The sequence below is a fragment of the Spermophilus citellus genome, assembly GCF_964194105.1.
Source record: "Spermophilus citellus genome assembly, chromosome: 17".
Classification (NCBI taxonomy): domain Eukaryota; kingdom Metazoa; phylum Chordata; class Mammalia; order Rodentia; family Sciuridae; genus Spermophilus; species Spermophilus citellus.
Window position 1 is genome coordinate 19588033 of NC_138199.1, and position 72089 is coordinate 19660121.

The following is a 72089-nucleotide window of genomic DNA, read 5'->3' on the forward strand; positions in this document are numbered from 1 at the left end:
ACAGTCCACACAGGGAGACACTTAGACCCCAGTGGCCACAGTTTACCTGCAAAGAGAGAATTCAGCACTTCTGCCTCATGTTCATTGGAAAATCAGAAACCATGTCCTCCAGGTCACATAGATGCAGACCTGGTTTGATGGTCTCACTACAAAGGAAGCTAAAGCTCCTGACAACAACATATATTTCAAGTGCCCAACCTCAGAAGCAGTTTCTCACGAAGTCTTTAGGCCAGCAGAGCTCCACGTTTGTGGAGTGTTTACCCTGTCCCTTACTCATGGAAAGTAGTCTACCACCTCCAAGGTTGTGAACTCCTGAGCATTTTCCATTCCACATATGTATTCACAGCATTTCTAACTCTTCTCCTCAAATTGTGTCTTACTTATTGTGAAGGTAATGTCAAGGCAATGTTCTGGATGAGAGTGGGAAGATTTTTTTGTAGCACATATTGGCCTACACATTGGATTCATTTTCCTATTTTCCGTTCGAAATACTGAATCCCTGACACTCACCCATACCCTACTAGATTGTGACTACGAATACTAATATGATGGAGAAAAATAACTCAAACAGAATAGAAATACAGGCAGTTCAGAGGAGGCCTGGTGTATAGTTGGACTGGCCTTTGGCATTATAAAGGGTAGGTGTTATAAATCTAGTCCAATTTAGTAGAAATAGTTCTCCATGTGTTTTGAATGTTAACAAATATGTGAATTCCTGTCTCCCTTTCTCTGTAGCCTATTCAGCAACATGCATTTTTACATGCACATATAGAATCCTACCTCCTATCCCACGTCCATTCTTGTGAGGTGGCTGACTTGGCAGATACAAACTGTGAGAAGAGATCACTCCTCCTAAACGCTGTTGGAACTGAAAATTCAACCTCCAGGTGAGCTTCCCACATGAACAACATGATACATAAATACATGTTCAGTAAAATAAATATTTTTGGATCTGTGGATGATAAATATTTCATGATGAATTTCGATTGGCATATATATTTCTACTCTTTAATGTCTGTGTTTGTGTGTGTGTTTTTCTTTTGTGTGTATATATATATATATATATATATATATATATATATATATATATACATATACACACACACACACACACATACACACACTCTCCAGATTTTTCAAAATATGAAATGTATGTGTCATATTATATACTCCCTAAATTCATTCATGTTCATATATGTGGATTTATAATCAACTTTTCACAAGATTATTCTCAGAAATAGTCATCCACCTGAAATACATATTTGTTTCCTAGTGCTGAAATCCTAATATTTCTACAGTAACTGACCCAGTTTAACATGAATGCAAGTAGATTCCTATGGGACATGATGTGTATTTTGACGTTCATTTTTATTCAACACTGGTACATTACTATTTCTTCAGTTGATGCACATCATAGGATATGTATTTCATCCTCAAGTTCACAAATTTCTAGGCATTCATTTCCCTTTCAATCACTTCCTGCTTCAGAACACATGTATTCCTCCACGTTTCTTGACTGGTCTTTTCATGAGACTTCTTTCCAAACACATTCTTTTCCATTTCCATAATCCCTTGTGAAGCAAAACTCACACCCCCTTCATGGTAAACCATAACCCCAATATCACCATTAGATGTATAACTGGTTAGAATGAATGGTTGTGTATCAATATTAGATTTCCTATATATTTTCAGATATCAATGCAATCCATTATTTAAATTGGAACCTGTTATACTATTTATTCACAGTATGGTCTATTCATGCATTATCTCTATATTCATAGACCCAGGGTACACCTATTTGTACCCCCAAAGGCTAATTTATATGTCTTCAACATATTACTCCCAGAAATGGTGGAAGAAACACTCATGTCACCTGATCTACATATACATTTTATCACAGTGATATTCTGGACACAAAATGCAAAGGTCACACTTATGATTGCACCAACGCCTCATTGGAAAGTGAGCATGGATTACTAAAAACATCCTTGTCCAGGTTGCCTAATGCTCTCAAATGTCAATGCTATTGGTGACTACACATTTGTTTCTTCCTAAGATGATATATTCAACCTCAACCCTGTTGAAAATGTCTAATCCACTCACTCACTTTATACTTTGCCTGATTTCCTAATGTCTCTATTGATATCTGCTTTCCTACATATGTTCCCCAGTTCATCATTGTGACTGACTCTTCACATGTGCTGACGTTTACATTCACTCTCTAACCGACACCCTATTGCTAAAGAACTTTTGGTCCAAATTGCATACTCACTCTTCTTCCAAAACTTACCAACTATCTTCCTAATCCTACCTACTATCCCTTTTTGACTGGATGTTCTCTTCTACATTCAATCATCCAAGGTACAAGGTCCTATGCCATTGCGTACCGATTTATCTGAGACATCTGTGCAGAAAGTCATTCAAAGCTAAGTATCCCAATCAAGGGCCCAATGCCCTTCTGGCCTTCAAATCTTACTTGGATTTCTGTTTTCATACATATATTTCACCTATATATTATTATAAATATCCCAGGTTCCCAATACCATTCTTCATCCAGCAGAGTGATTCCTAAGCCACATCAAACAGGTTCTTAACCCTAACCATACACTGTTCCCTCAATCTAACTTTACAGAAGAGCAGGGACAGAGTGGGTCTTACAATACAGGAATGTGGGGGATCTTCCACCTGCTGAGAACCTCAAAGGTCCATGCAGAAATGATCCCTGGAGAAGATGTAGGCAGCTATGAAGGACCTGAGAGAGCAGAAGTCATCTTCCATGGCAAACAACCTGGTCAGGATGAAGGGATGTGTCTGAATGAGCCTCTCTCTTCTTAATGTAGACAAGATGGACCAAAGCAGGCCTGTGTGGAGAGCTGTTCCTTGGTGCCTATGGTTGATATTCCATTCTAACTTGTGAAAGTGTCACAGGAAGGAGGGGCAGCCTCCATCTCATGGGAGCCTTGGAAGCAACTGTTAGGACACAGTGGTTGCCAAGGCAGTGACCTCATTCAGTTCCTGAAGGAAGTGACCTCACCTCACTTCCTTGGTGATGGAACTCTCTGAACTTGGGATCCAGGAAGCCAGGCACCCAGAGCCAGTCCCAGTCCCAGTCCCAGTGGGCTCACTTGTTTGGATTTACCAAGGACAGAGTCAGTCTTTCTTGGTACCCACTGAGGTGAGGATTGCCAAATGCCAGGAAAGCTCTGCAGAGGGGCCTTTCCTGAGAAAGCAGGTAGTGGCTCACCGCTGGCTCCTGACAACTTCACAGAGTTGGCCAAGGAGGCCAGATGTGAGACAGGACAGGCCCTTTCGGGGGAACATAGTATGGCCCACCAGTCAGACGACACTCCGGGTAGTCACAGACCAACTTGGAAGGAGGTGCCTTTGTGGGTGTGGGTGTGAGTTTGTGGTTTTGTCTCATGTTCTGAGAATAGGTAGGAAAGGCGGTTTGTTTGGGTTGGAGTGGACTGTTTCTAGTAAGGCTTTTGACAAGGCGAGTGTTTCTATGTTTGTGTATCCCACTGTGTCCCTGGTTGTAGACATTAGAAAAGAGAATGCATCAATGGATGTGTCCTGTCTAGTAGAAAGCTTCCCAGCATTCATCCTGCCCAATTTATGAATGGACTGCGGCTTGCCTTATGGATGGGCAACGCCTACTATCTTCCTAAGTTCCTGTTTTCTTCCTGAATTCTGGCCACTCTCCAGAATAGGCTCATGGTTTTGTGTCCAAGATATGTACCACCTCCAAGCTCGGTGACATGGCCATGTACTGGATAGTTGAAAGAAATGGTGAGCATCTCAGAAAACTCAGATATCAGTGTGATCAGTAAAGTCTCCCTAGAGAAACCCTGCTTTGGGCCTTTGGCTTACCTATCCTTTTGTGGCCCTGAATGTCAGGAAGGCCTTTGCCTCAGGGCACCCCTTTGTGAAGCCTGAAGAAAACAGTTTTCAAATGGAAATGAATGGGCATCACCTGTGGCTCTTTGCTTAATTGCTTTGCAAAGGGATGTGTCTGAATCAGCCTCTTGGCCCTGTGTGAGGCTGTGGCTTACATTGTCAGCACCTGATGGATCCAAAGAAAGATCCCATGCGTGCATCCAAGGCCAAATTGGCACAAAAGCAGTCATCCTGGATGAGGTCTCTCGCCTTCCTCTGTAAGGTTCCTGACCTCCATCAAGTGAGAATAGGGATCCTTTGTGTCAAATGAGTCCTTCAAAGCCATGCAGAGGCTAGCCCATAGGTGCTTGGGTTTTCTCATGACTCCAGTTCACACAAAGAATCTATACCCGGCAGTCAGTAGGCCTCCAATTGGAGAAGTAGAGCAGTATTAAAGGCAGGCCTATTTGATCACTCCAGGTCCAAAGGAAGGGTGTCCAGGCCACCCTGACATTAGGCAAATGAGAGGCAAGGGAGCTTATTGTGGACACTGTCTTGGGCTGTGCCCCTCATGGAAACCTCCAGCCAGAGGTCATGATGAGTGTCTGTATGGAAGAAGATGAGGGCCATGTGGCAGTGTTTTGGTTTGAATTGTGGTGTGGCAGTGGGAAGAGATGACTGGGTCCACCTGGGCTTGAACTCTGGTGTGATTCCCCTTGGAGACTGAGTTCTGGAACTGACCTCAGAGAAGTATTGCCGTGAATTGTGTCGGGATGTTAGGAGGCCACGCATGAGAGTCGCCCTTGGAAACTGAGATCTAGGCCCAGGCTGGCTTTCCACAGAGCACTGGGAATCTCAGCCCGGATATCACATGATTTTATTCTTAAAGACCTGGCAGCCATCGTGGAGAGTCCAAACACACGTGGACCTCACATTGTAGACCTCAATGGGCCTGGCTTCCTGTGACCTTTTGGCCACTCCTTGGGAAGCCTTGTTTGTGAGAGTTCTCCAGAGCTTTCGTTGAAATGAGCTTCCTCACCATTTAATGGTTCCTGAAGGAATGGAAACCCACAGTGCCTCCAACTTCATCCTTTAAAAATGGCTAGCTAGATAAATACCATGACATTTTTGAAATTCCCATGACCAGGTGGCACTGGAGAACCTTTGGATGTCCTGTTGCTGATCATGAGTGTACCAGACAGTGCCTTGATTGACTGGGTTTCATGAAAATGGTGTAGAACAGAGATGCCAGTGAGTTGGGGCCTGCTGAGTAGTGGGCCTAGAGCAGTGGTGTGCAGGTGTGTGATAGAACATCTGTGGTGGGGCCATGTGGATCTGCCATTGGCTTCCAAATGGCTTGTGACTGACATGGTGCAGCGAGCAGACCCTTCTATGTAAAGGCATCTTGTTATATGGAGAGGTTTCAGGGCAATGTTCAGAATCAGGTTGCTATGGTCAAGGGGGCAAGCTCTGTGGGATAGAAGCCTGGCTGGTGCATTCTCCTAGGACCTTGACCCACCACACGTGACAGAACTCCCTCCAGCACTGTGTCCCAGTTGAACTCCTTGTATTTCCTGAAGCAAATTCCAAACTCCCAGTGCAGCAGCAAGAAACACCACGAAAAGTGGAGGATGACCAAATGGCTTCACAGTCCACACAGGGAGACACTTAGACCCCAGTGGCCACAGTTTACCTGCAAAGAGAGAATTCAGCACTTCTGCCTCATGTTCATTGGAAAATCAGAAACCATGTCCTCCAGGTCACATAGATGCAGACCTGGTTTGATGGTCTCACTACAAAGGAAGCTAAAGCTCCTGACAACAACATATATTTCAAGTGCCCAACCTCAGAATCAGTTTCTCACGAAGTCTTTAGGCCAGCAGAGCTCCACGTTTGTGGAGTGTTTACCCTGTCCCTTACTCATGGAAAGTAGTCTACCACCTCCAAGGTTGTGAACTCCTGAGCATTTTCCATTCCACATATGTATTCACAGCATTTCTAACTCTTCTCCTCAAATTGTGTCTTACTTATTGTGAAGGTAATGTCAAGGCAATGTTCTGGATGAGAGTGGGAAGATTTTTTGTAGCACATATTGGCCTACACATTGGATTCATTTTCCTATTTTCCGTTCGAAATACTGAATCCCTGACACTAACCCATACCCTACTAGATTGTGACTACGAATACTAATATGATGGAGAAAAATAACTCAAACAGAATAGAAATACAGGCAGTTCAGAGGAGGCCTGGTGTATAGTTGGACTGGCCTTTGGCATTATAAAGGGTAGGTGTTATAAATCTAGTCCAATTTAGTAGAAATAGTTCTCCATGTGTTTTGAATGTTAACAAATATGTGAATTCCTGTCTCCCTTTCTCTGTAGCCTATTCAGCAACATGCATTTTTACATGCACATATAGAATCCTACCTCCTATCCCACGTCCATTCTTGTGAGGTGGCTGACTTGGCAGATACAAACTGTGAGAAGAGATCACTCCTCCTAAACGCTGTTGGAACTGAAAATTCAACCTCCAGGTGAGCTTCCCACATGAACAACATGATACATAAATACATGTTCAGTAAAATAAATATTTTTGGATCTGTGGATGATAAATATTTCATGATGAATTTCGATTGGCATATATATTTCTACTCTTTAATGTCTGTGTTTGTGTGTGTGTTTTTCTTTTGTGTGTATATATATATATATATATATATATATATATATATATATATATACATATACACACACACACACACACATACACACACTCTCCAGATTTTTCAAAATATGAAATGTATGTGTCATATTATATACTCCCTAAATTCATTCATGTTCATATATGTGGATTTATAATCAACTTTTCACAAGATTATTCTCAGAAATAGTCATCCACCTGAAATACATATTTGTTTCCTAGTGCTGAAATCCTAATATTTCTACAGTAACTGACCCAGTTTAACATGAATGCAAGTAGATTCCTATGGGACATGATGTGTATTTTGACGTTCATTTTTATTCAACACTGGTACATTACTATTTCTTCAGTTGATGCACATCATAGGATATGTATTTCATCCTCAAGTTCACAAATTTCTAGGCATTCATTTCCCTTTCAATCACTTCCTGCTTCAGAACACATGTATTCCTCCACGTTTCTTGACTGGTCTTTTCATGAGACTTCTTTCCAAACACATTCTTTTCCATTTCCATAATCCCTTGTGAAGCAAAACTCACACCCCCTTCATGGTAAACCATAACCCCAATATCACCATTAGATGTATAACTGGTTAGAATGAATGGTTGTGTATCAATATTAGATTTCCTATATATTTTCAGATATCAATGCAATCCATTATTTAAATTGGAACCTGTTATACTATTTATTCACAGTATGGTCTATTCATGCATTATCTCTATATTCATAGACCCAGGGTACACCTATTTGTACCCCCAAAGGCTAATTTATATGTCTTCAACATATTACTCCCAGAAATGGTGGAAGAAACACTCATGTCACCTGATCTACATATACATTTTATCACAGTGATATTCTGGACACAAAATGCAAAGGTCACACTTATGATTGCACCAACGCCTCATTGGAAAGTGAGCATGGATTACTAAAAACATCCTTGTCCAGGTTGCCTAATGCTCTCAAATGTCAATGCTATTGGTGACTACACATTTGTTTCTTCCTAAGATGATATATTCAACCTCAACCCTGTTGAAAATGTCTAATCCACTCACTCACTTTATACTTTGCCTGATTTCCTAATGTCTCTATTGATATCTGCTTTCCTACATATGTTCCCCAGTTCATCATTGTGACTGACTCTTCACATGTGCTGACGTTTACATTCACTCTCTAACCGACACCCTATTGCTAAAGAACTTTTGGTCCAAATTGCATACTCACTCTTCTTCCAAAACTTACCAACTATCTTCCTAATCCTACCTACTATCCCTTTTTGACTGGATGTTCTCTTCTACATTCAATCATCCAAGGTACAAGGTCCTATGCCATTGCGTACCGATTTATCTGAGACATCTGTGCAGAAAGTCATTCAAAGCTAAGTATCCCAATCAAGGGCCCAATGCCCTTCTGGCCTTCAAATCTTACTTGGATTTCTGTTTTCATACATATATTTCACCTATATATTATTATAAATATCCCAGGTTCCCAATACCATTCTTCATCCAGCAGAGTGATTCCTAAGCCACATCAAACAGGTTCTTAACCCTAACCATACACTGTTCCCTCAATCTAACTTTACAGAAGAGCAGGGACAGAGTGGGTCTTACAATACAGGAATGTGGGGGATCTTCCACCTGCTGAGAACCTCAAAGGTCCATGCAGAAATGATCCCTGGAGAAGATGTAGGCAGCTATGAAGGACCTGAGAGAGCAGAAGTCATCTTCCATGGCAAACAACCTGGTCAGGATGAAGGGATGTGTCTGAATGAGCCTCTCTCTTCTTAATGTAGACAAGATGGACCAAAGCAGGCCTGTGTGGAGAGCTGTTCCTTGGTGCCTATGGTTGATATTCCATTCTAACTTGTGAAAGTGTCACAGGAAGGAGGGGCAGCCTCCATCTCATGGGAGCCTTGGAAGCAACTGTTAGGACACAGTGGTTGCCAAGGCAGTGACCTCATTCAGTTCCTGAAGGAAGTGACCTCACCTCACTTCCTTGGTGATGGAACTCTCTGAACTTGGGATCCAGGAAGCCAGGCACCCAGAGCCAGTCCCAGTCCCAGTCCCAGTGGGCTCACTTGTTTGGATTTACCAAGGACAGAGTCAGTCTTTCTTGGTACCCACTGAGGTGAGGATTGCCAAATGCCAGGAAAGCTCTGCAGAGGGGCCTTTCCTGAGAAAGCAGGTAGTGGCTCACCGCTGGCTCCTGACAACTTCACAGAGTTGGCCAAGGAGGCCAGATGTGAGACAGGACAGGCCCTTTCGGGGGAACATAGTATGGCCCACCAGTCAGACGACACTCCGGGTAGTCACAGACCAACTTGGAAGGAGGTGCCTTTGTGGGTGTGGGTGTGAGTTTGTGGTTTTGTCTCATGTTCTGAGAATAGGTAGGAAAGGCGGTTTGTTTGGTTTGGAGTGGACTGTTTCTAGTAAGGCTTTTGACAAGGCGAGTGTTTCTATGTTTGTGTATCCCACTGTGTCCCTGGTTGTAGACATTAGAAAAGAGAATGCATCAATGGATGTGTCCTGTCTAGTAGAAAGCTTCCCAGCATTCATCCTGCCCAATTTATGAATGGACTGCGGCTTGCCTTATGGATGGGCAACGCCTACTATCTTCCTAAGTTCCTGTTTTCTTCCTGAATTCTGGCCACTCTCCAGAATAGGCTCATGGTTTTGTGTCCAAGATATGTACCACCTCCAAGCTCGGTGACATGGCCATGTACTGGATAGTTGAAAGAAATGGTGAGCATCTCAGAAAACTCAGATATCAGTGTGATCAGTAAAGTCTCCCTAGAGAAACCCTGCTTTGGGCCTTTGGCTTACCTATCCTTTTGTGGCCCTGAATGTCAGGAAGGCCTTTGCCTCAGGGCACCCCTTTGTGAAGCCTGAAGAAAACAGTTTTCAAATGGAAATGAATGGGCATCACCTGTGGCTCTTTGCTTAATTGCTTTGCAAAGGGATGTGTCTGAATCAGCCTCTTGGCCCTGTGTGAGGCTGTGGCTTACATTGTCAGCACCTGATGGATCCAAAGAAAGATCCCATGCGTGCATCCAAGGCCAAATTGGCACAAAAGCAGTCATCCTGGATGAGGTCTCTCGCCTTCCTCTGTAAGGTTCCTGACCTCCATCAAGTGAGAATAGGGATCCTTTGTGTCAAATGAGTCCTTCAAAGCCATGCAGAGGCTAGCCCATAGGTGCTTGGGTTTTCTCATGACTCCAGTTCACACAAAGAATCTATACCCGGCAGTCAGTAGGCCTCCAATTGGAGAAGTAGAGCAGTATTAAAGGCAGGCCTATTTGATCACTCCAGGTCCAAAGGAAGGGTGTCCAGGCCACCCTGACATTAGGCAAATGAGAGGCAAGGGAGCTTATTGTGGACACTGTCTTGGGCTGTGCCCCTCATGGAAACCTCCAGCCAGAGGTCATGATGAGTGTCTGTATGGAAGAAGATGAGGGCCATGTGGCAGTGTTTTGGTTTGAATTGTGGTGTGGCAGTGGGAAGAGATGACTGGGTCCACCTGGGCTTGAACTCTGGTGTGATTCCCCTTGGAGACTGAGTTCTGGAACTGACCTCAGAGAAGTATTGCCGTGAATTGTGTCGGGATGTTAGGAGGCCACGCATGAGAGTCACCCTTGGAAACTGAGATCTAGGCCCAGGCTGGCTTTCCACAGAGCACTGGGAATCTCAGCCCGGATATCACATGATTTTATTCTTAAAGACCTGGCAGCCATCGTGGAGAGTCCAAACACACGTGGACCTCACATTGTAGACCTCAATGGGCCTGGCTTCCTGTGACCTTTTGGCCACTCCTTGGGAAGCCTTGTTTGTGAGAGTTCTCCAGAGCTTTCGTTGAAATGAGCTTCCTCACCATTTAATGGTTCCTGAAGGAATGGAAACCCACAGTGCCTCCAACTTCATCCTTTAAAAATGGCTAGCTAGATAAATACCATGACATTTTTGAAATTCCCATGACCAGGTGGCACTGGAGAACCTTTGGATGTCCTGTTGCTGATCATGAGTGTACCAGACAGTGCCTTGATTGACTGGGTTTCATGAAAATGGTGTAGAACAGAGATGCCAGTGAGTTGGGGCCTGCTGAGTAGTGGGCCTAGAGCAGTGGTGTGCAGGTGTGTGATAGAACATCTGTGGTGGGGCCATGTGGATCTGCCATTGGCTTCCAAATGGCTTGTGACTGACATGGTGCAGCGAGCAGACCCTTCTATGTAAAGGCATCTTGTTATATGGAGAGGTTTCAGGGCAATGTTCAGAATCAGGTTGCTATGGTCAAGGGGGCAAGCTCTGTGGGATAGAAGCCTGGCTGGTGCATTCTCCTAGGACCTTGACCCACCACACGTGACAGAACTCCCTCCAGCACTGTGTCCCAGTTGAACTCCTTGTATTTCCTGAAGCAAATTCCAAACTCCCAGTGCAGCAGCAAGAAACACCACGAAAAGTGGAGGATGACCAAATGGCTTCACAGTCCACACAGGGAGACACTTAGACCCCAGTGGCCACAGTTTACCTGCAAAGAGAGAATTCAGCACTTCTGCCTCATGTTCATTGGAAAATCAGAAACCATGTCCTCCAGGTCACATAGATGCAGACCTGGTTTGATGGTCTCACTACAAAGGAAGCTAAAGCTCCTGACAACAACATATATTTCAAGTGCCCAACCTCAGAAGCAGTTTCTCACGAAGTCTTTAGGCCAGCAGAGCTCCACGTTTGTGGAGTGTTTACCCTGTCCCTTACTCATGGAAAGTAGTCTACCACCTCCAAGGTTGTGAACTCCTGAGCATTTTCCATTCCACATATGTATTCACAGCATTTCTAACTCTTCTCCTCAAATTGTGTCTTACTTATTGTGAAGGTAATGTCAAGGCAATGTTCTGGATGAGAGTGGGAAGATTTTTTGTAGCACATATTGGCCTACACATTGGATTCATTTTCCTATTTTCCGTTCGAAATACTGAATCCCTGACACTAACCCATACCCTACTAGATTGTGACTACGAATACTAATATGATGGAGAAAAATAACTCAAACAGAATAGAAATACAGGCAGTTCAGAGGAGGCCTGGTGTATAGTTGGACTGGCCTTTGGCATTATAAAGGGTAGGTGTTATAAATCTAGTCCAATTTAGTAGAAATAGTTCTCCATGTGTTTTGAATGTTAACAAATATGTGAATTCCTGTCTCCCTTTCTCTGTAGCCTATTCAGCAACATGCATTTTTACATGCACATATAGAATCCTACCTCCTATCCCACGTCCATTCTTGTGAGGTGGCTGACTTGGCAGATACAAACTGTGAGAAGAGATCACTCCTCCTAAACGCTGTTGGAACTGAAAATTCAACCTCCAGGTGAGCTTCCCACATGAACAACATGATACATAAATACATGTTCAGTAAAATAAATATTTTTGGATCTGTGGATGATAAATATTTCATGATGAATTTCGATTGGCATATATATTTCTACTCTTTAATGTCTGTGTTTGTGTGTGTGTTTTTCTTTTGTGTATATATATATATACATATACACACACACACACACACATACACACACTCTCCAGATTTTTCAAAATATGAAATGTATGTGTCATATTATATACTCCCTAAATTCATTCATGTTCATATATGTGGATTTATAATCAACTTTTCACAAGATTATTCTCAGAAATAGTCATCCACCTGAAATACATATTTGTTTCCTAGTGCTGAAATCCTAATATTTCTACAGTAACTGACCCAGTTTAACATGAATGCAAGTAGATTCCTATGGGACATGATGTGTATTTTGACGTTCATTTTTATTCAACACTGGTACATTACTATTTCTTCAGTTGATGCACATCATAGGATATGTATTTCATCCTCAAGTTCACAAATTTCTAGGCATTCATTTCCCTTTCAATCACTTCCTGCTTCAGAACACATGTATTCCTCCACGTTTCTTGACTGGTCTTTTCATGAGACTTCTTTCCAAACACATTCTTTTCCATTTCCATAATCCCTTGTGAAGCAAAACTCACACCCCCTTCATGGTAAACCATAACCCCAATATCACCATTAGATGTATAACTGGTTAGAATGAATGGTTGTGTATCAATATTAGATTTCCTATATATTTTCAGATATCAATGCAATCCATTATTTAAATTGGAACCTGTTATACTATTTATTCACAGTATGGTCTATTCATGCATTATCTCTATATTCATAGACCCAGGGTACACCTATTTGTACCCCCAAAGGCTAATTTATATGTCTTCAACATATTACTCCCAGAAATGGTGGAAGAAACACTCATGTCACCTGATCTACATATACATTTTATCACAGTGATATTCTGGACACAAAATGCAAAGGTCACACTTATGATTGCACCAACGCCTCATTGGAAAGTGAGCATGGATTACTAAAAACATCCTTGTCCAGGTTGCCTAATGCTCTCAAATGTCAATGCTATTGGTGACTACACATTTGTTTCTTCCTAAGATGATATATTCAACCTCAACCCTGTTGAAAATGTCTAATCCACTCACTCACTTTATACTTTGCCTGATTTCCTAATGTCTCTATTGATATCTGCTTTCCTACATATGTTCCCCAGTTCATCATTGTGACTGACTCTTCACATGTGCTGACGTTTACATTCACTCTCTAACCGACACCCTATTGCTAAAGAACTTTTGGTCCAAATTGCATACTCACTCTTCTTCCAAAACTTACCAACTATCTTCCTAATCCTACCTACTATCCCTTTTTGACTGGATGTTCTCTTCTACATTCAATCATCCAAGGTACAAGGTCCTATGCCATTGTGTACCGATTTATCTGAGACATCTGTGCAGAAAGTCATTCAAAGCTAAGTATCCCAATCAAGGGCCCAATGCCCTTCTGGCCTTCAAATCTTACTTGGATTTCTGTTTTCATACATATATTTCACCTATATATTATTATAAATATCCCAGGTTCCCAATACCATTCTTCATCCAGCAGAGTGATTCCTAAGCCACATCAAACAGGTTCTTAACCCTAACCATACACTGTTCCCTCAATCTAACTTTACAGAAGAGCAGGGACAGAGTGGGTCTTACAATACAGGAATGTGGGGGATCTTCCACCTGCTGAGAACCTCAAAGGTCCATGCAGAAATGATCCCTGGAGAAGATGTAGGCAGCTATGAAGGACCTGAGAGAGCAGAAGTCATCTTCCATGGCAAACAACCTGGTCAGGATGAAGGGATGTGTCTGAATGAGCCTCTCTCTTCTTAATGTAGACAAGATGGACCAAAGCAGGCCTGTGTGGAGAGCTGTTCCTTGGTGCCTATGGTTGATATTCCATTCTAACTTGTGAAAGTGTCACAGGAAGGAGGGGCAGCCTCCATCTCATGGGAGCCTTGGAAGCAACTGTTAGGACACAGTGGTTGCCAAGGCAGTGACCTCATTCAGTTCCTGAAGGAAGTGACCTCACCTCACTTCCTTGGTGATGGAACTCTCTGAACTTGGGATCCAGGAAGCCAGGCACCCAGAGCCAGTCCCAGTCCCAGTCCCAGTGGGCTCACTTGTTTGGATTTACCAAGGACAGAGTCAGTCTTTCTTGGTACCCACTGAGGTGAGGATTGCCAAATGCCAGGAAAGCTCTGCAGAGGGGCCTTTCCTGAGAAAGCAGGTAGTGGCTCACCGCTGGCTCCTGACAACTTCACAGAGTTGGCCAAGGAGGCCAGATGTGAGACAGGACAGGCCCTTTCGGGGGAACATAGTATGGCCCACCAGTCAGACGACACTCCGGGTAGTCACAGACCAACTTGGAAGGAGGTGCCTTTGTGGGTGTGGGTGTGAGTTTGTGGTTTTGTCTCATGTTCTGAGAATAGGTAGGAAAGGCGGTTTGTTTGGGTTGGAGTGGACTGTTTCTAGTAAGGCTTTTGACAAGGCGAGTGTTTCTATGTTTGTGTATCCCACTGTGTCCCTGGTTGTAGACATTAGAAAAGAGAATGCATCAATGGATGTGTCCTGTCTAGTAGAAAGCTTCCCAGCATTCATCCTGCCCAATTTATGAATGGACTGCGGCTTGCCTTATGGATGGGCAACGCCTACTATCTTCCTAAGTTCCTGTTTTCTTCCTGAATTCTGGCCACTCTCCAGAATAGGCTCATGGTTTTGTGTCCAAGATATGTACCACCTCCAAGCTCGGTGACATGGCCATGTACTGGATAGTTGAAAGAAATGGTGAGCATCTCAGAAAACTCAGATATCAGTGTGATCAGTAAAGTCTCCCTAGAGAAACCCTGCTTTGGGCCTTTGGCTTACCTATCCTTTTGTGGCCCTGAATGTCAGGAAGGCCTTTGCCTCAGGGCACCCCTTTGTGAAGCCTGAAGAAAACAGTTTTCAAATGGAAATGAATGGGCATCACCTGTGGCTCTTTGCTTAATTGCTTTGCAAAGGGATGTGTCTGAATCAGCCTCTTGGCCCTGTGTGAGGCTGTGGCTTACATTGTCAGCACCTGATGGATCCAAAGAAAGATCCCATGCGTGCATCCAAGGCCAAATTGGCACAAAAGCAGTCATCCTGGATGAGGTCTCTCGCCTTCCTCTGTAAGGTTCCTGACCTCCATCAAGTGAGAATAGGGATCCTTTGTGTCAAATGAGTCCTTCAAAGCCATGCAGAGGCTAGCCCATAGGTGCTTGGGTTTTCTCATGACTCCAGTTCACACAAAGAATCTATACCCGGCAGTCAGTAGGCCTCCAATTGGAGAAGTAGAGCAGTATTAAAGGCAGGCCTATTTGATCACTCCAGGTCCAAAGGAAGGGTGTCCAGGCCACCCTGACATTAGGCAAATGAGAGGCAAGGGAGCTTATTGTGGACACTGTCTTGGGCTGTGCCCCTCATGGAAACCTCCAGCCAGAGGTCATGATGAGTGTCTGTATGGAAGAAGATGAGGGCCATGTGGCAGTGTTTTGGTTTGAATTGTGGTGTGGCAGTGGGAAGAGATGACTGGGTCCACCTGGGCTTGAACTCTGGTGTGATTCCCCTTGGAGACTGAGTTCTGGAACTGACCTCAGAGAAGTATTGCCGTGAATTGTGTCGGGATGTTAGGAGGCCACGCATGAGAGTCGCCCTTGGAAACTGAGATCTAGGCCCAGGCTGGCTTTCCACAGAGCACTGGGAATCTCAGCCCAGATATCACATGATTTTATTCTTAAAGACCTGGCAGCCATCGTGGAGAGTCCAAACACACGTGGACCTCACATTGTAGACCTCAATGGGCCTGGCTTCCTGTGACCTTTTGGCCACTCCTTGGGAAGCCTTGTTTGTGAGAGTTCTCCAGAGCTTTCGTTGAAATGAGCTTCCTCACCATTTAATGGTTCCTGAAGGAATGGAAACCCACAGTGCCTCCAACTTCATCCTTTAAAAATGGCTAGCTAGATAAATACCATGACATTTTTGAAATTCCCATGACCAGGTGGCACTGGAGAACCTTTGGATGTCCTGTTGCTGATCATGAGTGTACCAGACAGTGCCTTGATTGACTGGGTTTCATGAAAATGGTGTAGAACAGAGATGCCAGTGAGTTGGGGCCTGCTGAGTAGTGGGCCTAGAGCAGTGGTGTGCAGGTGTGTGATAGAACATCTGTGGTGGGGCCATGTGGATCTGCCATTGGCTTCCAAATGGCTTGTGACTGACATGGTGCAGCGAGCAGACCCTTCTATGTAAAGGCATCTTGTTATATGGAGAGGTTTCAGGGCAATGTTCAGAATCAGGTTGCTATGGTCAAGGGGGCAAGCTCTGTGGGATAGAAGCCTGGCTGGTGCATTCTCCTAGGACCTTGACCCACCACACGTGACAGAACTCCCTCCAGCACTGTGTCCCAGTTGAACTCCTTGTATTTCCTGAAGCAAATTCCAAACTCCCAGTGCAGCAGCAAGAAACACCACGAAAAGTGGAGGATGACCAAATGGCTTCACAGTCCACACAGGGAGACACTTAGACCCCAGTGGCCACAGTTTACCTGCAAAGAGAGAATTCAGCACTTCTGCCTCATGTTCATTGGAAAATCAGAAACCATGTCCTCCAGGTCACATAGATGCAGACCTGGTTTGATGGTCTCACTACAAAGGAAGCTAAAGCTCCTGACAACAACATATATTTCAAGTGCCCAACCTCAGAAGCAGTTTCTCACGAAGTCTTTAGGCCAGCAGAGCTCCACGTTTGTGGAGTGTTTACCCTGTCCCTTACTCATGGAAAGTAGTCTACCACCTCCAAGGTTGTGAACTCCTGAGCATTTTCCATTCCACATATGTATTCACAGCATTTCTAACTCTTCTCCTCAAATTGTGTCTTACTTATTGTGAAGGTAATGTCAAGGCAATGTTCTGGATGAGAGTGGGAAGATTTTTTTGTAGCACATATTGGCCTACACATTGGATTCATTTTCCTATTTTCCGTTCGAAATACTGAATCCCTGACACTAACCCATACCCTACTAGATTGTGACTACGAATACTAATATGATGGAGAAAAATAACTCAAACAGAATAGAAATACAGGCAGTTCAGAGGAGGCCTGGTGTATAGTTGGACTGGCCTTTGGCATTATAAAGGGTAGGTGTTATAAATCTAGTCCAATTTAGTAGAAATAGTTCTCCATGTGTTTTGAATGTTAACAAATATGTGAATTCCTGTCTCCCTTTCTCTGTAGCCTATTCAGCAACATGCATTTTTACATGCACATATAGAATCCTACCTCCTATCCCACGTCCATTCTTGTGAGGTGGCTGACTTGGCAGATACAAACTGTGAGAAGAGATCACTCCTCCTAAACGCTGTTGGAACTGAAAATTCAACCTCCAGGTGAGCTTCCCACATGAACAACATGATACATAAATACATGTTCAGTAAAATAAATATTTTTGGATCTGTGGATGATAAATATTTCATGATGAATTTCGATTGGCATATATATTTCTACTCTTTAATGTCTGTGTTTGTGTGTGTGTTTTTCTTTTGTGTATATATATATATATATATATATATATATATATATATATATATATACATACACACACACACACACACACACATACACACACTCTCCAGATTTTTCAAAATATGAAATGTATGTGTCATATTATATACTCCCTAAATTCATTCATGTTCATATATGTGGATTTATAATCAACTTTTCACAAGATTATTCTCAGAAATAGTCATCCACCTGAAATACATATTTGTTTCCTAGTGCTGAAATCCTAATATTTCTACAGTAACTGACCCAGTTTAACATGAATGCAAGTAGATTCCTATGGGACATGATGTGTATTTTGACGTTCATTTTTATTCAACACTGGTACATTACTATTTCTTCAGTTGATGCACATCATAGGATATGTATTTCATCCTCAAGTTCACAAATTTCTAGGCATTCATTTCCCTTTCAATCACTTCCTGCTTCAGAACACATGTATTCCTCCACGTTTCTTGACTGGTCTTTTCATGAGACTTCTTTCCAAACACATTCTTTTCCATTTCCATAATCCCTTGTGAAGCAAAACTCACACCCCCTTCATGGTAAACCATAACCCCAATATCACCATTAGATGTATAACTGGTTAGAATGAATGGTTGTGTATCAATATTAGATTTCCTATATATTTTCAGATATCAATGCAATCCATTATTTAAATTGGAACCTGTTATACTATTTATTCACAGTATGGTCTATTCATGCATTATCTCTATATTCATAGACCCAGGGTACACCTATTTGTACCCCCAAAGGCTAATTTATATGTCTTCAACATATTACTCCCAGAAATGGTGGAAGAAACACTCATGTCACCTGATCTACATATACATTTTATCACAGTGATATTCTGGACACAAAATGCAAAGGTCACACTTATGATTGCACCAACGCCTCATTGGAAAGTGAGCATGGATTACTAAAAACATCCTTGTCCAGGTTGCCTAATGCTCTCAAATGTCAATGCTATTGGTGACTACACATTTGTTTCTTCCTAAGATGATATATTCAACCTCAACCCTGTTGAAAATGTCTAATCCACTCACTCACTTTATACTTTGCCTGATTTCCTAATGTCTCTATTGATATCTGCTTTCCTACATATGTTCCCCAGTTCATCATTGTGACTGACTCTTCACATGTGCTGACGTTTACATTCACTCTCTAACCGACACCCTATTGCTAAAGAACTTTTGGTCCAAATTGCATACTCACTCTTCTTCCAAAACTTACCAACTATCTTCCTAATCCTACCTACTATCCCTTTTTGACTGGATGTTCTCTTCTACATTCAATCATCCAAGGTACAAGGTCCTATGCCATTGTGTACCGATTTATCTGAGACATCTGTGCAGAAAGTCATTCAAAGCTAAGTATCCCAATCAAGGGCCCAATGCCCTTCTGGCCTTCAAATCTTACTTGGATTTCTGTTTTCATACATATATTTCACCTATATATTATTATAAATATCCCAGGTTCCCAATACCATTCTTCATCCAGCAGAGTGATTCCTAAGCCACATCAAACAGGTTCTTAACCCTAACCATACACTGTTCCCTCAATCTAACTTTACAGAAGAGCAGGGACAGAGTGGGTCTTACAATACAGGAATGTGGGGGATCTTCCACCTGCTGAGAACCTCAAAGGTCCATGCAGAAATGATCCCTGGAGAAGATGTAGGCAGCTATGAAGGACCTGAGAGAGCAGAAGTCATCTTCCATGGCAAACAACCTGGTCAGGATGAAGGGATGTGTCTGAATGAGCCTCTCTCTTCTTAATGTAGACAAGATGGACCAAAGCAGGCCTGTGTGGAGAGCTGTTCCTTGGTGCCTATGGTTGATATTCCATTCTAACTTGTGAAAGTGTCACAGGAAGGAGGGGCAGCCTCCATCTCATGGGAGCCTTGGAAGCAACTGTTAGGACACAGTGGTTGCCAAGGCAGTGACCTCATTCAGTTCCTGAAGGAAGTGACCTCACCTCACTTCCTTGGTGATGGAACTCTCTGAACTTGGGATCCAGGAAGCCAGGCACCCAGAGCCAGTCCCAGTCCCAGTCCCAGTGGGCTCACTTGTTTGGATTTACCAAGGACAGAGTCAGTCTTTCTTGGTACCCACTGAGGTGAGGATTGCCAAATGCCAGGAAAGCTCTGCAGAGGGGCCTTTCCTGAGAAAGCAGGTAGTGGCTCACCGCTGGCTCCTGACAACTTCACAGAGTTGGCCAAGGAGGCCAGATGTGAGACAGGACAGGCCCTTTCGGGGGAACATAGTATGGCCCACCAGTCAGACGACACTCCGGGTAGTCACAGACCAACTTGGAAGGAGGTGCCTTTGTGGGTGTGGGTGTGAGTTTGTGGTTTTGTCTCATGTTCTGAGAATAGGTAGGAAAGGCGGTTTGTTTGGTTTGGAGTGGACTGTTTCTAGTAAGGCTTTTGACAAGGCGAGTGTTTCTATGTTTGTGTATCCCACTGTGTCCCTGGTTGTAGACATTAGAAAAGAGAATGCATCAATGGATGTGTCCTGTCTAGTAGAAAGCTTCCCAGCATTCATCCTGCCCAATTTATGAATGGACTGCGGCTTGCCTTATGGATGGGCAACGCCTACTATCTTCCTAAGTTCCTGTTTTCTTCCTGAATTCTGGCCACTCTCCAGAATAGGCTCATGGTTTTGTGTCCAAGATATGTACCACCTCCAAGCTCGGTGACATGGCCATGTACTGGATAGTTGAAAGAAATGGTGAGCATCTCAGAAAACTCAGATATCAGTGTGATCAGTAAAGTCTCCCTAGAGAAACCCTGCTTTGGGCCTTTGGCTTACCTATCCTTTTGTGGCCCTGAATGTCAGGAAGGCCTTTGCCTCAGGGCACCCCTTTGTGAAGCCTGAAGAAAACAGTTTTCAAATGGAAATGAATGGGCATCACCTGTGGCTCTTTGCTTAATTGCTTTGCAAAGGGATGTGTCTGAATCAGCCTCTTGGCCCTGTGTGAGGCTGTGGCTTACATTGTCAGCACCTGATGGATCCAAAGAAAGATCCCATGCGTGCATCCAAGGCCAAATTGGCACAAAAGCAGTCATCCTGGATGAGGTCTCTCGCCTTCCTCTGTAAGGTTCCTGACCTCCATCAAGTGAGAATAGGGATCCTTTGTGTCAAATGAGTCCTTCAAAGCCATGCAGAGGCTAGCCCATAGGTGCTTGGGTTTTCTCATGACTCCAGTTCACACAAAGAATCTATACCCGGCAGTCAGTAGGCCTCCAATTGGAGAAGTAGAGCAGTATTAAAGGCAGGCCTATTTGATCACTCCAGGTCCAAAGGAAGGGTGTCCAGGCCACCCTGACATTAGGCAAATGAGAGGCAAGGGAGCTTATTGTGGACACTGTCTTGGGCTGTGCCCCTCATGGAAACCTCCAGCCAGAGGTCATGATGAGTGTCTGTATGGAAGAAGATGAGGGCCATGTGGCAGTGTTTTGGTTTGAATTGTGGTGTGGCAGTGGGAAGAGATGACTGGGTCCACCTGGGCTTGAACTCTGGTGTGATTCCCCTTGGAGACTGAGTTCTGGAACTGACCTCAGAGAAGTATTGCCGTGAATTGTGTCGGGATGTTAGGAGGCCACGCATGAGAGTCGCCCTTGGAAACTGAGATCTAGGCCCAGGCTGGCTTTCCACAGAGCACTGGGAATCTCAGCCCGGATATCACATGATTTTATTCTTAAAGACCTGGCAGCCATCGTGGAGAGTCCAAACACACGTGGACCTCACATTGTAGACCTCAATGGGCCTGGCTTCCTGTGACCTTTTGGCCACTCCTTGGGAAGCCTTGTTTGTGAGAGTTCTCCAGAGCTTTCGTTGAAATGAGCTTCCTCACCATTTAATGGTTCCTGAAGGAATGGAAACCCACAGTGCCTCCAACTTCATCCTTTAAAAATGGCTAGCTAGATAAATACCATGACATTTTTGAAATTCCCATGACCAGGTGGCACTGGAGAACCTTTGGATGTCCTGTTGCTGATCATGAGTGTACCAGACAGTGCCTTGATTGACTGGGTTTCATGAAAATGGTGTAGAACAGAGATGCCAGTGAGTTGGGGCCTGCTGAGTAGTGGGCCTAGAGCAGTGGTGTGCAGGTGTGTGATAGAACATCTGTGGTGGGGCCATGTGGATCTGCCATTGGCTTCCAAATGGCTTGTGACTGACATGGTGCAGCGAGCAGACCCTTCTATGTAAAGGCATCTTGTTATATGGAGAGGTTTCAGGGCAATGTTCAGAATCAGGTTGCTATGGTCAAGGGGGCAAGCTCTGTGGGATAGAAGCCTGGCTGGTGCATTCTCCTAGGACCTTGACCCACCACACGTGACAGAACTCCCTCCAGCACTGTGTCCCAGTTGAACTCCTTGTATTTCCTGAAGCAAATTCCAAACTCCCAGTGCAGCAGCAAGAAACACCACGAAAAGTGGAGGATGACCAAATGGCTTCACAGTCCACACAGGGAGACACTTAGGCCCCAGTGGCCACAGTTTACCTGCAAAGAGAGAATTCAGCACTTCTGCCTCATGTTCATTGGAAAATCAGAAACCATGTCCTCCAGGTCACATAGATGCAGACCTGGTTTGATGGTCTCATTACAAAGGAAGCTAAAGCTCCTGACAACAACATATATTTCAAGTGCCCAACCTCAGAAGCAGTTTCTCACGAAGTCTTTAGGCCAGCAGAGCTCCACGTTTGTGGAGTGTTTACCCTGTCCCTTACTCATGGAAAGTAGTCTACCACCTCCAAGGTTGTGAACTCCTGAGCATTTTCCATTCCACATATGTATTCACAGCATTTCTAACTCTTCTCCTCAAATTGTGTCTTACTTATTGTGAAGGTAATGTCAAGGCAATGTTCTGGATGAGAGTGGGAAGATTTTTTTGTAGCACATATTGGCCTACACATTGGATTCATTTTCCTATTTTCCGTTCGAAATACTGAATCCCTGACACTAACCCATACCCTACTAGATTGTGACTACGAATACTAATATGATGGAGAAAAATAACTCAAACAGAATAGAAATACAGGCAGTTCAGAGGAGGCCTGGTGTATAGTTGGACTGGCCTTTGGCATTATAAAGGGTAGGTGTTATAAATCTAGTCCAATTTAGTAGAAATAGTTCTCCATGTGTTTTGAATGTTAACAAATATGTGAATTCCTGTCTCCCTTTCTCTGTAGCCTATTCAGCAACATGCATTTTTACATGCACATATAGAATCCTACCTCCTATCCCACGTCCATTCTTGTGAGGTGGCTGACTTGGCAGATACAAACTGTGAGAAGAGATCACTCCTCCTAAACGCTGTTGGAACTGAAAATTCAACCTCCAGGTGAGCTTCCCACATGAACAACATGATACATAAATACATGTTCAGTAAAATAAATATTTTTGGATCTGTGGATGATAAATATTTCATGATGAATTTCGATTGGCATATATATTTCTACTCTTTAATGTCTGTGTTTGTGTGTGTGTTTTTCTTTTGTGTATATATATATATATATACACATACACACACACACACACACACATACACACACTCTCCAGATTTTTCAAAATATGAAATGTATGTGTCATATTATATACTCCCTAAATTCATTCATGTTCATATATGTGGATTTATAATCAACTTTTCACAAGATTATTCTCAGAAATAGTCATCCACCTGAAATACATATTTGTTTCCTAGTGCTGAAATCCTAATATTTCTACAGTAACTGACCCAGTTTAACATGAATGCAAGTAGATTCCTATGGGACATGATGTGTATTTTGACGTTCATTTTTATTCAACACTGGTACATTACTATTTCTTCAGTTGATGCACATCATAGGATATGTATTTCATCCTCAAGTTCACAAATTTCTAGGCATTCATTTCCCTTTCAATCACTTCCTGCTTCAGAACACATGTATTCCTCCACGTTTCTTGACTGGTCTTTTCATGAGACTTCTTTCCAAACACATTCTTTTCCATTTCCATAATCCCTTGTGAAGCAAAACTCACACCCCCTTCATGGTAAACCATAACCCCAATATCACCATTAGATGTATAACTGGTTAGAATGAATGGTTGTGTATCAATATTAGATTTCCTATATATTTTCAGATATCAATGCAATCCATTATTTAAATTGGAACCTGTTATACTATTTATTCACAGTATGGTCTATTCATGCATTATCTCTATATTCATAGACCCAGGGTACACCTATTTGTACCCCCAAAGGCTAATTTATATGTCTTCAACATATTACTCCCAGAAATGGTGGAAGAAACACTCATGTCACCTGATCTACATATACATTTTATCACAGTGATATTCTGGACACAAAATGCAAAGGTCACACTTATGATTGCACCAACGCCTCATTGGAAAGTGAGCATGGATTACTAAAAACATCCTTGTCCAGGTTGCCTAATGCTCTCAAATGTCAATGCTATTGGTGACTACACATTTGTTTCTTCCTAAGATGATATATTCAACCTCAACCCTGTTGAAAATGTCTAATCCACTCACTCACTTTATACTTTGCCTGATTTCCTAATGTCTCTATTGATATCTGCTTTCCTACATATGTTCCCCAGTTCATCATTGTGACTGACTCTTCACATGTGCTGACGTTTACATTCACTCTCTAACCGACACCCTATTGCTAAAGAACTTTTGGTCCAAATTGCATACTCACTCTTCTTCCAAAACTTACCAACTATCTTCCTAATCCTACCTACTATCCCTTTTTGACTGGATGTTCTCTTCTACATTCAATCATCCAAGGTACAAGGTCCTATGCCATTGTGTACCGATTTATCTGAGACATCTGTGCAGAAAGTCATTCAAAGCTAAGTATCCCAATCAAGGGCCCAATGCCCTTCTGGCCTTCAAATCTTACTTGGATTTCTGTTTTCATACATATATTTCACCTATATATTATTATAAATATCCCAGGTTCCCAATACCATTCTTCATCCAGCAGAGTGATTCCTAAGCCACATCAAACAGGTTCTTAACCCTAACCATACACTGTTCCCTCAATCTAACTTTACAGAAGAGCAGGGACAGAGTGGGTCTTACAATACAGGAATGTGGGGGATCTTCCACCTGCTGAGAACCTCAAAGGTCCATGCAGAAATGATCCCTGGAGAAGATGTAGGCAGCTATGAAGGACCTGAGAGAGCAGAAGTCATCTTCCATGGCAAACAACCTGGTCAGGATGAAGGGATGTGTCTGAATGAGCCTCTCTCTTCTTAATGTAGACAAGATGGACCAAAGCAGGCCTGTGTGGAGAGCTGTTCCTTGGTGCCTATGGTTGATATTCCATTCTAACTTGTGAAAGTGTCACAGGAAGGAGGGGCAGCCTCCATCTCATGGGAGCCTTGGAAGCAACTGTTAGGACACAGTGGTTGCCAAGGCAGTGACCTCATTCAGTTCCTGAAGGAAGTGACCTCACCTCACTTCCTTGGTGATGGAACTCTCTGAACTTGGGATCCAGGAAGCCAGGCACCCAGAGCCAGTCCCAGTCCCAGTCCCAGTGGGCTCACTTGTTTGGATTTACCAAGGACAGAGTCAGTCTTTCTTGGTACCCACTGAGGTGAGGATTGCCAAATGCCAGGAAAGCTCTGCAGAGGGGCCTTTCCTGAGAAAGCAGGTAGTGGCTCACCGCTGGCTCCTGACAACTTCACAGAGTTGGCCAAGGAGGCCAGATGTGAGACAGGACAGGCCCTTTCGGGGGAACATAGTATGGCCCACCAGTCAGACGACACTCCGGGTAGTCACAGACCAACTTGGAAGGAGGTGCCTTTGTGGGTGTGGGTGTGAGTTTGTGGTTTTGTCTCATGTTCTGAGAATAGGTAGGAAAGGCGGTTTGTTTGGGTTGGAGTGGACTGTTTCTAGTAAGGCTTTTGACAAGGCGAGTGTTTCTATGTTTGTGTATCCCACTGTGTCCCTGGTTGTAGACATTAGAAAAGAGAATGCATCAATGGATGTGTCCTGTCTAGTAGAAAGCTTCCCAGCATTCATCCTGCCCAATTTATGAATGGACTGCGGCTTGCCTTATGGATGGGCAACGCCTACTATCTTCCTAAGTTCCTGTTTTCTTCCTGAATTCTGGCCACTCTCCAGAATAGGCTCATGGTTTTGTGTCCAAGATATGTACCACCTCCAAGCTCGGTGACATGGCCATGTACTGGATAGTTGAAAGAAATGGTGAGCATCTCAGAAAACTCAGATATCAGTGTGATCAGTAAAGTCTCCCTAGAGAAACCCTGCTTTGGGCCTTTGGCTTACCTATCCTTTTGTGGCCCTGAATGTCAGGAAGGCCTTTGCCTCAGGGCACCCCTTTGTGAAGCCTGAAGAAAACAGTTTTCAAATGGAAATGAATGGGCATCACCTGTGGCTCTTTGCTTAATTGCTTTGCAAAGGGATGTGTCTGAATCAGCCTCTTGGCCCTGTGTGAGGCTGTGGCTTACATTGTCAGCACCTGATGGATCCAAAGAAAGATCCCATGCGTGCATCCAAGGCCAAATTGGCACAAAAGCAGTCATCCTGGATGAGGTCTCTCGCCTTCCTCTGTAAGGTTCCTGACCTCCATCAAGTGAGAATAGGGATCCTTTGTGTCAAATGAGTCCTTCAAAGCCATGCAGAGGCTAGCCCATAGGTGCTTGGGTTTTCTCATGACTCCAGTTCACACAAAGAATCTATACCCGGCAGTCAGTAGGCCTCCAATTGGAGAAGTAGAGCAGTATTAAAGGCAGGCCTATTTGATCACTCCAGGTCCAAAGGAAGGGTGTCCAGGCCACCCTGACATTAGGCAAATGAGAGGCAAGGGAGCTTATTGTGGACACTGTCTTGGGCTGTGCCCCTCATGGAAACCTCCAGCCAGAGGTCATGATGAGTGTCTGTATGGAAGAAGATGAGGGCCATGTGGCAGTGTTTTGGTTTGAATTGTGGTGTGGCAGTGGGAAGAGATGACTGGGTCCACCTGGGCTTGAACTCTGGTGTGATTCCCCTTGGAGACTGAGTTCTGGAACTGACCTCAGAGAAGTATTGCCGTGAATTGTGTCGGGATGTTAGGAGGCCACGCATGAGAGTCGCCCTTGGAAACTGAGATCTAGGCCCAGGCTGGCTTTCCACAGAGCACTGGGAATCTCAGCCCGGATATCACATGATTTTATTCTTAAAGACCTGGCAGCCATCGTGGAGAGTCCAAACACACGTGGACCTCACATTGTAGACCTCAATGGGCCTGGCTTCCTGTGACCTTTTGGCCACTCCTTGGGAAGCCTTGTTTGTGAGAGTTCTCCAGAGCTTTCGTTGAAATGAGCTTCCTCACCATTTAATGGTTCCTGAAGGAATGGAAACCCACAGTGCCTCCAACTTCATCCTTTAAAAATGGCTAGCTAGATAAATACCATGACATTTTTGAAATTCCCATGACCAGGTGGCACTGGAGAACCTTTGGATGTCCTGTTGCTGATCATGAGTGTACCAGACAGTGCCTTGATTGACTGGGTTTCATGAAAATGGTGTAGAACAGAGATGCCAGTGAGTTGGGGCCTGCTGAGTAGTGGGCCTAGAGCAGTGGTGTGCAGGTGTGTGATAGAACATCTGTGGTGGGGCCATGTGGATCTGCCATTGGCTTCCAAATGGCTTGTGACTGACATGGTGCAGCGAGCAGACCCTTCTATGTAAAGGCATCTTGTTATATGGAGAGGTTTCAGGGCAATGTTCAGAATCAGGTTGCTATGGTCAAGGGGGCAAGCTCTGTGGGATAGAAGCCTGGCTGGTGCATTCTCCTAGGACCTTGACCCACCACACGTGACAGAACTCCCTCCAGCACTGTGTCCCAGTTGAACTCCTTGTATTTCCTGAAGCAAATTCCAAACTCCCAGTGCAGCAGCAAGAAACACCACGAAAAGTGGAGGATGACCAAATGGCTTCACAGTCCACACAGGGAGACACTTAGACCCCAGTGGCCACAGTTTACCTGCAAAGAGAGAATTCAGCACTTCTGCCTCATGTTCATTGGAAAATCAGAAACCATGTCCTCCAGGTCACATAGATGCAGACCTGGTTTGATGGTCTCATTACAAAGGAAGCTAAAGCTCCTGACAACAACATATATTTCAAGTGCCCAACCTCAGAAGCAGTTTCTCACGAAGTCTTTAGGCCAGCAGAGCTCCACGTTTGTGGAGTGTTTACCCTGTCCCTTACTCATGGAAAGTAGTCTACCACCTCCAAGGTTGTGAACTCCTGAGCATTTTCCATTCCACATATGTATTCACAGCATTTCTAACTCTTCTCCTCAAATTGTGTCTTACTTATTGTGAAGGTAATGTCAAGGCAATGTTCTGGATGAGAGTGGGAAGATTTTTTTGTAGCACATATTGGCCTACACATTGGATTCATTTTCCTATTTTCCGTTCGAAATACTGAATCCCTGACACTCACCCATACCCTACTAGATTGTGACTACGAATACTAATATGATGGAGAAAAATAACTCAAACAGAATAGAAATACAGGCAGTTCAGAGGAGGCCTGGTGTATAGTTGGACTGGCCTTTGGCATTATAAAGGGTAGGTGTTATAAATCTAGTCCAATTTAGTAGAAATAGTTCTCCATGTGTTTTGAATGTTAACAAATATGTGAATTCCTGTCTCCCTTTCTCTGTAGCCTATTCAGCAACATGCATTTTTACATGCACATATAGAATCCTACCTCCTATCCCACGTCCATTCTTGTGAGGTGGCTGACTTGGCAGATACAAACTGTGAGAAGAGATCACTCCTCCTAAACGCTGTTGGAACTGAAAATTCAACCTCCAGGTGAGCTTCCCACATGAACAACATGATACATAAATACATGTTCAGTAAAATAAATATTTTTGGATCTGTGGATGATAAATATTTCATGATGAATTTCGATTGGCATATATATTTCTACTCTTTAATGTCTGTGTTTGTGTGTGTGTTTTTCTTTTGTGTATATATATATATATATATATATATATATATATATATATATATATACACATATACACACACACACACACACATACACACACTCTCCAGATTTTTCAAAATATGAAATGTATGTGTCATATTATATACTCCCTAAATTCATTCATGTTCATATATGTGGATTTATAATCAACTTTTCACAAGATTATTCTCAGAAATAGTCATCCACCTGAAATACATATTTGTTTCCTAGTGCTGAAATCCTAATATTTCTACAGTAACTGACCCAGTTTAACATGAATGCAAGTAGATTCCTATGGGACATGATGTGTATTTTGACGTTCATTTTTATTCAACACTGGTACATTACTATTTCTTCAGTTGATGCACATCATAGGATATGTATTTCATCCTCAAGTTCACAAATTTCTAGGCATTCATTTCCCTTTCAATCACTTCCTGCTTCAGAACACATGTATTCCTCCACGTTTCTTGACTGGTCTTTTCATGAGACTTCTTTCCAAACACATTCTTTTCCATTTCCATAATCCCTTGTGAAGCAAAACTCACACCCCCTTCATGGTAAACCATAACCCCAATATCACCATTAGATGTATAACTGGTTAGAATGAATGGTTGTGTATCAATATTAGATTTCCTATATATTTTCAGATATCAATGCAATCCATTATTTAAATTGGAACCTGTTATACTATTTATTCACAGTATGGTCTATTCATGCATTATCTCTATATTCATAGACCCAGGGTACACCTATTTGTACCCCCAAAGGCTAATTTATATGTCTTCAACATATTACTCCCAGAAATGGTGGAAGAAACACTCATGTCACCTGATCTACATATACATTTTATCACAGTGATATTCTGGACACAAAATGCAAAGGTCACACTTATGATTGCACCAACGCCTCATTGGAAAGTGAGCATGGATTACTAAAAACATCCTTGTCCAGGTTGCCTAATGCTCTCAAATGTCAATGCTATTGGTGACTACACATTTGTTTCTTCCTAAGATGATATATTCAACCTCAACCCTGTTGAAAATGTCTAATCCACTCACTCACTTTATACTTTGCCTGATTTCCTAATGTCTCTATTGATATCTGCTTTCCTACATATGTTCCCCAGTTCATCATTGTGACTGACTCTTCACATGTGCTGACGTTTACATTCACTCTCTAACCGACACCCTATTGCTAAAGAACTTTTGGTCCAAATTGCATACTCACTCTTCTTCCAAAACTTACCAACTATCTTCCTAATCCTACCTACTATCCCTTTTTGACTGGATGTTCTCTTCTACATTCAATCATCCAAGGTACAAGGTCCTATGCCATTGCGTACCGATTTATCTGAGACATCTGTGCAGAAAGTCATTCAAAGCTAAGTATCCCAATCAAGGGCCCAATGCCCTTCTGGCCTTCAAATCTTACTTGGATTTCTGTTTTCATACATATATTTCACCTATATATTATTATAAATATCCCAGGTTCCCAATACCATTCTTCATCCAGCAGAGTGATTCCTAAGCCACATCAAACAGGTTCTTAACCCTAACCATACACTGTTCCCTCAATCTAACTTTACAGAAGAGCAGGGACAGAGTGGGTCTTACAATACAGGAATGTGGGGGATCTTCCACCTGCTGAGAACCTCAAAGGTCCATGCAGAAATGATCCCTGGAGAAGATGTAGGCAGCTATGAAGGACCTGAGAGAGCAGAAGTCATCTTCCATGGCAAACAACCTGGTCAGGATGAAGGGATGTGTCTGAATGAGCCTCTCTCTTCTTAATGTAGACAAGATGGACCAAAGCAGGCCTGTGTGGAGAGCTGTTCCTTGGTGCCTATGGTTGATATTCCATTCTAACTTGTGAAAGTGTCACAGGAAGGAGGGGCAGCCTCCATCTCATGGGAGCCTTGGAAGCAACTGTTAGGACACAGTGGTTGCCAAGGCAGTGACCTCATTCAGTTCCTGAAGGAAGTGACCTCACCTCACTTCCTTGGTGATGGAACTCTCTGAACTTGGGATCCAGGAAGCCAGGCACCCAGAGCCAGTCCCAGTCCCAGTCCCAGTGGGCTCACTTGTTTGGATTTACCAAGGACAGAGTCAGTCTTTCTTGGTACCCACTGAGGTGAGGATTGCCAAATGCCAGGAAAGCTCTGCAGAGGGGCCTTTCCTGAGAAAGCAGGTAGTGGCTCACCGCTGGCTCCTGACAACTTCACAGAGTTGGCCAAGGAGGCCAGATGTGAGACAGGACAGGCCCTTTCGGGGGAACATAGTATGGCCCACCAGTCAGACGACACTCCGGGTAGTCACAGACCAACTTGGAAGGAGGTGCCTTTGTGGGTGTGGGTGTGAGTTTGTGGTTTTGTCTCATGTTCTGAGAATAGGTAGGAAAGGCGGTTTGTTTGGGTTGGAGTGGACTGTTTCTAGTAAGGCTTTTGACAAGGCGAGTGTTTCTATGTTTGTGTATCCCACTGTGTCCCTGGTTGTAGACATTAGAAAAGAGAATGCATCAATGGATGTGTCCTGTCTAGTAGAAAGCTTCCCAGCATTCATCCTGCCCAATTTATGAATGGACTGCGGCTTGCCTTATGGATGGGCAACGCCTACTATCTTCCTAAGTTCCTGTTTTCTTCCTGAATTCTGGCCACTCTCCAGAATAGGCTCATGGTTTTGTGTCCAAGATATGTACCACCTCCAAGCTCGGTGACATGGCCATGTACTGGATAGTTGAAAGAAATGGTGAGCATCTCAGAAAACTCAGATATCAGTGTGATCAGTAAAGTCTCCCTAGAGAAACCCTGCTTTGGGCCTTTGGCTTACCTATCCTTTTGTGGCCCTGAATGTCAGGAAGGCCTTTGCCTCAGGGCACCCCTTTGTGAAGCCTGAAGAAAACAGTTTTCAAATGGAAATGAATGGGCATCACCTGTGGCTCTTTGCTTAATTGCTTTGCAAAGGGATGTGTCTGAATCAGCCTCTTGGCCCTGTGTGAGGCTGTGGCTTACATTGTCAGCACCTGATGGATCCAAAGAAAGATCCCATGCGTGCATCCAAGGCCAAATTGGCACAAAAGCAGTCATCCTGGATGAGGTCTCTCGCCTTCCTCTGTAAGGTTCCTGACCTCCATCAAGTGAGAATAGGGATCCTTTGTGTCAAATGAGTCCTTCAAAGCCATGCAGAGGCTAGCCCATAGGTGCTTGGGTTTTCTCATGACTCCAGTTCACACAAAGAATCTATACCCGGCAGTCAGTAGGCCTCCAATTGGAGAAGTAGAGCAGTATTAAAGGCAGGCCTATTTGATCACTCCAGGTCCAAAGGAAGGGTGTCCAGGCCACCCTGACATTAGGCAAATGAGAGGCAAGGGAGCTTATTGTGGACACTGTCTTGGGCTGTGCCCCTCATGGAAACCTCCAGCCAGAGGTCATGATGAGTGTCTGTATGGAAGAAGATGAGGGCCATGTGGCAGTGTTTTGGTTTGAATTGTGGTGTGGCAGTGGGAAGAGATGACTGGGTCCACCTGGGCTTGAACTCTGGTGTGATTCCCCTTGGAGACTGAGTTCTGGAACTGACCTCAGAGAAGTATTGCCGTGAATTGTGTCGGGATGTTAGGAGGCCACGCATGAGAGTCGCCCTTGGAAACTGAGATCTAGGCCCAGGCTGGCTTTCCACAGAGCACTGGGAATCTCAGCCCGGATATCACATGATTTTATTCTTAAAGACCTGGCAGCCATCGTGGAGAGTCCAAACACACGTGGACCTCACATTGTAGACCTCAATGGGCCTGGCTTCCTGTGACCTTTTGGCCACTCCTTGGGAAGCCTTGTTTGTGAGAGTTCTCCAGAGCTTTCGTTGAAATGAGCTTCCTCACCATTTAATGGTTCCTGAAGGAATGGAAACCCACAGTGCCTCCAACTTCATCCTTTAAAAATGGCTAGCTAGATAAATACCATGACATTTTTGAAATTCCCATGACCAGGTGGCACTGGAGAACCTTTGGATGTCCTGTTGCTGATCATGAGTGTACCAGACAGTGCCTTGATTGACTGGGTTTCATGAAAATGGTGTAGAACAGAGATGCCAGTGAGTTGGGGCCTGCTGAGTAGTGGGCCTAGAGCAGTGGTGTGCAGGTGTGTGATAGAACATCTGTGGTGGGGCCATGTGGATCTGCCATTGGCTTCCAAATGGCTTGTGACTGACATGGTGCAGCGAGCAGACCCTTCTATGTAAAGGCATCTTGTTATATGGAGAGGTTTCAGGGCAATGTTCAGAATCAGGTTGCTATGGTCAAGGGGGCAAGCTCTGTGGGATAGAAGCCTGGCTGGTGCATTCTCCTAGGACCTTGACCCACCACACGTGACAGAACTCCCTCCAGCACTGTGTCCCAGTTGAACTCCTTGTATTTCCTGAAGCAAATTCCAAACTCCCAGTGCAGCAGCAAGAAACACCACGAAAAGTGGAGGATGACCAAATGGCTTCACAGTCCACACAGGGAGACACTTAGACCCCAGTGGCCACAGTTTACCTGCAAAGAGAGAATTCAGCACTTCTGCCTCATGTTCATTGGAAAATCAGAAACCATGTCCTCCAGGTCACATAGATGCAGACCTGGTTTGATGGTCTCACTACAAAGGAAGCTAAAGCTCCTGACAACAACATATATTTCAAGTGCCCAACCTCAGAAGCAGTTTCTCACGAAGTCTTTAGGCCAGCAGAGCTCCACGTTTGTGGAGTGTTTACCCTGTCCCTTACTCATGGAAAGTAGTCTACCACCTCCAAGGTTGTGAACTCCTGAGCATTTTCCATTCCACATATGTATTCACAGCATTTCTAACTCTTCTCCTCAAATTGTGTCTTACTTATTGTGAAGGTAATGTCAAGGCAATGTTCTGGATGAGAGTGGGAAGATTTTTTTGTAGCACATATTGGCCTACACATTGGATTCATTTTCCTATTTTCCGTTCGAAATACTGAATCCCTGACACTCACCCATACCCTACTAGATTGTGACTACGAATACTAATATGATGGAGAAAAATAACTCAAACAGAATAGAAATACAGGCAGTTCAGAGGAGGCCTGGTGTATAGTTGGACTGGCCTTTGGCATTATAAAGGGTAGGTGTTATAAATCTAGTCCAATTTAGTAGAAATAGTTCTCCATGTGTTTTGAATGTTAACAAATATGTGAATTCCTGTCTCCCTTTCTCTGTAGCCTATTCAGCAACATGCATTTTTACATGCACATATAGAATCCTACCTCCTATCCCACGTCCATTCTTGTGAGGTGGCTGACTTGGCAGATACAAACTGTGAGAAGAGATCACTCCTCCTAAACGCTGTTGGAACTGAAAATTCAACCTCCAGGTGAGCTTCCCACATGAACAACATGATACATAAATACATGTTCAGTAAAATAAATATTTTTGGATCTGTGGATGATAAATATTTCATGATGAATTTCGATTGGCATATATATTTCTACTCTTTAATGTCTGTGTTTGTGTGTGTGTTTTTCTTTTGTGTATATATATATATATATATATATATATATATATATATATATATATATATACACATATACACACACACACACACACATACACACACTCTCCAGATTTTTCAAAATATGAAATGTATGTGTCATATTATATACTCCCTAAATTCATTCATGTTCATATATGTGGATTTATAATCAACTTTTCACAAGATTATTCTCAGAAATAGTCATCCACCTGAAATACATATTTGTTTCCTAGTGCTGAAATCCTAATATTTCTACAGTAACTGACCCAGTTTAACATGAATGCAAGTAGATTCCTATGGGACATGATGTGTATTTTGACGTTCATTTTTATTCAACACTGGTACATTACTATTTCTTCAGTTGATGCACATCATAGGATATGTATTTCATCCTCAAGTTCACAAATTTCTAGGCATTCATTTCCCTTTCAATCACTTCCTGCTTCAGAACACATGTATTCCTCCACGTTTCTTGACTGGTCTTTTCATGAGACTTCTTTCCAAACACATTCTTTTCCATTTCCATAATCCCTTGTGAAGCAAAACTCACACCCCCTTCATGGTAAACCATAACCCCAATATCACCATTAGATGTATAACTGGTTAGAATGAATGGTTGTGTATCAATATTAGATTTCCTATATATTTTCAGATATCAATGCAATCCATTATTTAAATTGGAACCTGTTATACTATTTATTCACAGTATGGTCTATTCATGCATTATCTCTATATTCATAGACCCAGGGTACACCTATTTGTACCCCCAAAGGCTAATTTATATGTCTTCAACATATTACTCCCAGAAATGGTGGAAGAAACACTCATGTCACCTGATCTACATATACATTTTATCACAGTGATATTCTGGACACAAAATGCAAAGGTCACACTTATGATTGCACCAACGCCTCATTGGAAAGTGAGCATGGATTACTAAAAACATCCTTGTCCAGGTTGCCTAATGCTCTCAAATGTCAATGCTATTGGTGACTACACATTTGTTTCTTCCTAAGATGATATATTCAACCTCAACCCTGTTGAAAATGTCTAATCCACTCACTCACTTTATACTTTGCCTGATTTCCTAATGTCTCTATTGATATCTGCTTTCCTACATATGTTCCCCAGTTCATCATTGTGACTGACTCTTCACATGTGCTGACGTTTACATTCACTCTCTAACCGACACCCTATTGCTAAAGAACTTTTGGTCCAAATTGCATACTCACTCTTCTTCCAAAACTTACCAACTATCTTCCTAATCCTACCTACTATCCCTTTTTGACTGGATGTTCTCTTCTACATTCAATCATCCAAGGTACAAGGTCCTATGCCATTGCGTACCGATTTATCTGAGACATCTGTGCAGAAAGTCATTCAAAGCTAAGTATCCCAATCAAGGGCCCAATGCCCTTCTGGCCTTCAAATCTTACTTGGATTTCTGTTTTCATACATATATTTCACCTATATATTATTATAAATATCCCAGGTTCCCAATACCATTCTTCATCCAGCAGAGTGATTCCTAAGCCACATCAAACAGGTTCTTAACCCTAACCATACACTGTTCCCTCAATCTAACTTTACAGAAGAGCAGGGACAGAGTGGGTCTTACAATACAGGAATGTGGGGGATCTTCCACCTGCTGAGAACCTCAAAGGTCCATGCAGAAATGATCCCTGGAGAAGATGTAGGCAGCTATGAAGGACCTGAGAGAGCAGAAGTCATCTTCCATGGCAAACAACCTGGTCAGGATGAAGGGATGTGTCTGAATGAGCCTCTCTCTTCTTAATGTAGACAAGATGGACCAAAGCAGGCCCGTGTGGAGAGCTGTTCCTTGGTGCCTATGGTTGATATTCCATTCTAACTTGTGAAAGTGTCACAGGAAGGAGGGGCAGCCTCCATCTCATGGGAGCCTTGGAAGCAACTGTTAGGACACAGTGGTTGCCAAGGCAGTGACCTCATTCAGTTCCTGAAGGAAGTGACCTCACCTCACTTCCTTGGTGATGGAACTCTCTGAACTTGGGATCCAGGAAGCCAGGCACCCAGAGCCAGTCCCAGTCCCAGTCCCAGTGGGCTCACTTGTTTGGATTTACCAAGGACAGAGTCAGTCTTTCTTGGTACCCACTGAGGTGAGGATTGCCAAATGCCAGGAAAGCTCTGCAGAGGGGCCTTTCCTGAGAAAGCAGGTAGTGGCTCACCGCTGGCTCCTGACAACTTCACAGAGTTGGCCAAGGAGGCCAGATGTGAGACAGGACAGGCCCTTTCGGGGGAACATAGTATGGCCCACCAGTCAGACGACACTCCGGGTAGTCACAGACCAACTTGGAAGGAGGTGCCTTTGTGGGTGTGGGTGTGAGTTTGTGGTTTTGTCTCATGTTCTGAGAATAGGTAGGAAAGGCGGTTTGTTTGGGTTGGAGTGGACTGTTTCTAGTAAGGCTTTTGACAAGGCGAGTGTTTCTATGTTTGTGTATCCCACTGTGTCCCTGGTTGTAGACATTAGAAAAGAGAATGCATCAATGGATGTGTCCTGTCTAGTAGAAAGCTTCCCAGCATTCATCCTGCCCAATTTATGAATGGACTGCGGCTTGCCTTATGGATGGGCAACGCCTACTATCTTCCTAAGTTCCTGTTTTCTTCCTGAATTCTGGCCACTCTCCAGAATAGGCTCATGGTTTTGTGTCCAAGATATGTACCACCTCCAAGCTCGGTGACATGGCCATGTACTGGATAGTTGAAAGAAATGGTGAGCATCTCAGAAAACTCAGATATCAGTGTGATCAGTAAAGTCTCCCTAGAGAAACCCTGCTTTGGGCCTTTGGCTTACCTATCCTTTTGTGGCCCTGAATGTCAGGAAGGCCTTTGCCTCAGGGCACCCCTTTGTGAAGCCTGAAGAAAACAGTTTTCAAATGGAAATGAATGGGCATCACCTGTGGCTCTTTGCTTAATTGCTTTGCAAAGGGATGTGTCTGAATCAGCCTCTTGGCCCTGTGTGAGGCTGTGGCTTACATTGTCAGCACCTGATGGATCCAAAGAAAGATCCCATGCGTGCATCCAAGGCCAAATTGGCACAAAAGCAGTCATCCTGGATGAGGTCTCTCGCCTTCCTCTGTAAGGTTCCTGACCTCCATCAAGTGAGAATAGGGATCCTTTGTGTCAAATGAGTCCTTCAAAGCCATGCAGAGGCTAGCCCATAGGTGCTTGGGTTTTCTCATGACTCCAGTTCACACAAAGAATCTATACCCGGCAGTCAGTAGGCCTCCAATTGGAGAAGTAGAGCAGTATTAAAGGCAGGCCTATTTGATCACTCCAGGTCCAAAGGAAGGGTGTCCAGGCCACCCTGACATTAGGCAAATGAGAGGCAAGGGAGCTTATTGTGGACACTGTCTTGGGCTGTGCCCCTCATGGAAACCTCCAGCCAGAGGTCATGATGAGTGTCTGTATGGAAGAAGATGAGGGCCATGTGGCAGTGTTTTGGTTTGAATTGTGGTGTGGCAGTGGGAAGAGATGACTGGGTCCACCTGGGCTTGAACTCTGGTGTGATTCCCCTTGGAGACTGAGTTCTGGAACTGACCTCAGAGAAGTATTGCCGTGAATTGTGTCGGGATGTTAGGAGGCCACGCATGAGAGTCGCCCTTGGAAACTGAGATCTAGGCCCAGGCTGGCTTTCCACAGAGCACTGGGAATCTCAGCCCGGATATCACATGATTTTATTCTTAAAGACCTGGCAGCCATCGTGGAGAGTCCAAACACACGTGGACCTCACATTGTAGACCTCAATGGGCCTGGCTTCCTGTGACCTTTTGGCCACTCCTTGGGAAGCCTTGTTTGTGAGAGTTCTCCAGAGCTTTCGTTGAAATGAGCTTCCTCACCATTTAATGGTTCCTGAAGGAATGGAAACCCACAGTGCCTCCAACTTCATCCTTTAAAAATGGCTAGCTAGATAAATACCATGACATTTTTGAAATTCCCATGACCAGGTGGCACTGGAGAACCTTTGGATGTCCTGTTGCTGATCATGAGTGTACCAGACAGTGCCTTGATTGACTGGGTTTCATGAAAATGGTGTAGAACAGAGATGCCAGTGAGTTGGGGCCTGCTGAGTAGTGGGCCTAGAGCAGTGGTGTGCAGGTGTGTGATAGAACATCTGTGGTGGGGCCATGTGGATCTGCCATTGGCTTCCAAATGGCTTGTGACTGACATGGTGCAGCGAGCAGACCCTTCTATGTAAAGGCATCTTGTTATATGGAGAGGTTTCAGGGCAATGTTCAGAATCAGGTTGCTATGGTCAAGGGGGCAAGCTCTGTGGGATAGAAGCCTGGCTGGTGCATTCTCCTAGGACCTTGACCCACCACACGTGACAGAACTCCCTCCAGCACTGTGTCCCAGTTGAACTCCTTGTATTTCCTGAAGCAAATTCCAAACTCCCAGTGCAGCAGCAAGAAACACCACGAAAAGTGGAGGATGACCAAATGGCTTCACAGTCCACACAGGGAGACACTTAGACCCCAGTGGCCACAGTTTACCTGCAAAGAGAGAATTCAGCACTTCTGCCTCATGTTCATTGGAAAATCAGAAACCATGTCCTCCAGGTCACATAGATGCAGACCTGGTTTGATGGTCTCACTACAAAGGAAGCTAAAGCTCCTGACAACAACATATATTTCAAGTGCCCAACCTCAGAAGCAGTTTCTCACGAAGTCTTTAGGCCAGCAGAGCTCCACGTTTGTGGAGTGTTTACCCTGTCCCTTACTCATGGAAAGTAGTCTACCACCTCCAAGGTTGTGAACTCCTGAGCATTTTCCATTCCACATATGTATTCACAGCATTTCTAACTCTTCTCCTCAAATTGTGTCTTACTTATTGTGAAGGTAATGTCAAGGCAATGTTCTGGATGAGAGTGGGAAGATTTTTTTGTAGCACATATTGGCCTACACATTGGATTCATTTTCCTATTTTCCGTTCGAAATACTGAATCCCTGACACTCACCCATACCCTACTAGATTGTGACTACGAATACTAATATGATGGAGAAAAATAACTCAAACAGAATAGAAATACAGGCAGTTCAGAGGAGGCCTGGTGTATAGTTGGACTGGCCTTTGGCATTATAAAGGGTAGGTGTTATAAATCTAGTCCAATTTAGTAGAAATAGTTCTCCATGTGTTTTGAATGTTAACAAATATGTGAATTCCTGTCTCCCTTTCTCTGTAGCCTATTCAGCAACATGCATTTTTACATGCACATATAGAATCCTACCTCCTATCCCACGTCCATTCTTGTGAGGTGGCTGACTTGGCAGATACAAACTGTGAGAAGAGATCACTCCTCCTAAACGCTGTTGGAACTGAAAATTCAACCTCCAGGTGAGCTTCCCACATGAACAACATGATACATAAATACATGTTCAGTAAAATAAATATTTTTGGATCTGTGGATGATAAATATTTCATGATGAATTTCGATTGGCATATATATTTCTACTCTTTAATGTCTGTGTTTGTGTGTGTGTTTTTCTTTTGTGTATATATATATATATATATATATATATATACACATATACACACACACACACACACATACACACACTCTCCAGATTTTTCAAAATATGAAATGTATGTGTCATATTATATACTCCCTAAATTCATTCATGTTCATATATGTGGATTTATAATCAACTTTTCACAAGATTATTCTCAGAAATAGTCATCCACCTGAAATACATATTTGTTTCCTAGTGCTGAAATCCTAATATTTCTACAGTAACTGACCCAGTTTAACATGAATGCAAGTAGATTCCTATGGGACATGATGTGTATTTTGACGTTCATTTTTATTCAACACTGGTACATTACTATTTCTTCAGTTGATGCACATCATAGGATATGTATTTCATCCTCAAGTTCACAAATTTCTAGGCATTCATTTCCCTTTCAATCACTTCCTGCTTCAGAACACATGTATTCCTCCACGTTTCTTGACTGGTCTTTTCATGAGACTTCTTTCCAAACACATTCTTTTCCATTTCCATAATCCCTTGTGAAGCAAAACTCACACCCCCTTCATGGTAAACCATAACCCCAATATCACCATTAGATGTATAACTGGTTAGAATGAATGGTTGTGTATCAATATTAGATTTCCTATATATTTTCAGATATCAATGCAATCCATTATTTAAATTGGAACCTGTTATACTATTTATTCACAGTATGGTCTATTCATGCATTATCTCTATATTCATAGACCCAGGGTACACCTATTTGTACCCCCAAAGGCTAATTTATATGTCTTCAACATATTACTCCCAGAAATGGTGGAAGAAACACTCATGTCACCTGATCTACATATACATTTTATCACAGTGATATTCTGGACACAAAATGCAAAGGTCACACTTATGATTGCACCAACGCCTCATTGGAAAGTGAGCATGGATTACTAAAAACATCCTTGTCCAGGTTGCCTAATGCTCTCAAATGTCAATGCTATTGGTGACTACACATTTGTTTCTTCCTAAGATGATATATTCAACCTCAACCCTGTTGAAAATGTCTAATCCACTCACTCACTTTATACTTTGCCTGATTTCCTAATGTCTCTATTGATATCTGCTTTCCTACATATGTTCCCCAGTTCATCATTGTGACTGACTCTTCACATGTGCTGACGTTTACATTCACTCTCTAACCGACACCCTATTGCTAAAGAACTTTTGGTCCAAATTGCATACTCACTCTTCTTCCAAAACTTACCAACTATCTTCCTAATCCTACCTACTATCCCTTTTTGACTGGATGTTCTCTTCTACATTCAATCATCCAAGGTACAAGGTCCTATGCCATTGCGTACCGATTTATCTGAGACATCTGTGCAGAAAGTCATTCAAAGCTAAGTATCCCAATCAAGGGCCCAATGCCCTTCTGGCCTTCAAATCTTACTTGGATTTCTGTTTTCATACATATATTTCACCTATATATTATTATAAATATCCCAGGTTCCCAATACCATTCTTCATCCAGCAGAGTGATTCCTAAGCCACATCAAACAGGTTCTTAACCCTAACCATACACTGTTCCCTCAATCTAACTTTACAGAAGAGCAGGGACAGAGTGGGTCTTACAATACAGGAATGTGGGGGATCTTCCACCTGCTGAGAACCTCAAAGGTCCATGCAGAAATGATCCCTGGAGAAGATGTAGGCAGCTATGAAGGACCTGAGAGAGCAGAAGTCATCTTCCATGGCAAACAACCTGGTCAGGATGAAGGGATGTGTCTGAATGAGCCTCTCTCTTCTTAATGTAGACAAGATGGACCAAAGCAGGCCTGTGTGGAGAGCTGTTCCTTGGTGCCTATGGTTGATATTCCATTCTAACTTGTGAAAGTGTCACAGGAAGGAGGGGCAGCCTCCATCTCATGGGAGCCTTGGAAGCAACTGTTAGGACACAGTGGTTGCCAAGGCAGTGACCTCATTCAGTTCCTGAAGGAAGTGACCTCACCTCACTTCCTTGGTGATGGAACTCTCTGAACTTGGGATCCAGGAAGCCAGGCACCCAGAGCCAGTCCCAGTCCCAGTCCCAGTGGGCTCACTTGTTTGGATTTACCAAGGACAGAGTCAGTCTTTCTTGGTACCCACTGAGGTGAGGATTGCCAAATGCCAGGAAAGCTCTGCAGAGGGGCCTTTCCTGAGAAAGCAGGTAGTGGCTCACCGCTGGCTCCTGACAACTTCACAGAGTTGGCCAAGGAGGCCAGATGTGAGACAGGACAGGCCCTTTCGGGGGAACATAGTATGGCCCACCAGTCAGACGACACTCCGGGTAGTCACAGACCAACTTGGAAGGAGGTGCCTTTGTGGGTGTGGGTGTGAGTTTGTGGTTTTGTCTCATGTTCTGAGAATAGGTAGGAAAGGCGGTTTGTTTGGGTTGGAGTGGACTGTTTCTAGTAAGGCTTTTGACAAGGCGAGTGTTTCTATGTTTGTGTATCCCACTGTGTCCCTGGTTGTAGACATTAGAAAAGAGAATGCATCAATGGATGTGTCCTGTCTAGTAGAAAGCTTCCCAGCATTCATCCTGCCCAATTTATGAATGGACTGCGGCTTGCCTTATGGATGGGCAACGCCTACTATCTTCCTAAGTTCCTGTTTTCTTCCTGAATTCTGGCCACTCTCCAGAATAGGCTCATGGTTTTGTGTCCAAGATATGTACCACCTCCAAGCTCGGTGACATGGCCATGTACTGGATAGTTGAAAGAAATGGTGAGCATCTCAGAAAACTCAGATATCAGTGTGATCAGTAAAGTCTCCCTAGAGAAACCCTGCTTTGGGCCTTTGGCTTACCTATCCTTTTGTGGCCCTGAATGTCAGGAAGGCCTTTGCCTCAGGGCACCCCTTTGTGAAGCCTGAAGAAAACAGTTTTCAAATGGAAATGAATGGGCATCACCTGTGGCTCTTTGCTTAATTGCTTTGCAAAGGGATGTGTCTGAATCAGCCTCTTGGCCCTGTGTGAGGCTGTGGCTTACATTGTCAGCACCTGATGGATCCAAAGAAAGATCCCATGCGTGCATCCAAGGCCAAATTGGCACAAAAGCAGTCATCCTGGATGAGGTCTCTCGCCTTCCTCTGTAAGGTTCCTGACCTCCATCAAGTGAGAATAGGGATCCTTTGTGTCAAATGAGTCCTTCAAAGCCATGCAGAGGCTAGCCCATAGGTGCTTGGGTTTTCTCATGACTCCAGTTCACACAAAGAATCTATACCCGGCAGTCAGTAGGCCTCCAATTGGAGAAGTAGAGCAGTATTAAAGGCAGGCCTATTTGATCACTCCAGGTCCAAAGGAAGGGTGTCCAGGCCACCCTGACATTAGGCAAATGAGAGGCAAGGGAGCTTATTGTGGACACTGTCTTGGGCTGTGCCCCTCATGGAAACCTCCAGCCAGAGGTTATGATGAGTGTCTGTATGGAAGAAGATGAGGGCCATGTGGCAGTGTTTTGGTTTGAATTGTGGTGTGGCAGTGGGAAGAGATGACTGGGTCCACCTGGGCTTGAACTCTGGTGTGATTCCCCTTGGAGACTGAGTTCTGGAACTGACCTCAGAGAAGTATTGCCGTGAATTGTGTCGGGATGTTAGGAGGCCACGCATGAGAGTCGCCCTTGGAAACTGAGATCTAGGCCCAGGCTGGCTTTCCACAGAGCACTGGGAATCTCAGCCCGGATATCACATGATTTTATTCTTAAAGACCTGGCAGCCATCGTGGAGAGTCCAAACACACGTGGACCTCACATTGTAGACCTCAATGGGCCTGGCTTCCTGTGACCTTTTGGCCACTCCTTGGGAAGCCTTGTTTGTGAGAGTTCTCCAGAGCTTTTGTTGAAATGAGCTTCCTCACCATTTAATGGTTCCTGAAGGAATGGAAACCCACAGTGCCTCCAACTTCATCCTTTAAAAATGGCTAGCTAGATAAATACCATGACATTTTTGAAATTCCCATGACCAGGTGGCACTGGAGAACCTTTGGATGTCCTGTTGCTGATCATGAGTGTACCAGACAGTGCCTTGATTGACTGGGTTTCATGAAAATGGTGTAGAACAGAGATGCCAGTGAGTTGGGGCCTGCTGAGTAGTGGGCCTAGAGCAGTGGTGTGCAGGTGTGTGATAGAACATCTGTGGTGGGGCCATGTGGATCTGCCATTGGCTTCCAAATGGCTTGTGACTGACATGGTGCAGCGAGCAGACCCTTCTATGTAAAGGCATCTTGTTATATGGAGAGGTTTCAGGGCAATGTTCAGAATCAGGTTGCTATGGTCAAGGGGGCAAGCTCTGTGGGATAGAAGCCTGGCTGGTGCATTCTCCTAGGACCTTGACCCACCACACGTGACAGAACTCCCTCCAGCACTGTGTCCCAGTTGAACTCCTTGTATTTCCTGAAGCAAATTCCAAACTCCCAGTGCAGCAGCAAGAAACACCACGAAAAGTGGAGGATGACCAAATGGCTTCACAGTCCACACAGGGAGACACTTAGACCCCAGTGGCCACAGTTTACCTGCAAAGAGAGAATTCAGCACTTCTGCCTCATGTTCATTGGAAAATCAGAAACCATGTCCTCCAGGTCACATAGATGCAGACCTGGTTTGATGGTCTCATTACAAAGGAAGCTAAAGCTCCTGACAACAACATATATTTCAAGTGCCCAACCTCAGAAGCAGTTTCTCACGAAGTCTTTAGGCCAGCAGAGCTCCACGTTTGTGGAGTGTTTACCCTGTCCCTTACTCATGGAAAGTAGTCTACCACCTCCAAGGTTGTGAACTCCTGAGCATTTTCCATTCCACATATGTATTCACAGCATTTCTAACTCTTCTCCTCAAATTGTGTCTTACTTATTGTGAAGGTAATGTCAAGGCAATGTTCTGGATGAGAGTGGGAAGATTTTTTTGTAGCACATATTGGCCTACACATTGGATTCATTTTCCTATTTTCCGTTCGAAATACTGAATCCCTGACACTAACCCATACCCTACTAGATTGTGACTACGAATACTAATATGATGGAGAAAAATAACTCAAACAGAATAGAAATACAGGCAGTTCAGAGGAGGCCTGGTGTGTAGTTGGACTGGCCTTTGGCATTATAAAGGGTAGGTGTTATAAATCTAGTCCAATTTAGTAGAAATAGTTCTCCATGTGTTTTGAATGTTAACAAATATGTGAATTCCTGTCTCCCTTTCTCTGTAGCCTATTCAGCAACATGCATTTTTACATGCACATATAGAATCCTACCTCCTATCCCACGTCCATTCTTGTGAGGTGGCTGACTTGGCAGATACAAACTGTGAGAAGAGATCACTCCTCCTAAACGCTGTTGGAACTGAAAATTCAACCTCCAGGTGAGCTTCCCACATGAACAACATGATACATAAATACATGTTCAGTAAAATAAATATTTTTGGATCTGTGGATGATAAATATTTCATGATGAATTTCGATTGGCATATATATGTCTACTCTTTAATGTCTGTGTTTGTGTGTGTGTTTTTCTTTTGTGTATATATATATATATATATATATATATATATATATATATATATATACACATATACACACACACACACACACATACACACACTCTCCAGATTTTTCAAAATATGAAATGTATGTGTCATATTATATACTCCCTAAATTCATTCATGTTCATATATGTGGATTTATAATCAACTTTTCACAAGATTATTCTCAGAAATAGTCATCCACCTGAAATACATATTTGTTTCCTAGTGCTGAAATCCTAATATTTCTACAGTAACTGACCCAGTTTAACATGAATGCAAGTAGATTCCTATGGGACATGATGTGTATTTTGACGTTCATTTTTATTCAACACTGGTACATTACTATTTCTTCAGTTGATGCACATCATAGGATATGTATTTCATCCTCAAGTTCACAAATTTCTAGGCATTCATTTCCCTTTCAATCACTTCCTGCTTCAGAACACATGTATTCCTCCACGTTTCTTGACTGGTCTTTTCATGAGACTTCTTTCCAAACACATTCTTTTCCATTTCCATAATCCCTTGTGAAGCAAAACTCACACCCCCTTCATGGTAAACCATAACCCCAATATCACCATTAGATGTATAACTGGTTAGAATGAATGGTTGTGTATCAATATTAGATTTCCTATATATTTTCAGATATCAATGCAATCCATTATTTAAATTGGAACCTGTTATACTATTTATTCACAGTATGGTCTATTCATGCATTATCTCTATATTCATAGACCCAGGGTACACCTATTTGTACCCCCAAAGGCTAATTTATATGTCTTCAACATATTACTCCCAGAAATGGTGGAAGAAACACTCATGTCACCTGATCTACATATACATTTTATCACAGTGATATTCTGGACACAAAATGCAAAGGTCACACTTATGATTGCACCAACGCCTCATTGGAAAGTGAGCATGGATTACTAAAAACATCCTTGTCCAGGTTGCCTAATGCTCTCAAATGTCAATGCTATTGGTGACTACACATTTGTTTCTTCCTAAGATGATATATTCAACCTCAACCCTGTTGAAAATGTCTAATCCACTCACTCACTTTATACTTTGCCTGATTTCCTAATGTCTCTATTGATATCTGCTTTCCTACATATGTTCCCCAGTTCATCATTGTGACTGACTCTTCACATGTGCTGACGTTTACATTCACTCTCTAACCGACACCCTATTGCTAAAGAACTTTTGGTCCAAATTGCATACTCACTCTTCTTCCAAAACTTACCAACTATCTTCCTAATCCTACCTACTATCCCTTTTTGACTGGATGTTCTCTTCTACATTCAATCATCCAAGGTACAAGGTCCTATGCCATTGTGTACCGATTTATCTGAGACATCTGTGCAGAAAGTCATTCAAAGCTAAGTATCCCAATCAAGGGCCCAATGCCCTTCTGGCCTTCAAATCTTACTTGGATTTCTGTTTTCATACATATATTTCACCTATATATTATTATAAATATCCCAGGTTCCCAATACCATTCTTCATCCAGCAGAGTGATTCCTAAGCCACATCAAACAGGTTCTTAACCCTAACCATACACTGTTCCCTCAATCTAACTTTACAGAAGAGCAGGGACAGAGTGGGTCTTACAATACAGGAATGTGGGGGATCTTCCACCTGCTGAGAACCTCAAAGGTCCATGCAGAAATGATCCCTGGAGAAGATGTAGGCAGCTATGAAGGACCTGAGAGAGCAGAAGTCATCTTCCATGGCAAACAACCTGGTCAGGATGAAGGGATGTGTCTGAATGAGCCTCTCTCTTCTTAATGTAGACAAGATGGACCAAAGCAGGCCTGTGTGGAGAGCTGTTCCTTGGTGCCTATGGTTGATATTCCATTCTAACTTGTGAAAGTGTCACAGGAAGGAGGGGCAGCCTCCATCTCATGGGAGCCTTGGAAGCAACTGTTAGGACACAGTGGTTGCCAAGGCAGTGACCTCATTCAGTTCCTGAAGGAAGTGACCTCACCTCACTTCCTTGGTGATGGAACTCTCTGAACTTGGGATCCAGGAAGCCAGGCACCCAGAGCCAGTCCCAGTCCCAGTCCCAGTGGGCTCACTTGTTTGGATTTACCAAGGACAGAGTCAGTCTTTCTTGGTACCCACTGAGGTGAGGATTGCCAAATGCCAGGAAAGCTCTGCAGAGGGGCCTTTCCTGAGAAAGCAGGTAGTGGCTCACCGCTGGCTCCTGACAACTTCACAGAGTTGGCCAAGGAGGCCAGATGTGAGACAGGACAGGCCCTTTCGGGGGAACATAGTATGGCCCACCAGTCAGACGACACTCCGGGTAGTCACAGACCAACTTGGAAGGAGGTGCCTTTGTGGGTGTGGGTGTGAGTTTGTGGTTTTGTCTCATGTTCTGAGAATAGGTAGGAAAGGCGGTTTGTTTGGGTTGGAGTGGACTGTTTCTAGTAAGGCTTTTGACAAGGCGAGTGTTTCTATGTTTGTGTATCCCACTGTGTCCCTGGTTGTAGACATTAGAAAAGAGAATGCATCAATGGATGTGTCCTGTCTAGTAGAAAGCTTCCCAGCATTCATCCTGCCCAATTTATGAATGGACTGCGGCTTGCCTTATGGATGGGCAACGCCTACTATCTTCCTAAGTTCCTGTTTTCTTCCTGAATTCTGGCCACTCTCCAGAATAGGCTCATGGTTTTGTGTCCAAGATATGTACCACCTCCAAGCTCGGTGACATGGCCATGTACTGGATAGTTGAAAGAAATGGTGAGCATCTCAGAAAACTCAGATATCAGTGTGATCAGTAAAGTCTCCCTAGAGAAACCCTGCTTTGGGCCTTTGGCTTACCTATCCTTTTGTGGCCCTGAATGTCAGGAAGGCCTTTGCCTCAGGGCACCCCTTTGTGAAGCCTGAAGAAAACAGTTTTCAAATGGAAATGAATGGGCATCACCTGTGGCTCTTTGCTTAATTGCTTTGCAAAGGGATGTGTCTGAATCAGCCTCTTGGCCCTGTGTGAGGCTGTGGCTTACATTGTCAGCACCTGGTGGATCCAAAGAAAGATCCCATGCGTGCATCCAAGGCCAAATTGGCACAAAAGCAGTCATCCTGGATGAGGTCTCTCGCCTTCCTCTGTAAGGTTCCTGACCTCCATCAAGTGAGAATAGGGATCCTTTGTGTCAAATGAGTCCTTCAAAGCCATGCAGAGGCTAGCCCATAGGTGCTTGGGTTTTCTCATGACTCCAGTTCACACAAAGAATCTATACCCGGCAGTCAGTAGGCCTCCAATTGGAGAAGTAGAGCAGTATTAAAGGCAGGCCTATTTGATCACTCCAGGTCCAAAGGAAGGGTGTCCAGGCCACCCTGACATTAGGCAAATGAGAGGCAAGGGAGCTTATTGTGGACACTGTCTTGGGCTGTGCCCCTCATGGAAACCTCCAGCCAGAGGTCATGATGAGTGTCTGTATGGAAGAAGATGAGGGCCATGTGGCAGTGTTTTGGTTTGAATTGTGGTGTGGCAGTGGGAAGAGATGACTGGGTCCACCTGGGCTTGAACTCTGGTGTGATTCCCCTTGGAGACTGAGTTCTGGAACTGACCTCAGAGAAGTATTGCCGTGAATTGTGTCGGGATGTTAGGAGGCCACGCATGAGAGTCGCCCTTGGAAACTGAGATCTAGGCCCAGGCTGGCTTTCCACAGAGCACTGGGAATCTCAGCCCGGATATCACATGATTTTATTCTTAAAGACCTGGCAGCCATCGTGGAGAGTCCAAACACACGTGGACCTCACATTGTAGACCTCAATGGGCCTGGCTTCCTGTGACCTTTTGGCCACTCCTTGGGAAGCCTTGTTTGTGAGAGTTCTCCAGAGCTTTCGTTGAAATGAGCTTCCTCACCATTTAATGGTTCCTGAAGGAATGGAAACCCACAGTGCCTCCAACTTCATCCTTTAAAAATGGCTAGCTAGATAAATACCATGACATTTTTGAAATTCCCATGACCAGGTGGCACTGGAGAACCTTTGGATGTCCTGTTGCTGATCATGAGTGTACCAGACAGTGCCTTGATTGACTGGGTTTCATGAAAATGGTGTAGAACAGAGATGCCAGTGAGTTGGGGCCTGCTGAGTAGTGGGCCTAGAGCAGTGGTGTGCAGGTGTGTGATAGAACATCTGTGGTGGGGCCATGTGGATCTGCCATTGGCTTCCAAATGGCTTGTGACTGACATGGTGCAGCGAGCAGACCCTTCTATGTAAAGGCATCTTGTTATATGGAGAGGTTTCAGGGCAATGTTCAGAATCAGGTTGCTATGGTCAAGGGGGCAAGCTCTGTGGGATAGAAGCCTGGCTGGTGCATTCTCCTAGGACCTTGACCCACCACACGTGACAGAACTCCCTCCAGCACTGTGTCCCAGTTGAACTCCTTGTATTTCCTGAAGCAAATTCCAAACTCCCAGTGCAGCAGCAAGAAACACCACGAAAAGTGGAGGATGACCAAATGGCTTCACAGTCCACACAGGGAGACACTTAGACCCCAGTGGCCACAGTTTACCTGCAAAGAGAGAATTCAGCACTTCTGCCTCATGTTCATTGGAAAATCAGAAACCATGTCCTCCAGGTCACATAGATGCAGACCTGGTTTGATGGTCTCACTACAAAGGAAGCTAAAGCTCCTGACAACAACATATATTTCAAGTGCCCAACCTCAGAAGCAGTTTCTCACGAAGTCTTTAGGCCAGCAGAGCTCCACGTTTGTGGAGTGTTTACCCTGTCCCTTACTCATGGAAAGTAGTCTACCACCTCCAAGGTTGTGAACTCCTGAGCATTTTCCATTCCACATATGTATTCACAGCATTTCTAACTCTTCTCCTCAAATTGTGTCTTACTTATTGTGAAGGTAATGTCAAGGCAATGTTCTGGATGAGAGTGGGAAGATTTTTTTGTAGCACATATTGGCCTACACATTGGATTCATTTTCCTATTTTCCGTTCGAAATACTGAATCCCTGACACTCACCCATACCCTACTAGATTGTGACTACGAATACTAATATGATGGAGAAAAATAACTCAAACAGAATAGAAATACAGGCAGTTCAGAGGAGGCCTGGTGTATAGTTGGACTGGCCTTTGGCATTATAAAGGGTAGGTGTTATAAATCTAGTCCAATTTAGTAGAAATAGTTCTCCATGTGTTTTGAATGTTAACAAATATGTGAATTCCTGTCTCCCTTTCTCTGTAGCCTATTCAGCAACATGCATTTTTACATGCACATATAGAATCCTACCTCCTATCCCACGTCCATTCTTGTGAGGTGGCTGACTTGGCAGATACAAACTGTGAGAAGAGATCACTCCTCCTAAACGCTGTTGGAACTGAAAATTCAACCTCCAGGTGAGCTTCCCACATGAACAACATGATACATAAATACATGTTCAGTAAAATAAATATTTTTGGATCTGTGGATGATAAATATTTCATGATGAATTTCGATTGGCATATATATTTCTACTCTTTAATGTCTGTGTTTGTGTGTGTGTTTTTCTTTTGTGTATATATATATATATACACATACACACACACACACACACACATACACACACTCTCCAGATTTTTCAAAATATGAAATGTATGTGTCATATTATATACTCCCTAAATTCATTCATGTTCATATATGTGGATTTATAATCAACTTTTCACAAGATTATTCTCAGAAATAGTCATCCACCTGAAATACATATTTGTTTCCTAGTGCTGAAATCCTAATATTTCTACAGTAACTGACCCAGTTTAACATGAATGCAAGTAGATTCCTATGGGACATGATGTGTATTTTGACGTTCATTTTTATTCAACACTGGTACATTACTATTTCTTCAGTTGATGCACATCATAGGATATGTATTTCATCCTCAAGTTCACAAATTTCTAGGCATTCATTTCCCTTTCAATCACTTCCTGCTTCAGAACACATGTATTCCTCCACGTTTCTTGACTGGTCTTTTCATGAGACTTCTTTCCAAACACATTCTTTTCCATTTCCATAATCCCTTGTGAAGCAAAACTCACACCCCCTTCATGGTAAACCATAACCCCAATATCACCATTAGATGTATAACTGGTTAGAATGAATGGTTGTGTATCAATATTAGATTTCCTATATATTTTCAGATATCAATGCAATCCATTATTTAAATTGGAACCTGTTATACTATTTATTCACAGTATGGTCTATTCATGCATTATCTCTATATTCATAGACCCAGGGTACACCTATTTGTACCCCCAAAGGCTAATTTATATGTCTTCAACATATTACTCCCAGAAATGGTGGAAGAAACACTCATGTCACCTGATCTACATATACATTTTATCACAGTGATATTCTGGACACAAAATGCAAAGGTCACACTTATGATTGCACCAACGCCTCATTGGAAAGTGAGCATGGATTACTAAAAACATCCTTGTCCAGGTTGCCTAATGCTCTCAAATGTCAATGCTATTGGTGACTACACATTTGTTTCTTCCTAAGATGATATATTCAACCTCAACCCTGTTGAAAATGTCTAATCCACTCACTCACTTTATACTTTGCCTGATTTCCTAATGTCTCTATTGATATCTGCTTTCCTACATATGTTCCCCAGTTCATCATTGTGACTGACTCTTCACATGTGCTGACGTTTACATTCACTCTCTAACCGACACCCTATTGCTAAAGAACTTTTGGTCCAAATTGCATACTCACTCTTCTTCCAAAACTTACCAACTATCTTCCTAATCCTACCTACTATCCCTTTTTGACTGGATGTTCTCTTCTACATTCAATCATCCAAGGTACAAGGTCCTATGCCATTGTGTACCGATTTATCTGAGACATCTGTGCAGAAAGTCATTCAAAGCTAAGTATCCCAATCAAGGGCCCAATGCCCTTCTGGCCTTCAAATCTTACTTGGATTTCTGTTTTCATACATATATTTCACCTATATATTATTATAAATATCCCAGGTTCCCAATACCATTCTTCATCCAGCAGAGTGATTCCTAAGCCACATCAAACAGGTTCTTAACCCTAACCATACACTGTTCCCTCAATCTAACTTTACAGAAGAGCAGGGACAGAGTGGGTCTTACAATACAGGAATGTGGGGGATCTTCCACCTGCTGAGAACCTCAAAGGTCCATGCAGAAATGATCCCTGGAGAAGATGTAGGCAGCTATGAAGGACCTGAGAGAGCAGAAGTCATCTTCCATGGCAAACAACCTGGTCAGGATGAAGGGATGTGTCTGAATGAGCCTCTCTCTTCTTAATGTAGACAAGATGGACCAAAGCAGGCCTGTGTGGAGAGCTGTTCCTTGGTGCCTATGGTTGATATTCCATTCTAACTTGTGAAAGTGTCACAGGAAGGAGGGGCAGCCTCCATCTCATGGGAGCCTTGGAAGCAACTGTTAGGACACAGTGGTTGCCAAGGCAGTGACCTCATTCAGTTCCTGAAGGAAGTGACCTCACCTCACTTCCTTGGTGATGGAACTCTCTGAACTTGGGATCCAGGAAGCCAGGCACCCAGAGCCAGTCCCAGTCCCAGTCCCAGTGGGCTCACTTGTTTGGATTTACCAAGGACAGAGTCAGTCTTTCTTGGTACCCACTGAGGTGAGGATTGCCAAATGCCAGGAAAGCTCTGCAGAGGGGCCTTTCCTGAGAAAGCAGGTAGTGGCTCACCGCTGGCTCCTGACAACTTCACAGAGTTGGCCAAGGAGGCCAGATGTGAGACAGGACAGGCCCTTTCGGGGGAACATAGTATGGCCCACCAGTCAGACGACACTCCGGGTAGTCACAGACCAACTTGGAAGGAGGTGCCTTTGTGGGTGTGGGTGTGAGTTTGTGGTTTTGTCTCATGTTCTGAGAATAGGTAGGAAAGGCGGTTTGTTTGGGTTGGAGTGGACTGTTTCTAGTAAGGCTTTTGACAAGGCGAGTGTTTCTATGTTTGTGTATCCCACTGTGTCCCTGGTTGTAGACATTAGAAAAGAGAATGCATCAATGGATGTGTCCTGTCTAGTAGAAAGCTTCCCAGCATTCATCCTGCCCAATTTATGAATGGACTGCGGCTTGCCTTATGGATGGGCAACGCCTACTATCTTCCTAAGTTCCTGTTTTCTTCCTGAATTCTGGCCACTCTCCAGAATAGGCTCATGGTTTTGTGTCCAAGATATGTACCACCTCCAAGCTCGGTGACATGGCCATGTACTGGATAGTTGAAAGAAATGGTGAGCATCTCAGAAAACTCAGATATCAGTGTGATCAGTAAAGTCTCCCTAGAGAAACCCTGCTTTGGGCCTTTGGCTTACCTATCCTTTTGTGGCCCTGAATGTCAGGAAGGCCTTTGCCTCAGGGCACCCCTTTGTGAAGCCTGAAGAAAACAGTTTTCAAATGGAAATGAATGGGCATCACCTGTGGCTCTTTGCTTAATTGCTTTGCAAAGGGATGTGTCTGAATCAGCCTCTTGGCCCTGTGTGAGGCTGTGGCTTACATTGTCAGCACCTGGTGGATCCAAAGAAAGATCCCATGCGTGCATCCAAGGCCAAATTGGCACAAAAGCAGTCATCCTGGATGAGGTCTCTCGCCTTCCTCTGTAAGGTTCCTGACCTCCATCAAGTGAGAATAGGGATCCTTTGTGTCAAATGAGTCCTTCAAAGCCATGCAGAGGCTAGCCCATAGGTGCTTGGGTTTTCTCATGACTCCAGTTCACACAAAGAATCTATACCCGGCAGTCAGTAGGCCTCCAATTGGAGAAGTAGAGCAGTATTAAAGGCAGGCCTATTTGATCACTCCAGGTCCAAAGGAAGGGTGTCCAGGCCACCCTGACATTAGGCAAATGAGAGGCAAGGGAGCTTATTGTGGACACTGTCTTGGGCTGTGCCCCTCATGGAAACCTCCAGCCAGAGGTCATGATGAGTGTCTGTATGGAAGAAGATGAGGGCCATGTGGCAGTGTTTTGGTTTGAATTGTGGTGTGGCAGTGGGAAGAGATGACTGGGTCCACCTGGGCTTGAACTCTGGTGTGATTCCCCTTGGAGACTGAGTTCTGGAACTGACCTCAGAGAAGTATTGCCGTGAATTGTGTCGGGATGTTAGGAGGCCACGCATGAGAGTCGCCCTTGGAAACTGAGATCTAGGCCCAGGCTGGCTTTCCACAGAGCACTGGGAATCTCAGCCCGGATATCACATGATTTTATTCTTAAAGACCTGGCAGCCATCGTGGAGAGTCCAAACACACGTGGACCTCACATTGTAGACCTCAATGGGCCTGGCTTCCTGTGACCTTTTGGCCACTCCTTGGGAAGCCTTGTTTGTGAGAGTTCTCCAGAGCTTTCGTTGAAATGAGCTTCCTCACCATTTAATGGTTCCTGAAGGAATGGAAACCCACAGTGCCTCCAACTTCATCCTTTAAAAATGGCTAGCTAGATAAATACCATGACATTTTTGAAATTCCCATGACCAGGTGGCACTGGAGAACCTTTGGATGTCCTGTTGCTGATCATGAGTGTACCAGACAGTGCCTTGATTGACTGGGTTTCATGAAAATGGTGTAGAACAGAGATGCCAGTGAGTTGGGGCCTGCTGAGTAGTGGGCCTAGAGCAGTGGTGTGCAGGTGTGTGATAGAACATCTGTGGTGGGGCCATGTGGATCTGCCATTGGCTTCCAAATGGCTTGTGACTGACATGGTGCAGCGAGCAGACCCTTCTATGTAAAGGCATCTTGTTATATGGAGAGGTTTCAGGGCAATGTTCAGAATCAGGTTGCTATGGTCAAGGGGGCAAGCTCTGTGGGATAGAAGCCTGGCTGGTGCATTCTCCTAGGACCTTGACCCACCACACGTGACAGAACTCCCTCCAGCACTGTGTCCCAGTTGAACTCCTTGTATTTCCTGAAGCAAATTCCAAACTCCCAGTGCAGCAGCAAGAAACACCACGAAAAGTGGAGGATGACCAAATGGCTTCACAGTCCACACAGGGAGACACTTAGACCCCAGTGGCCACAGTTTACCTGCAAAGAGAGAATTCAGCACTTCTGCCTCATGTTCATTGGAAAATCAGAAACCATGTCCTCCAGGTCACATAGATGCAGACCTGGTTTGATGGTCTCACTACAAAGGAAGCTAAAGCTCCTGACAACAACATATATTTCAAGTGCCCAACCTCAGAAGCAGTTTCTCACGAAGTCTTTAGGCCAGCAGAGCTCCACGTTTGTGGAGTGTTTACCCTGTCCCTTACTCATGGAAAGTAGTCTACCACCTCCAAGGTTGTGAACTCCTGAGCATTTTCCATTCCACATATGTATTCACAGCATTTCTAACTCTTCTCCTCAAATTGTGTCTTACTTATTGTGAAGGTAATGTCAAGGCAATGTTCTGGATGAGAGTGGGAAGATTTTTTTGTAGCACATATTGGCCTACACATTGGATTCATTTTCCTATTTTCCGTTCGAAATACTGAATCCCTGACACTCACCCATACCCTACTAGATTGTGACTACGAATACTAATATGATGGAGAAAAATAACTCAAACAGAATAGAAATACAGGCAGTTCAGAGGAGGCCTGGTGTATAGTTGGACTGGCCTTTGGCATTATAAAGGGTAGGTGTTATAAATCTAGTCCAATTTAGTAGAAATAGTTCTCCATGTGTTTTGAATGTTAACAAATATGTGAATTCCTGTCTCCCTTTCTCTGTAGCCTATTCAGCAACATGCATTTTTACATGCACATATAGAATCCTACCTCCTATCCCACGTCCATTCTTGTGAGGTGGCTGACTTGGCAGATACAAACTGTGAGAAGAGATCACTCCTCCTAAACGCTGTTGGAACTGAAAATTCAACCTCCAGGTGAGCTTCCCACATGAACAACATGATACATAAATACATGTTCAGTAAAATAAATATTTTTGGATCTGTGGATGATAAATATTTCATGATGAATTTCGATTGGCATATATATTTCTACTCTTTAATGTCTGTGTTTGTGTGTGTGTTTTTCTTTTGTGTATATATATATATATATATATATATATATATATATATATATATATATACATACACACACACACACACACACACATACACACACTCTCCAGATTTTTCAAAATATGAAATGTATGTGTCATATTATATACTCCCTAAATTCATTCATGTTCATATATGTGGATTTATAATCAACTTTTCACAAGATTATTCTCAGAAATAGTCATCCACCTGAAATACATATTTGTTTCCTAGTGCTGAAATCCTAATATTTCTACAGTAACTGACCCAGTTTAACATGAATGCAAGTAGATTCCTATGGGACATGATGTGTATTTTGACGTTCATTTTTATTCAACACTGGTACATTACTATTTCTTCAGTTGATGCACATCATAGGATATGTATTTCATCCTCAAGTTCACAAATTTCTAGGCATTCATTTCCCTTTCAATCACTTCCTGCTTCAGAACACATGTATTCCTCCACGTTTCTTGACTGGTCTTTTCATGAGACTTCTTTCCAAACACATTCTTTTCCATTTCCATAATCCCTTGTGAAGCAAAACTCACACCCCCTTCATGGTAAACCATAACCCCAATATCACTATTAGATGTATAACTGGTTAGAATGAATGGTTGTGTATCAATATTAGATTTCCTATATATTTTCAGATATCAATGCAATCCATTATTTAAATTGGAACCTGTTATACTATTTATTCACAGTATGGTCTATTCATGCATTATCTCTATATTCATAGACCCAGGGTACACCTATTTGTACCCCCAAAGGCTAATTTATATGTCTTCAACATATTACTCCCAGAAATGGTGGAAGAAACACTCATGTCACCTGATCTACATATACATTTTATCACAGTGATATTCTGGACACAAAATGCAAAGGTCACACTTATGATTGCACCAATGCCTCATTGGAAAGTGAGCATGGATTACTAAAAACATCCTTGTCCAGGTTGCCTAATGCTCTCAAATGTCAATGCTATTGGTGACTACACATTTGTTTCTTCCTAAGATGATATATTCAACCTCAACCCTGTTGAAAATGTCTAATCCACTCACTCACTTTATACTTTGCCTGATTTCCTAATGTCTCTATTGATATCTGCTTTCCTACATATGTTCCCCAGTTCATCATTGTGACTGACTCTTCACATGTGCTGACGTTTACATTCACTCTCTAACCGACACCCTATTGCTAAAGAACTTTTGGTCCAAATTGCATACTCACTCTTCTTCCAAAACTTACCAACTATCTTCCTAATCCTACCTACTATCCCTTTTTGACTGGATGTTCTCTTCTACATTCAATCATCCAAGGTACAAGGTCCTATGCCATTGTGTACCGATTTATCTGAGACATCTGTGCAGAAAGTCATTCAAAGCTAAGTATCCCAATCAAGGGCCCAATGCCCTTCTGGCCTTCAAATCTTACTTGGATTTCTGTTTTCATACATATATTTCACCTATATATTATTATAAATATCCCAGGTTCCCAATACCATTCTTCATCCAGCAGAGTGATTCCTAAGCCACATCAAACAGGTTCTTAACCCTAACCATACACTGTTCCCTCAATCTAACTTTACAGAAGAGCAGGGACAGAGTGGGTCTTACAATACAGGAATGTGGGGGATCTTCCACCTGCTGAGAACCTCAAAGGTCCATGCAGAAATGATCCCTGGAGAAGATGTAGGCAGCTATGAAGGACCTGAGAGAGCAGAAGTCATCTTCCATGGCAAACAACCTGGTCAGGATGAAGGGATGTGTCTGAATGAGCCTCTCTCTTCTTAATGTAGACAAGATGGACCAAAGCAGGCCTGTGTGGAGAGCTGTTCCTTGGTGCCTATGGTTGATATTCCATTCTAACTTGTGAAAGTGTCACAGGAAGGAGGGGCAGCCTCCATCTCATGGGAGCCTTGGAAGCAACTGTTAGGACACAGTGGTTGCCAAGGCAGTGACCTCATTCAGTTCCTGAAGGAAGTGACCTCACCTCACTTCCTTGGTGATGGAACTCTCTGAACTTGGGATCCAGGAAGCCAGGCACCCAGAGCCAGTCCCAGTCCCAGTCCCAGTGGGCTCACTTGTTTGGATTTACCAAGGACAGAGTCAGTCTTTCTTGGTACCCACTGAGGTGAGGATTGCCAAATGCCAGGAAAGCTCTGCAGAGGGGCCTTTCCTGAGAAAGCAGGTAGTGGCTCACCGCTGGCTCCTGACAACTTCACAGAGTTGGCCAAGGAGGCCAGATGTGAGACAGGACAGGCCCTTTCGGGGGAACATAGTATGGCCCACCAGTCAGACGACACTCCGGGTAGTCACAGACCAACTTGGAAGGAGGTGCCTTTGTGGGTGTGGGTGTGAGTTTGTGGTTTTGTCTCATGTTCTGAGAATAGGTAGGAAAGGCGGTTTGTTTGGGTTGGAGTGGACTGTTTCTAGTAAGGCTTTTGACAAGGCGAGTGTTTCTATGTTTGTGTATCCCACTGTGTCCCTGGTTGTAGACATTAGAAAAGAGAATGCATCAATGGATGTGTCCTGTCTAGTAGAAAGCTTCCCAGCATTCATCCTGCCCAATTTATGAATGGACTGCGGCTTGCCTTATGGATGGGCAACGCCTACTATCTTCCTAAGTTCCTGTTTTCTTCCTGAATTCTGGCCACTCTCCAGAATAGGCTCATGGTTTTGTGTCCAAGATATGTACCACCTCCAAGCTCGGTGACATGGCCATGTACTGGATAGTTGAAAGAAATGGTGAGCATCTCAGAAAACTCAGATATCAGTGTGATCAGTAAAGTCTCCCTAGAGAAACCCTGCTTTGGGCCTTTGGCTTACCTATCCTTTTGTGGCCCTGAATGTCAGGAAGGCCTTTGCCTCAGGGCACCCCTTTGTGAAGCCTGAAGAAAACAGTTTTCAAATGGAAATGAATGGGCATCACCTGTGGCTCTTTGCTTAATTGCTTTGCAAAGGGATGTGTCTGAATCAGCCTCTTGGCCCTGTGTGAGGCTGTGGCTTACATTGTCAGCACCTGATGGATCCAAAGAAAGATCCCATGCGTGCATCCAAGGCCAAATTGGCACAAAAGCAGTCATCCTGGATGAGGTCTCTCGCCTTCCTCTGTAAGGTTCCTGACCTCCATCAAGTGAGAATAGGGATCCTTTGTGTCAAATGAGTCCTTCAAAGCCATGCAGAGGCTAGCCCATAGGTGCTTGGGTTTTCTCATGACTCCAGTTCACACAAAGAATCTATACCCGGCAGTCAGTAGGCCTCCAATTGGAGAAGTAGAGCAGTATTAAAGGCAGGCCTATTTGATCACTCCAGGTCCAAAGGAAGGGTGTCCAGGCCACCCTGACATTAGGCAAATGAGAGGCAAGGGAGCTTATTGTGGACACTGTCTTGGGCTGTGCCCCTCATGGAAACCTCCAGCCAGAGGTCATGATGAGTGTCTGTATGGAAGAAGATGAGGGCCATGTGGCAGTGTTTTGGTTTGAATTGTGGTGTGGCAGTGGGAAGAGATGACTGGGTCCACCTGGGCTTGAACTCTGGTGTGATTCCCCTTGGAGACTGAGTTCTGGAACTGACCTCAGAGAAGTATTGCCGTGAATTGTGTCGGGATGTTAGGAGGCCACGCATGAGAGTCGCCCTTGGAAACTGAGATCTAGGCCCAGGCTGGCTTTCCACAGAGCACTGGGAATCTCAGCCCGGATATCACATGATTTTATTCTTAAAGACCTGGCAGCCATCGTGGAGAGTCCAAACACACGTGGACCTCACATTGTAGACCTCAATGGGCCTGGCTTCCTGTGACCTTTTGGCCACTCCTTGGGAAGCCTTGTTTGTGAGAGTTCTCCAGAGCTTTCGTTGAAATGAGCTTCCTCACCATTTAATGGTTCCTGAAGGAATGGAAACCCACAGTGCCTCCAACTTCATCCTTTAAAAATGGCTAGCTAGATAAATACCATGACATTTTTGAAATTCCCATGACCAGGTGGCACTGGAGAACCTTTGGATGTCCTGTTGCTGATCATGAGTGTACCAGACAGTGCCTTGATTGACTGGGTTTCATGAAAATGGTGTAGAACAGAGATGCCAGTGAGTTGGGGCCTGCTGAGTAGTGGGCCTAGAGCAGTGGTGTGCAGGTGTGTGATAGAACATCTGTGGTGGGGCCATGTGGATCTGCCATTGGCTTCCAAATGGCTTGTGACTGACATGGTGCAGCGAGCAGACCCTTCTATGTAAAGGCATCTTGTTATATGGAGAGGTTTCAGGGCAATGTTCAGAATCAGGTTGCTATGGTCAAGGGGGCAAGCTCTGTGGGATAGAAGCCTGGCTGGTGCATTCTCCTAGGACCTTGACCCACCACACGTGACAGAACTCCCTCCAGCACTGTGTCCCAGTTGAACTCCTTGTATTTCCTGAAGCAAATTCCAAACTCCCAGTGCAGCAGCAAGAAACACCACGAAAAGTGGAGGATGACCAAATGGCTTCACAGTCCACACAGGGAGACACTTAGACCCCAGTGGCCACAGTTTACCTGCAAAGAGAGAATTCAGCACTTCTGCCTCATGTTCATTGGAAAATCAGAAACCATGTCCTCCAGGTCACATAGATGCAGACCTGGTTTGATGGTCTCACTACAAAGGAAGCTAAAGCTCCTGACAACAACATATATTTCAAGTGCCCAACCTCAGAAGCAGTTTCTCACGAAGTCTTTAGGCCAGCAGAGCTCCACGTTTGTGGAGTGTTTACCCTGTCCCTTACTCATGGAAAGTAGTCTACCACCTCCAAGGTTGTGAACTCCTGAGCATTTTCCATTCCACATATGTATTCACAGCATTTCTAACTCTTCTCCTCAAATTGTGTCTTACTTATTGTGAAGGTAATGTCAAGGCAATGTTCTGGATGAGAGTGGGAAGATTTTTTTGTAGCACATATTGGCCTACACATTGGATTCATTTTCCTATTTTCCGTTCGAAATACTGAATCCCTGACACTCACCCATACCCTACTAGATTGTGACTACGAATACTAATATGATGGAGAAAAATAACTCAAACAGAATAGAAATACAGGCAGTTCAGAGGAGGCCTGGTGTATAGTTGGACTGGCCTTTGGCATTATAAAGGGTAGGTGTTATAAATCTAGTCCAATTTAGTAGAAATAGTTCTCCATGTGTTTTGAATGTTAACAAATATGTGAATTCCTGTCTCCCTTTCTCTGTAGCCTATTCAGCAACATGCATTTTTACATGCACATATAGAATCCTACCTCCTATCCCACGTCCATTCTTGTGAGGTGGCTGACTTGGCAGATACAAACTGTGAGAAGAGATCACTCCTCCTAAACACTGTTGGAACTGAAAATTCAACCTCCAGGTGAGCTTCCCACATGAACAACATGATACATAAATACATGTTCAGTAAAATAAATATTTTTGGATCTGTGGATGATAAATATTTCATGATGAATTTCGATTGGCATATATATTTCTACTCTTTAATGTCTGTGTTTGTGTGTGTGTTTTTCTTTTGTGTATATATATATATATATATATATATATATATATATATATATACATACACACACACACACACACACACATACACACACTCTCCAGATTTTTCAAAATATGAAATGTATGTGTCATATTATATACTCCCTAAATTCATTCATGTTCATATATGTGGATTTATAATCAACTTTTCACAAGATTATTCTCAGAAATAGTCATCCACCTGAAATACATATTTGTTTCCTAGTGCTGAAATCCTAATATTTCTACAGTAACTGACCCAGTTTAACATGAATGCAAGTAGATTCCTATGGGACATGATGTGTATTTTGACGTTCATTTTTATTCAACACTGGTACATTACTATTTCTTCAGTTGATGCACATCATAGGATATGTATTTCATCCTCAAGTTCACAAATTTCTAGGCATTCATTTCCCTTTCAATCACTTCCTGCTTCAGAACACATGTATTCCTCCACGTTTCTTGACTGGTCTTTTCATGAGACTTCTTTCCAAACACATTCTTTTCCATTTCCATAATCCCTTGTGAAGCAAAACTCACACCCCCTTCATGGTAAACCATAACCCCAATATCACTATTAGATGTATAACTGGTTAGAATGAATGGTTGTGTATCAATATTAGATTTCCTATATATTTTCAGATATCAATGCAATCCATTATTTAAATTGGAACCTGTTATACTATTTATTCACAGTATGGTCTATTCATGCATTATCTCTATATTCATAGACCCAGGGTACACCTATTTGTACCCCCAAAGGCTAATTTATATGTCTTCAACATATTACTCCCAGAAATGGTGGAAGAAACACTCATGTCACCTGATCTACATATACATTTTATCACAGTGATATTCTGGACACAAAATGCAAAGGTCACACTTATGATTGCACCAATGCCTCATTGGAAAGTGAGCATGGATTACTAAAAACATCCTTGTCCAGGTTGCCTAATGCTCTCAAATGTCAATGCTATTGGTGACTACACATTTGTTTCTTCCTAAGATGATATATTCAACCTCAACCCTGTTGAAAATGTCTAATCCACTCACTCACTTTATACTTTGCCTGATTTCCTAATGTCTCTATTGATATCTGCTTTCCTACATATGTTCCCCAGTTCATCATTGTGACTGACTCTTCACATGTGCTGACGTTTACATTCACTCTCTAACCGACACCCTATTGCTAAAGAACTTTTGGTCCAAATTGCATACTCACTCTTCTTCCAAAACTTACCAACTATCTTCCTAATCCTACCTACTATCCCTTTTTGACTGGATGTTCTCTTCTACATTCAATCATCCAAGGTACAAGGTCCTATGCCATTGTGTACCGATTTATCTGAGACATCTGTGCAGAAAGTCATTCAAAGCTAAGTATCCCAATCAAGGGCCCAATGCCCTTCTGGCCTTCAAATCTTACTTGGATTTCTGTTTTCATACATATATTTCACCTATATATTATTATAAATATCCCAGGTTCCCAATACCATTCTTCATCCAGCAGAGTGATTCCTAAGCCACATCAAACAGGTTCTTAACCCTAACCATACACTGTTCCCTCAATCTAACTTTACAGAAGAGCAGGGACAGAGTGGGTCTTACAATACAGGAATGTGGGGGATCTTCCACCTGCTGAGAACCTCAAAGGTCCATGCAGAAATGATCCCTGGAGAAGATGTAGGCAGCTATGAAGGACCTGAGAGAGCAGAAGTCATCTTCCATGGCAAACAACCTGGTCAGGATGAAGGGATGTGTCTGAATGAGCCTCTCTCTTCTTAATGTAGACAAGATGGACCAAAGCAGGCCTGTGTGGAGAGCTGTTCCTTGGTGCCTATGGTTGATATTCCATTCTAACTTGTGAAAGTGTCACAGGAAGGAGGGGCAGCCTCCATCTCATGGGAGCCTTGGAAGCAACTGTTAGGACACAGTGGTTGCCAAGGCAGTGACCTCATTCAGTTCCTGAAGGAAGTGACCTCACCTCACTTCCTTGGTGATGGAACTCTCTGAACTTGGGATCCAGGAAGCCAGGCACCCAGAGCCAGTCCCAGTCCCAGTCCCAGTGGGCTCACTTGTTTGGATTTACCAAGGACAGAGTCAGTCTTTCTTGGTACCCACTGAGGTGAGGATTGCCAAATGCCAGGAAAGCTCTGCAGAGGGGCCTTTCCTGAGAAAGCAGGTAGTGGCTCACCGCTGGCTCCTGACAACTTCACAGAGTTGGCCAAGGAGGCCAGATGTGAGACAGGACAGGCCCTTTCGGGGGAACATAGTATGGCCCACCAGTCAGACGACACTCCGGGTAGTCACAGACCAACTTGGAAGGAGGTGCCTTTGTGGGTGTGGGTGTGAGTTTGTGGTTTTGTCTCATGTTCTGAGAATAGGTAGGAAAGGCGGTTTGTTTGGTTTGGAGTGGACTGTTTCTAGTAAGGCTTTTGACAAGGCGAGTGTTTCTATGTTTGTGTATCCCACTGTGTACCTGGTTGTAGACATTAGAAAAGAGAATGCATCAATGGATGTGTCCTGTCTAGTAGAAAGCTTCCCAGCATTCATCCTGCCCAATTTATGAATGGACTGCGGCTTGCCTTATGGATGGGCAACGCCTACTATCTTCCTAAGTTCCTGTTTTCTTCCTGAATTCTGGCCACTCTCCAGAATAGGCTCATGGTTTTGTGTCCAAGATATGTACCACCTCCAAGCTCAGTGACATGGCCATGTACTGGATAGTTGAAAGAAATGGTGAGCATCTCAGAAAACTCAGATATCAGTGTGATCAGTAAAGTCTCCCTAGAGAAACCCTGCTTTGGGCCTTTGGCTTACCTATCCTTTTGTGGCCCTGAATGTCAGGAAGGCCTTTGCCTCAGGGCACCCCTTTGTGAAGCCTGAAGAAAACAGTTTTCAAATGGAAATGAATGGGCATCACCTGTGGCTCTTTGCTTAATTGCTTTGCAAAGGGATGTGTCTGAATCAGCCTCTTGGCCCTGTGTGAGGCTGTGGCTTACATTGTCAGCACCTGATGGATCCAAAGAAAGATCCCATGCGTGCATCCAAGGCCAAATTGGCACAAAAGCAGTCATCCTGGATGAGGTCTCTCGCCTTCCTCTGTAAGGTTCCTGACCTCCATCAAGTGAGAATAGGGATCCTTTGTGTCAAATGAGTCCTTCAAAGCCATGCAGAGGCTAGCCCATAGGTGCTTGGGTTTTCTCATGACTCCAGTTCACACAAAGAATCTATACCCGGCAGTCAGTAGGCCTCCAATTGGAGAAGTAGAGCAGTATTAAAGGCAGGCCTATTTGATCACTCCAGGTCCAAAGGAAGGGTGTCCAGGCCACCCTGACATTAGGCAAATGAGAGGCAAGGGAGCTTATTGTGGACACTGTCTTGGGCTGTGCCCCTCATGGAAACCTCCAGCCAGAGGTCATGATGAGTGTCTGTATGGAAGAAGATGAGGGCCATGTGGCAGTGTTTTGGTTTGAATTGTGGTGTGGCAGTGGGAAGAGATGACTGGGTCCACCTGGGCTTGAACTCTGGTGTGATTCCCCTTGGAGACTGAGTTCTGGAACTGACCTCAGAGAAGTATTGCCGTGAATTGTGTCGGGATGTTAGGAGGCCACGCATGAGAGTCGCCCTTGGAAACTGAGATCTAGGCCCAGGCTGGCTTTCCACAGAGCACTGGGAATCTCAGCCCGGATATCACATGATTTTATTCTTAAAGACCTGGCAGCCATCGTGGAGAGTCCAAACACACGTGGACCTCACATTGTAGACCTCAATGGGCCTGGCTTCCTGTGACCTTTTGGCCACTCCTTGGGAAGCCTTGTTTGTGAGAGTTCTCCAGAGCTTTCGTTGAAATGAGCTTCCTCACCATTTAATGGTTCCTGAAGGAATGGAAACCCACAGTGCCTCCAACTTCATCCTTTAAAAATGGCTAGCTAGATAAATACCATGACATTTTTGAAATTCCCATGACCAGGTGGCACTGGAGAACCTTTGGATGTCCTGTTGCTGATCATGAGTGTACCAGACAGTGCCTTGATTGACTGGGTTTCATGAAAATGGTGTAGAACAGAGATGCCAGTGAGTTGGGGCCTGCTGAGTAGTGGGCCTAGAGCAGTGGTGTGCAGGTGTGTGATAGAACATCTGTGGTGGGGCCATGTGGATCTGCCATTGGCTTCCAAATGGCTTGTGACTGACATGGTGCAGCGAGCAGACCCTTCTATGTAAAGGCATCTTGTTATATGGAGAGGTTTCAGGGCAATGTTCAGAATCAGGTTGCTATGGTCAAGGGGGCAAGCTCTGTGGGATAGAAGCCTGGCTGGTGCATTCTCCTAGGACCTTGACCCACCACACGTGACAGAACTCCCTCCAGCACTGTGTCCCAGTTGAACTCCTTGTATTTCCTGAAGCAAATTCCAAACTCCCAGTGCAGCAGCAAGAAACACCACGAAAAGTGGAGGATGACCAAATGGCTTCACAGTCCACACAGGGAGACACTTAGACCCCAGTGGCCACAGTTTACCTGCAAAGAGAGAATTCAGCACTTCTGCCTCATGTTCATTGGAAAATCAGAAACCATGTCCTCCAGGTCACATAGATGCAGACCTGGTTTGATGGTCTCACTACAAAGGAAGCTAAAGCTCCTGACAACAACATATATTTCAAGTGCCCAACCTCAGAAGCAGTTTCTCACGAAGTCTTTAGGCCAGCAGAGCTCCACGTTTGTGGAGTGTTTACCCTGTCCCTTACTCATGGAAAGTAGTCTACCACCTCCAAGGTTGTGAACTCCTGAGCATTTTCCATTCCACATATGTATTCACAGCATTTCTAACTCTTCTCCTCAAATTGTGTCTTACTTATTGTGAAGGTAATGTCAAGGCAATGTTCTGGATGAGAGTGGGAAGATTTTTTTGTAGCACATATTGGCCTACACATTGGATTCATTTTCCTATTTTCCGTTCGAAATACTGAATCCCTGACACTCACCCATACCCTACTAGATTGTGACTACGAATACTAATATGATGGAGAAAAATAACTCAAACAGAATAGAAATACAGGCAGTTCAGAGGAGGCCTGGTGTATAGTTGGACTGGCCTTTGGCATTATAAAGGGTAGGTGTTATAAATCTAGTCCAATTTAGTAGAAATAGTTCTCCATGTGTTTTGAATGTTAACAAATATGTGAATTCCTGTCTCCCTTTCTCTGTAGCCTATTCAGCAACATGCATTTTTACATGCACATATAGAATCCTACCTCCTATCCCACGTCCATTCTTGTGAGGTGGCTGACTTGGCAGATACAAACTGTGAGAAGAGATCACTCCTCCTAAACGCTGTTGGAACTGAAAATTCAACCTCCAGGTGAGCTTCCCACATGAACAACATGATACATAAATACATGTTCAGTAAAATAAATATTTTTGGATCTGTGGATGATAAATATTTCATGATGAATTTCGATTGGCATATATATTTCTACTCTTTAATGTCTGTGTTTGTGTGTGTGTTTTTCTTTTGTGTATATATATATATATATATATATATATATATATATATATATATACACACACACACACACACACACACATACACACACTCTCCAGATTTTTCAAAATATGAAATGTATGTGTCATACTATATACTCCCTAAATTCATTCATGTTCATATATGTGGATTTATAATCAACTTTTCACAAGATTATTCTCAGAAATAGTCATCCACCTGAAATACATATTTGTTTCCTAGTGCTGAAATCCTAATATTTCTACAGTAACTGACCCAGTTTAACATGAATGCAAGTAGATTCCTATGGGACATGATGTGTATTTTGACGTTCATTTTTATTCAACACTGGTACATTACTATTTCTTCAGTTGATGCACATCATAGGATATGTATTTCATCCTCAAGTTCACAAATTTCTAGGCATTCATTTCCCTTTCAATCACTTCCTGCTTCAGAACACATGTATTCCTCCACGTTTCTTGACTGGTCTTTTCATGAGACTTCTTTCCAAACACATTCTTTTCCATTTCCATAATCCCTTGTGAAGCAAAACTCACACCCCCTTCATGGTAAACCATAACCCCAATATCACTATTAGATGTATAACTGGTTAGAATGAATGGTTGTGTATCAATATTAGATTTCCTATATATTTTCAGATATCAATGCAATCCATTATTTAAATTGGAACCTGTTATACTATTTATTCACAGTATGGTCTATTCATGCATTATCTCTATATTCATAGACCCAGGGTACACCTATTTGTACCCCCAAAGGCTAATTTATATGTCTTCAACATATTACTCCCAGAAATGGTGGAAGAAACACTCATGTCACCTGATCTACATATACATTTTATCACAGTGATATTCTGGACACAAAATGCAAAGGTCACACTTATGATTGCACCAACGCCTCATTGGAAAGTGAGCATGGATTACTAAAAACATCCTTGTCCAGGTTGCCTAATGCTCTCAAATGTCAATGCTATTGGTGACTACACATTTGTTTCTTCCTAAGATGATATATTCAACCTCAACCCTGTTGAAAATGTCTAATCCACTCACTCACTTTATACTTTGCCTGATTTCCTAATGTCTCTATTGATATCTGCTTTCCTACATATGTTCCCCAGTTCATCATTGTGACTGACTCTTCACATGTGCTGACGTTTACATTCACTCTCTAACCGACACCCTATTGCTAAAGAACTTTTGGTCCAAATTGCATACTCACTCTTCTTCCAAAACTTACCAACTATCTTCCTAATCCTACCTACTATCCCTTTTTGACTGGATGTTCTCTTCTACATTCAATCATCCAAGGTACAAGGTCCTATGCCATTGTGTACCGATTTATCTGAGACATCTGTGCAGAAAGTCATTCAAAGCTAAGTATCCCAATCAAGGGCCCAATGCCCTTCTGGCCTTCAAATCTTACTTGGATTTCTGTTTTCATACATATATTTCACCTATATATTATTATAAATATCCCAGGTTCCCAATACCATTCTTCATCCAGCAGAGTGATTCCTAAGCCACATCAAACAGGTTCTTAACCCTAACCATACACTGTTCCCTCAATCTAACTTTACAGAAGAGCAGGGACAGAGTGGGTCTTACAATACAGGAATGTGGGGGATCTTCCACCTGCTGAGAACCTCAAAGGTCCATGCAGAAATGATCCCTGGAGAAGATGTAGGCAGCTATGAAGGACCTGAGAGAGCAGAAGTCATCTTCCATGGCAAACAACCTGGTCAGGATGAAGGGATGTGTCTGAATGAGCCTCTCTCTTCTTAATGTAGACAAGATGGACCAAAGCAGGCCTGTGTGGAGAGCTGTTCCTTGGTGCCTATGGTTGATATTCCATTCTAACTTGTGAAAGTGTCACAGGAAGGAGGGGCAGCCTCCATCTCATGGGAGCCTTGGAAGCAACTGTTAGGACACAGTGGTTGCCAAGGCAGTGACCTCATTCAGTTCCTGAAGGAAGTGACCTCACCTCACTTCCTTGGTGATGGAACTCTCTGAACTTGGGATCCAGGAAGCCAGGCACCCAGAGCCAGTCCCAGTCCCAGTCCCAGTGGGCTCACTTGTTTGGATTTACCAAGGACAGAGTCAGTCTTTCTTGGTACCCACTGAGGTGAGGATTGCCAAATGCCAGGAAAGCTCTGCAGAGGGGCCTTTCCTGAGAAAGCAGGTAGTGGCTCACCGCTGGCTCCTGACAACTTCACAGAGTTGGCCAAGGAGGCCAGATGTGAGACAGGACAGGCCCTTTCGGGGGAACATAGTATGGCCCACCAGTCAGACGACACTCCGGGTAGTCACAGACCAACTTGGAAGGAGGTGCCTTTGTGGGTGTGGGTGTGAGTTTGTGGTTTTGTCTCATGTTCTGAGAATAGGTAGGAAAGGCGGTTTGTTTGGTTTGGAGTGGACTGTTTCTAGTAAGGCTTTTGACAAGGCGAGTGTTTCTATGTTTGTGTATCCCACTGTGTACCTGGTTGTAGACATTAGAAAAGAGAATGCATCAATGGATGTGTCCTGTCTAGTAGAAAGCTTCCCAGCATTCATCCTGCCCAATTTATGAATGGACTGCGGCTTGCCTTATGGATGGGCAACGCCTACTATCTTCCTAAGTTCCTGTTTTCTTCCTGAATTCTGGCCACTCTCCAGAATAGGCTCATGGTTTTGTGTCCAAGATATGTACCACCTCCAAGCTCGGTGACATGGCCATGTACTGGATAGTTGAAAGAAATGGTGAGCATCTCAGAAAACTCAGATATCAGTGTGATCAGTAAAGTCTCCCTAGAGAAACCCTGCTTTGGGCCTTTGGCTTACCTATCCTTTTGTGGCCCTGAATGTCAGGAAGGCCTTTGCCTCAGGGCACCCCTTTGTGAAGCCTGAAGAAAACAGTTTTCAAATGGAAATGAATGGGCATCACCTGTGGCTCTTTGCTTAATTGCTTTGCAAAGGGATGTGTCTGAATCAGCCTCTTGGCCCTGTGTGAGGCTGTGGCTTACATTGTCAGCACCTGATGGATCCAAAGAAAGATCCCATGCGTGCATCCAAGGCCAAATTGGCACAAAAGCAGTCATCCTGGATGAGGTCTCTCGCCTTCCTCTGTAAGGTTCCTGACCTCCATCAAGTGAGAATAGGGATCCTTTGTGTCAAATGAGTCCTTCAAAGCCATGCAGAGGCTAGCCCATAGGTGCTTGGGTTTTCTCATGACTCCAGTTCACACAAAGAATCTATACCCGGCAGTCAGTAGGCCTCCAATTGGAGAAGTAGAGCAGTATTAAAGGCAGGCCTATTTGATCACTCCAGGTCCAAAGGAAGGGTGTCCAGGCCACCCTGACATTAGGCAAATGAGAGGCAAGGGAGCTTATTGTGGACACTGTCTTGGGCTGTGCCCCTCATGGAAACCTCCAGCCAGAGGTCATGATGAGTGTCTGTATGGAAGAAGATGAGGGCCATGTGGCAGTGTTTTGGTTTGAATTGTGGTGTGGCAGTGGGAAGAGATGACTGGGTCCACCTGGGCTTGAACTCTGGTGTGATTCCCCTTGGAGACTGAGTTCTGGAACTGACCTCAGAGAAGTATTGCCGTGAATTGTGTCGGGATGTTAGGAGGCCACGCATGAGAGTCGCCCTTGGAAACTGAGATCTAGGCCCAGGCTGGCTTTCCACAGAGCACTGGGAATCTCAGCCCGGATATCACATGATTTTATTCTTAAAGACCTGGCAGCCATCGTGGAGAGTCCAAACACACGTGGACCTCACATTGTAGACCTCAATGGGCCTGGCTTCCTGTGACCTTTTGGCCACTCCTTGGGAAGCCTTGTTTGTGAGAGTTCTCCAGAGCTTTCGTTGAAATGAGCTTCCTCACCATTTAATGGTTCCTGAAGGAATGGAAACCCACAGTGCCTCCAACTTCATCCTTTAAAAATGGCTAGCTAGATAAATACCATGACATTTTTGAAATTCCCATGACCAGGTGGCACTGGAGAACCTTTGGATGTCCTGTTGCTGATCATGAGTGTACCAGACAGTGCCTTGATTGACTGGGTTTCATGAAAATGGTGTAGAACAGAGATGCCAGTGAGTTGGGGCCTGCTGAGTAGTGGGCCTAGAGCAGTGGTGTGCAGGTGTGTGATAGAACATCTGTGGTGGGGCCATGTGGATCTGCCATTGGCTTCCAAATGGCTTGTGACTGACATGGTGCAGCGAGCAGACCCTTCTATGTAAAGGCATCTTGTTATATGGAGAGGTTTCAGGGCAATGTTCAGAATCAGGTTGCTATGGTCAAGGGGGCAAGCTCTGTGGGATAGAAGCCTGGCTGGTGCATTCTCCTAGGACCTTGACCCACCACACGTGACAGAACTCCCTCCAGCACTGTGTCCCAGTTGAACTCCTTGTATTTCCTGAAGCAAATTCCAAACTCCCAGTGCAGCAGCAAGAAACACCACGAAAAGTGGAGGATGACCAAATGGCTTCACAGTCCACACAGGGAGACACTTAGACCCCAGTGGCCACAGTTTACCTGCAAAGAGAGAATTCAGCACTTCTGCCTCATGTTCATTGGAAAATCAGAAACCATGTCCTCCAGGTCACATAGATGCAGACCTGGTTTGATGGTCTCACTACAAAGGAAGCTAAAGCTCCTGACAACAACATATATTTCAAGTGCCCAACCTCAGAAGCAGTTTCTCACGAAGTCTTTAGGCCAGCAGAGCTCCACGTTTGTGGAGTGTTTACCCTGTCCCTTACTCATGGAAAGTAGTCTACCACCTCCAAGGTTGTGAACTCCTGAGCATTTTCCATTCCACATATGTATTCACAGCATTTCTAACTCTTCTCCTCAAATTGTGTCTTAC